This window comes from Nelumbo lutea, chromosome 2, assembly GCF_056320005.1.
Source record: "Nelumbo lutea isolate HS-2025 chromosome 2, American lotus-T2T, whole genome shotgun sequence".
In the NCBI taxonomy this organism is placed as follows: domain Eukaryota; kingdom Viridiplantae; phylum Streptophyta; class Magnoliopsida; order Proteales; family Nelumbonaceae; genus Nelumbo; species Nelumbo lutea.
The window spans coordinates 48,218,912-48,279,100 of record NC_142685.1 but is presented as its reverse complement, the minus strand read 5'-3'; the positions used below and the strand labels follow the sequence as shown (position 1 = coordinate 48,279,100).

Genomic DNA, 60,189 nt, shown 5'->3' with positions numbered 1-60,189 from the left:
GTTAAAATTGCATTCTTGCATGGTGATTTGAAAGAGAAGATTTATATGAAACAAACAGATGGTTTTGTTGTGGAAGGAAATGAACACCACGTTTGCTTGTTGAAGAAGTCTCTGTATGGTCTTAAGTAGTCTCCAAGGCAGTGGTATAAGCACTTTGACGCTTTTATGACTTCTAATGGTTATTCCAGGAGTGCCTTTGACAATTGTGTTTATTTCAAGAAGCTTTCTGATGATTTCTTTGTTTATCTGTTATTATGTGTCGATGACATGCTCATTGCTTATAAGAATACGTTTGAAATTGTGAAGTTGAAGTCTCTCTTGAACAGTGAGTTCGAGATGAAGAATCTGGGTCTAGCGAAGAAAATTCTGGGTATGGAGATTATTCGTGATCGTGAGAACGGGAAACTGTTTCTCACTTAGCAGAACTATATTGAGAAAGTACTTAATCGTTTTGGCATGTTAGATGCCAAATCTGTCTCCACTCCTCTAGTAGCTCACTTCAAATTGTCGGTGAATCAGTCACCGAAGTCTAATGAGGAGAAGGTATATATGGCTCGTGTGCCTTACTCTACTGATGTTGGTAGCATCATGTATACTATAGTATGCTCGCGTCTAGATATTGCTCAGGCAATTAGTGTTGTGAGCCGTTATACGCCCTGTCCAGGGAAGGCTCATTAGGAAGCAGTGAAGTGGATACTTAGGTATTTAAGAGGTATATCTGATTTCTGCCTTAAGTTTGGAAGATCCACCAAGAAGCTTGTGGGTTATTGTGATTCTGATTATGCTGGAGATTTTGTTTAGAGGAGATCTCTCACTGGCTATTGTTTCACTTTGGGTAGTACCTCTGTTAGCTGGAAAGCTTCACTTTAGTCAACTATTGCTTTGTCTATGACTGAAGCTTAGTATATGGCGGTGGCTGATGCCGCTAAGGAAGCTTTATGGTTGCGAAATCTGGTTGGTGAACTCACAGGTAGTAAGGAGGCTACAGTGATATATTGTGACAGTCAGAGTGCTATACATCTGACTCATGACCAGATGTTTCATGAGAGGACCAAGCACATTGATGTACGTTATCACTTTGTTCGTGATATTGTTGAGGGTGGTCGTATTTTGGTCAATAAAATAGCTTTCGCTAAGAATTCTGCAGATATGTTGACAAAGCCATTACCATCATCCAAGTTTGATGCTTGCATCAACTTGGTGGGTCTTGTCTCATTTGATGCTTGATGCCCTTAGGGCATTTGGAGAGAAAGATTTGTTGTTTGAATTCTCGCCAAGGTGGGGATTCTTGACATTTGGTGTGGCTAAGGAATTCAACAGCCACAATAACTATTGTCTTTTGGTATGATTGCTGTGACTCAACAGTCACAATTACTCCACCAAGAATGCTGCATTTATTTTGACTCCTCCACTTCTGCCCCTCCATTTTTTTTGCCAAAATTTTAGGGATCATGTTCCCTATTTTCTTCTATAAAAAGGGTGCCTCGTGGGGGTAGTAGGTGCATGGAGAGAGAGCATTAGAAGGCTAAAGAGATTGGGAGAACTCCATCGTCATCTTCCAGCAAGATCTGCTCCTATTCTATTTGGGATCGACTTCTTTTTTTTTCTTTCTTTCTTCACTGTTGCCATTAAGGGTTCTTTCACACCAGATCAAAGCAGTCATCTATGCTTTTGAGTGATTCAAGGCTTTGTTAAAGGCATTTCGGCACTAGTAAGTTGGTCGGTTTGTAGTTCTCTCATCAAGGACATGAATAAACAAGTTTTCTTTCTTCTCCCGTGGATGTAGGTCTCTTTGACCGAACCACGTAAATCTGGTTCCATCTGTACCTTTCTTTTGCTCTTCTTATTTGCTTTATAATTCACATATTTCTCAATTATTTTCTTGTTTGCCATACTACTTAATCGGTAATTCAGAGTTTAATCCTAACAGGTGGAGCTAGGAAATTGTTATAAGGGGGGGCCAAAATATAAATGAAGTATGGATGGGCCAACCATTGAGATGGAGAGTGGGGGGAGGGAAAAATTTACATGGAAAACTGTATTACAGTGGGGATTTTTTGAACCACAGGGGGGGCCATCACTCCCCTAGGTCCCCTGGCTCCATCCCTGCCTACAAGAAAAAATAATCAAAATATACTTGTATTCATATGATTATAATGAAAGAAAAAAGCACTTAGTTTGTGTTAATTTTTCTTATCATTTCATAATGATCAAAACTCTTAAATTCCATCAAGTATTATTTTCTGGAGTAGTATTTTCTAATACAAGAAAAAAAAATTGAAAGGAATTAGTATATCCATTAAATCTGAAGTCAAATAAACAATGTTATTCTACTTATTAATATCTAAGTCTGGCAACCAATCTTGTCCACATATCAAGGATTGAATAATGTCAAGACGAAGGCAACTACGTCTTGAATCAATAACTCTACCACCTGTAGAGAATGCCGACTCTTTTGCAACAGTTGAAACTAGGATCATCAATACATCATGTGCCATCTTAGAAAGTACAAGGTACTTTGAACTATTGAATTTCTACCAATTTAATATATTGAAATTTGGATTTCTAGGAAAGAGTGGTTCATCCTAATATTGATCCAAATCTGACTTTTTGGCGTTTCATTTGATTATTGGGCATTCAATCATACACTAATACTATCTTTCGATATAAACAAGTATTCACTTCCCCTACTTTCATTAGCATCAACAAATGAATCATTATTCAAACCATCATTTTCTTTAATAATTGAGGGACTAACACACCTCATGAGTGAATCCATGTCATCAAACTACAATGGGTCAAACTGCAACAGCAGTGGCATCACAAAACCCATAAACAACACTGTCTCCTCTCCTCAAACTATCCTGACCCATCTACAGGCTACAACATCATCAATCCCACTACCCACCACCACTAATTGGTATATTTATTATGTAAATAAATTATTCTTTACCAAATATTGAAATATTGAGTTCTAAATATTGAAATACACCCATATATTCTTTACCAAAAAATAAAAATAATGAAAGAAAATGAAACAAAAATTAGAAGCCAAGGACTAAAACTTCACCTTTTTCGAACAGAAAAAGTGATGAGCTAAGAAAGAACAGAACTCAGTTTACAGAAGGTTTGAATTAAATTTCAAGTGCCACCGTGCCGCTGTGCCAGTTTGAAGTGTCAAAGTCTGATTAGAAGCTAAGGCAGCAGTGACTGAGAATGGGCACAAAGACGGTGATGAGAAACTTTCTCAGAGAAAGAGAAAGTGACGAGTAGAACTTTAGAAGCTACAGCCTCAAGTGGCAAAAGCAAAATAAAAGGGTTTGAGCTTGAGGGTTTTAGGTGTTAAAAGTAAAATTACAATTCTAGTCATACCTATAACTCTAAAACATGTATATATAATCGGTTCAGGTCTAATTGGTTCGGGATAATCAAAACCGGTACCAAATCGATATTAATTAGGACACATAAGATAAAACCAAAACTCGCCCATCGGAATGAATCATAATAACCAGAACCGGTAAATATGATTCAGATGGTTTCAGTCTATAGGGTAGACCCGACCCATTGACAGCACTATGGGTTAACCGTCAAAATCTCTTAATCTCTCTCTGCACCCCTTGGATCACAGTAAGCACAACCATATTCATTAGATCCATCAGTTATTTCTACGATGAAGATTTCATCTACGAAAAGAATGCAAAATATAGGTTGTTTTGACTATTGATATTTGTATAATACGCTAAGTCATATGTTTTGACTATCAATTTTAAGGTGTGAAATGGAAATAGATCCTGACAGATCACCAAACAAAAGGGAGATTGACAATGAGATTAGAAAATTGTTTAAGTCTCACTCAATAAATCTTCTTCTTGGTTTTAGTATGTATCAATATATCAATACATCAGTGGTTCATGATGGGTAAAAATATCAAACTAAATAAATAGGCTTAGAGGAGAAATCAAACCTATTTGAAATGAAAACAATTGGGTTTATGACCCATTAACAACATGCATAAACACTCAACTCAACCTGTAAATAAATGGATAGATTTGATGAATTGAGGAGATTGGGTTGAACTTTGAGACTCTTACTTGTTGAGCAGTGTGTTTGGTTCGAACAAAAATAAGAGAAAACACAGCCTTTAATCAATAATAAGCCTGATAGGGCATTGATGTTTATCGTATCCTGAAAACAAATCGATCCACTTCGTTCTTATGCAAGGTGGTTTAAGTATTAAGAGGTGGTTTAAGTATAACTTAGTCACTGACCGGTCTGTTTGGCTAGATTCTTCTTTTTGTAATATTTTATTTTCTTAGTGCATCTTTTTTTGTTCATTTATCAAAAAAGTGTAAGATTTAAAGAGAGTGAATTCAATGAGGTGAAAAGTAATAGTTCAAATTAAAATTTAAAGCTCACAACTAAATAGGGATTAAATTAAAAAAAATGGTATATTAGTGAAAAGAAAGTTTCACAATCTTATTTGTATTTTTAATAGTAGTGTAAATATAAAATTATAGATGTGTTCAAAATTTTCTATAATTTTTTTTTTGTTTCTATGTGTGTAAAAATAATTCTGGTATGTACACTTATTTTTGTTTAATAAAATAAATATATGATATTATACATGTGCCTAATGTTTTTTTTGTATAATTTATGTATTTTTTCAATTTTATGTTTTTATATTTTATTAATTTTTATTATTTAATTATGGCATTAAAGGTTGGCACATTTGACCCATAAGTTGATTAATAAATTTTTATTATTTAATTATGTATTTCATTTTCATCATCATTAAAAATAATTTTTGTTTATTACACTTTTTTAATTTGATTAATAAAAATATCATAAATGTGTCTAATTTTTTATATATTTTTATAATTATATATATTTATTTATATTTAAAAATTTTATTATTTGCCTATGACTTCCTGCCTTGACCAATTTGATACTAATGGTTGAATTGCTTGCTTGGATAAAGAATGGTTTTGTTTCCGAGTATGTTTTAAAATATATAGATTGGTATTGTTAAAATTATTTGGTTCGGTTTTTTGGTTTTAATTGAATTGTGCTCACTCCTATATATAAATAAATAAATAAATAAATAAATAAATACATATATATATATATATATATATATATATATATACATTCATTGCACGTGAAAGTTGTTTCTTCATATTAATTAATTAAATTTAGATATATCATAGTTAAGATAGAAATTGAAAATTAACAAAGGTAACAATATGATTATTATTTATTATTAAATTTCGTATTCAATTTCTATCATAAATAAGAATTACTTTTATTTTAACAATTATTTTTATTTAATATGATGAATATATAATATTAAAAATGCTCTCAAATGTTTTTGAAAAAATTCTGTACATTTTCATTTTTGATGCTCTATCTTTTTTTTAATATTTATTATTCAATTATGACATCATGGGTTTCTTTGAAAAGTTGGATCGTTGACCCACCATCAAGGTAAGAAAATAGCTTGGTTGTACAAGTGGTATAAGTGTGTAAGAAAAAAAAAAGGGATGATTAATACCAATTTTTATCAAATTGGTGTAATTATACCAATTTGAAAAGCAATGAAATTTACACCAACTTGATAGAAATTTATAAATTGATTGTACAAGTGGTTGGTCCCTTTAGTTCTTTTATACGGTCTTATTAATATTATATAAGTTTATATGAAAAACAAAAAGAAAAGAATGAGAGAGGGAGAGGGAGAACGATTGAGGGAGAACGATAAAGATTGGGGGAGAAGGAGATATTGATCGAGAGGAAGACTGAGGGAGAAAAATGAGAGAGAGAGAGAGAGAGAGAGAGAACAAAAGTTCTAATTTGGCTACAAACCAAAGTTGAGAGAGTGGGAGAGACAAAGGGAGCGGCAGATCGAGACATGACTATGAGAGTGAAAGAGAAATGAGAGAGATTGAGAGATAGATGGAGCATGAGAGAAACTGAAACCTCTTTTTGGTATAGGCTTTTTGTTGTGTCCAACATGGATTAAGAGTCCCATGTTGGCAACAATCACATAAGCCTTTGATGACATGGTGGGAAGTTTTTATAATTTAAAATGTAGAGCTGCTTGTCAGAGTTTTGTTGATTTTTAGGTCATCCTACCACACAACTGGCTTTAACTATAATTTTCCCTTTAAACTATATATTTGATCATGTACATTATAGAAATAATTTTTATTTGTCTATAATATCATTTGACCCAAACCACTAACCACCACCTAAAAAGAAAAATAGTTTGATTTTTAGGTAGACATTAAATTTTGTATTAGATTTCCATAATTGATAAAATTATTTCATATGTATAATACTTATTTTTGTTCAATATAATGAATGCATAATATTAGAAATGTACCTAATATTTTAATTTTTATAAATACATAACATTAGATATGCTCCCAAAAATTTTCCCTATTTTTTATTTTTGTGGTTCTTTGTATTTTCCATTTTTAAACATTTTATTATTTGACTATGTCATCATTTCATTTCTAGGTAGATTTTAAATTTGTCATTCCATATTCATCATTAATAAAAATACTTCTTACATTTCATACTTATTTATTTTAATACTTTATTATTTAATTATGACATTATTTATTAATTTATTTGACCCCAAATGGTTGAATTGCTTACCCATTATTAGAAGGGAAGAAAATGCTTTTGTTTTCAAAATACTTTTCAAAATATTTATTTTTATACAATTAAAATTAATATTACGGATTTAATTACAAGAATTTAATGATGAGAAAAATATATCTTAAATATAGGATTTAATGAGAGACAATAGGATAATATTTTTATTTCTAATTGGTTTTAATTTTTAAATTTTACATTCCATTTCCATCATTAATAAAAACATTTCTTATTTATCATACTTATTATTGTTTATTATGTATGTTAAAAATGTCCCCATTTTTTTTAATTTCTAATTTTTTATTTGATCTAATTTTGAATTTTTTTATTTAATCATGGAAACATGGATTGACCCATTTGACCCAAAATGGTTTAATTTCTTACCACCACCTAGATGAAAACATTATTTTTTCTAGGTAGATTTTAAAAGTATAAGCTTTTATGTTATTGGAATTATTAATTTATTTGGTATGGATTTAATTAATTGAACTTAGGTGGCATTTGATTGCACTTTTTGGTTGTCTCATATCTGAAAAGTTTGCTTTTCAAACACCTTGCTTTGTTTGTTATTTCCTCTTATTACAGATCTGAAATTGGACTTCAAATCTTAATTTCTTAGGGGTGGAGAAGTTGGTGTTTAGACCTAATCCAGAGGTGCATAAAAGACATAAATATCCTTAAAAATTTTAAATATTACATATTTTTGTCCTTCATGTAAATCCAATCGAACCCTCACTGTTAACTATTCACTATGAACTAACGAAGCTCCACCACCACTGCACTTTATCTGTTTCTCTCTCCAATGGCGGTGGTTCTTCTGTCTCGCTCACGCTCTCTCTTCGTCATGTCTTCCACCACCACAACTCTCTCTCTGCCCTATCTTCCACCATTGGCCGCCACCACCACTTGCAATGACAGTGGTTCTTCTCTCTCGCTCTCGTTCTCTCTCTGCCCTGTCTTCCGCCACCACCACAACAGTTCTCTCTCTCTTTGCCTTGTCTTCCCGCCATCGCCGTGGTGGTTCTCTCGCTCTCTCGATCTTTCTCTCTTTGCCTTGTGTTCCCACCACCACCGCGGTGGTTCTCTCTCTCTCTGCACCCTATCTTCCTGCCACCACTGCTGCAAGTTGCAGTGGCGGCTCTCTCTCTCTCCCCCTATCTTCCTGCTCTGGCTCTCTCTCTCTCTCCCTCCCTCCCTTGTCTTCCCACCACCGCTACAAGTTGTAGTGGCGACTCTCTCTCCCCTTGTCTTCTCTCTCTCGCTCTCTCTCTCCTCCCTCCCTCCCTCTATCTCTCTCTCTTTCTCCCTGTCTTGCACTACAATTTTTATTAATTATTTAATTATTTTTTATTAAACATTAATTATTTATTATTAAATTTACTTGTGTTATTTATTAATTATTTGTATTAAATAATAATTTTTAATTATTTCATTAATTTTTAAAAATTATTTAAATTTTTATATGTAAATTATTAATTATTTAAATATTTTTAGTCATTAATTATTTTTTTAAATTTAATCATTTCATTTATTAATTAATAATTAATATTTTTTTATTTTTTATTTGTATCATGGTTTTCAGAATTGGACTGGATCAGACGGTCGGACTGGAAAAATCAGGAACTGGTTTGGTGACCAGTTTTAGTTTTCTCCAAAATTGGATTTTCTTAAAAAAACATTGATTTTGGTTAGCAAACAGCTAACCCGAGTGGTTAACCGTTCAAACCATCTGAATCGTTCGAATAGTTTTGACCATTTTTTATTTATTTTTATTTTTTGTCAGAACGGGCCAACTGTTCGGTTTTAATGGTCAGACCGTTCAACCTGGTAACTAGACCCCTGACTGGTTCAGTTTTAAAATCCATGATTTGTATTATTTCAATATTATTTTAAGGTTGAAAATTATTTTTTATGAAATAATGTAATTTAAACTCAATATTTCCAAATAATATGTTCTAGGGGTAAAATAGTAAAATCAGTAAATTTCATATGGTAACGAGTCCATCCAACACAAACAAACTTATGGATTCAGATCCTCTAAAAGGTAGAAAAGCAACTATGCCTCTTTTAAGATTTCAGACACTTTTAGTATCTTTTTAACTTTTCAGATATGAATTTTCAAATTTATCAAATGCCACCTTAATGATGAAAAGAAACAAGAATGACTTAAATATATAATTTAATGAACATGAATGCAAGTTAATAATTTAAATGTTAGATTTAATGAGAGGGAATTGAATGCTTGAATATCTTAAAATTACCTCTTTTCAACTCATTTAATATCAATAATTGATTACCCTATTTGCCCTCATTTTTTATCAATAAATTTATATATAGAAGGGTAAACTTTATCCTAAAAAAATTCAGAAATATTCTTGAGGCCATTCGCATATATATTCTATTTCTTGTTGACAAAATAAGGAGGTTTCTTTGTCTATTTGGCTTAGCTTGGAAGGAATACAAATGTAAATTTATACGGTATATATATCTAGATATATATATATATATATATATATATATATAATAATAATATAAAATATAAGGTTTTGCACTCTACATATTTCTGTTTGTACTCTTTCCAAACTAAGCCTGGGAAAGAGTACAAAAGAGTACAAGGCTTAGAAATACAGATATGCTACACTTGGAACAAATAAAAAAATTTATGTACAACATAAGTAAAAATGTTTAGAAATACCACCAAATACATGTACAACACAAATAAAAGGTTTAGAAACACAGATATGTAGTGTAAAATCTTATATTTTTGTATGATTTTGTATGTATTTATATTGTACATATTTGTATTTGCACTCTTAATTTTCAAACTGAGCCTTTAAGAGTAACTCCAAATTAAAGAAAATCTTTGAAATATGCAAACCCATGGATTTCCCTACTTCTTGGGGGGCGTTCCTTTTTTTGGGTTTTGAGAGGGGGTAAAGTTGGTCAATGGGATTTTCATTCCAATTGACCAAGAAACTCATTTTTCTTTTTTCAAATTTATGTGGGGACCAGAGAATTGAAAGTTTATTTTCTTGGGTATCACTTACCATTCTCCTGGGTGGATAAATGACTTTCTCCTTTGGGAGAAAATTGCCAATATTTGAATGGGACAAAAATGCCCATTTTAATAATTGAATTTTATGACTAAATTTGTCATTGCCTTATTTACATGAGAAATAATAGAACATGGATAAATACACTTACTCGAATAAGTCTTTCTCGACAAACACTTACCTGGATAAGTGTATTTACCCCAATAAATAACTTACCAAAAAATGAACGAGACCTTTATCATATCATGCCATGGGTGACATACTAAACTCTAAGGTGTTTGGTGGTGCTTTAGTCTTTATATCCCATATCATATTTGAAGCATTATCGGCGAAATTAACAAACAGTTGATGTTTCAATGTTTTTTTCCTTCAATCGTATCTGATGAAATTAAAATATAGACAGTTCAGGTATTAAGTCGAACAATGAAATATTATTTGTTATTTGAGTGAAGTAAAATTATGTTCCATGCATAAAACCAGTTCTAGAGCTGTCGATGGCTCGAGTTTGGGTCAGGTTAAAACAAAATGTGGTACAGGGGCCTTATTTGTATGCACTAGTTCTAGGTTTATTGGAATTTGATGAGGGTATGAACTACTAGTTCTAGAGTTAGGACCTATAAAGGGTGTTCGGCAATATGAATGGCTTTAAATGGTTTCGTTATTTAATATTAAGATTCGGTTTGGGAGTATAAATACAAGTATGTACAATGCAAAATCTTGTATGGATATTTTAAAATCTTGTATTTGCACTGTATAAATTTGTATTTATATTCTTTCCAAACAGGCTCTGTTTTGAAAGAATACAAATATAAGGTTTAGAAATACAGTATATAAGGTTTTGCATAGTGCATATTTGTATGTATGCTCTTTGTAAATTGACCTGACCTTTAGTATGACAGTTGTTTTTATGGGTTAATCTATGAAACCATGCTGCTGGATGAATACGATGCCAGATGAGTTTTGACCAATCAATCCCCCCTACTGCTGCAAAGTGAATTTCTGATAAAAACACTTAATTGGTTATCACTTTTATCAACGTGAATTTTGATTAAAACACCTGATTAGTTATCACTTTTATCAAAGTGAATTTTGATAAAAACCACCTTTTGATTATCACTTTTATGATACTGGTTGATTTATTTGACTATAAATTATTCTGATAGTATGTATTTCTGGTATCATAATTAAATGTGGAAAAACAAAAAACATTCAAATTGCTTGACACCCATTCGAAAAAAAGAACTAATTGGGGGGTATAGGTAGAAATTTTAATAAGCCTACAGGATATATATATATTTTTTAAATACTTATAAAGTGAAATTAAAATCTTAACTTTACTTCGTAGTTATAATTCATATGCTAAGCGTCTATCAGGTACTGTGGACCCTGTTTTTACATGGGTGCAAAATGGAAGTTGAGAGGGGGAGTTACAGAGATGTGGTCTAAGAAGAGGGTTACGAAGGGAAAGGAGAAAGGAGATGCAAATAAATACAAAATAGAATGCAAGAGAGAGAAAAAGAGCAAGAAGAGGGAGAGAGAAAAGAGAGGGAGAAGTGAGTGACGTAGACAATGTTATTACTTACGTTCTTCACCAGAAGAAAATCCCAATTTCATCCACCTCAAGCAAACTATACCTTCTTATATGAAACTATTTCGCATGGTCCAACAACATATATCCCACCCTTTTTAACATTCTACGAAACAGTATTACACCTCTCAAAGATTATTACTCTTTATTTGCCGAGTTGGGCTTCAAGAAAGAAGCAAAAATGCCAAATTTATATTAGAAAAAAATTTCCAATTATTACCCTGTATTTTGGGCCTAATATTTCTTTGGTCTCTGAATTTTAAAATGCAATAATTCAACACTAACTTTCAAAACATGTCATTAAGTGGCATTTGAAAAGACAAATTTCATTTGAGTACCATCTAACTTTTTTTATTAATCATCCAAACATTGAAAAAAAATGAACAGTCCCAAATCATTTTATCTTCTATTCAAGAAAGTTGGGGTGATGTCTCAGTAAGCATTCTAGTGACTCCAACTTTATTGAATAAAAGAGGTATGGATTTAAAGAGTTTGGCTTCATTCCAGGCACCCTTGGTCAGGGCACTGTTCGTGCATTTTGAGAATGCCCTTCATGCCTCCTCCGAATCCTGTGAAGGGCTGAAGCAAAACAAGACTTGCCGTTAGTTAAGTTAAACAAAACTAGACTTGTTTAGCTCTTTTGCTCTCCTCTCCCTCGAGTGTCACAGACGAGACAACTCTCCTCATCCTCTCTCTCCCTCCATCCACCCAGCGGTGACTTAATAACCAATCATAAATATCTCTTTCTTGAAAGCCAGACGTAACTCCACAGCTGCCACCCTGATTACTAATTATAGTGTTGGTAACAGGTGAAGTAGGTGGGAGTGATGAAAGAGGAGAGGGAGGATGAATACATGGCAGCTGCATATCTGCAGGCAAACGAGAGGAAAGGATTGAAGAAGGCAAAGCTTGAGATTAAGTTCCAACAGAAAATTGGGTGAGATCGTTGAGCTGTGATGAACCTAAAATAGGATTTTCATTCAAGATTGAGTTCAGTGCTAGGCTGTTGTTCATGGAACTGATGGAAGAGTTTGTCATCAGCAAAGCTGTTGTTTGGAGGAGGCATTGAAAACACTGAAGCTTACCCAACTCATAAGCTTCTGGTGGAGTAGTAGCCCGATGTAATTGTTGGATTTTAATCTCATAAGAGATTAAATCCAATGGCTTTGATTGGTCAATTACATGAGAAATTGCACTTACACACTTGATTGTAAAAATCAGTTTTCCTCTTACAAAAACCTAGTTTTGAATTTGTCCCACATTAGAAAATTATAAGCTTTGTTTTCAGTATTTCAATAGGAGCTGATTTACACTCCTTAGAATTAGTAGAGGAGAGTATGGGGATTCGATACCGCGTAACGCGCGTGCATGCGTACACGCGCGCGTGTGCGGCGCAATGAGGCACGTTAGAGGCACACTTGCGGTTGTAAAAATCAGTTTCTCTTACAAAAACCTAGTTTTGAACTTATCCCACATTAGAAAATTATAAGCTTTATTTTCAGTATTTCAATAGGAGCTGATTTACATTCCTTAGAATTAGTAAAGGAGAGTATGGGGATTCGATACTGCGTAATGTGCGTGCATGCGTGCGCGCGCGTGTGTGGCGCAATGAGGCGCTTTAGAGGCACACTTTGTGGTTGTAAAAATCAGTTTTTCTCTTACAAAAACCTAGTTTTGAACTTGTCCCACATTAGAAAATTATAAGCTTTGTTTTCGGTATTTCAATAGGAGCTGATTTACACTCCTTAGAATTAGTAGAGGAGAGTATGGGGATTCAATACCGCGTAACGTGCGTGCATGCGTGCGCGCGCGTGTGCGGCGCAATGAGGCGCTTTAGAGGCACACTTTGCGGTTGTAAAAATCAGTTTTTCTCTTACAAAAACCTAGTTTTGAACTTGTCCCACATTAGAAAATTATAAGCTTTATTTTCAGTATTTCAATAGGAGCTGATTTACACTCCTTAGAATTAGTAGAGGAGAGTATGGGGATTCGATACCACGTAACGTGCGTGCATGCGTGCGTGTGCGCATGTGCGGCGCAATGAGGCGCTTTAGAGGCACACTTTGCTCGCACCCGCGTGGCTCACGATGGGCAGCTTTGGTTTTGGTGCGTTGCTGATCGTTGATCATCGTTGATGAGATCAATGGTCACGATTCGATCGGGTGTGATCAAGAGGCACAATTCAAAGTTAACAGTCACTAACTGTTAACTACTTTTTAAACAATCACATTGTTTGAAATTGTAATTGTTCAAGGTGCCTTCTCTAAACCAGCACCTACCTTTTCCTGATACCTCTTCACGAATTATTTAAGGAGCATGAATCAGACGCCAAAACACACAATTTTGAAATTCACTCTCTCTCTCTCTCTCAATCCAATCTGCTACAGTCTCATAGAAGGTTTCTTTGGAGACTCTTTAACTTTGCTGGTTGTAGATTCTCGCCCAAGGCTCTGTTGTATCCTGGGGACGAATTTGCCTATAACCCAACAGCAAACTCAGTGCAACTGAGTAGGGGCAAATAACGTTCTAAAGACAGTGTCTTCAGACGCGCCTTAGAGCTTCTCCTCCAAAGTTACAATGACCCAATTTTCTCCAACAATTTAGAACGTTATTCTGCAATGGAGGCGAAATTCATTGCCAAACTTCGATCCCTTAACATCATCCTTCCTGAATCTTTCCAAGTGGGAGCAATCATTGCCAAACTTTCACCCTCTTTGAAGGATTACAGGAAGAAGCTGCTGCACAAGGTTGAAGAACTTACCTTGGAGCAAATTCAACAACACCTTCGTATTGAAGAAGAGTCTCGATTTAGAGACAGTAGGGATAAAACCCTATCCGGTATGCTGAACTCTAAGGTCAAGTTTGTGGAAAATGGATTGAAAAAGACTAATCATGCATTACAAGTAAAGAATAAGGATGGGAAATTCAAGAAGAGAAACAATAAGAAAGGATCCTGCTATGTTTGTGGAAAGAATGGGCATTATGCCCGAGTCTGCCGACATCGGAAAGGTGGAACCAAGTCTGCAAACATGGTAGAAGACAATCTCGTGGCTATGATTACTGAAGTTAATATGGCAGAATCATCTTCTGGATGGTGGTTTGATTTAGGCGCTACAGTCCATGTTTGCAAGGACAAGTCCTTGTTCAAGACATATGAAGAAGTGACTGATGGCTAGGAGGTACAGATGGGAAACTAAACATGTGCCAAAGTTGCTGGAAGAGGTAGCGTAGAGTTGAACTTCACCTCCAGAAAGACACCGACTCTCCTAAATGTTCTCCATGTTCCTGACATTAGAAAGAATTTGGTCTCAGTAAATCTTGTTTGTAAGAAGGGATTCAAAGTTGTCTTTGAATCCGACAAACTAATTATATCTAAGAATGGGATATTTGTTGGAAAGGAATATGGTTGTAATGGTATGTTCAAATTAAGTATTAATGAAGGAAAAGTTTTTGCTTATATTATTGATTCTTTCTCTTTATGGCATGATAGATTAGCACACTTGAATTTTAAATCCATAAAGAACATGAGCAAACTTGGTATAATTGCTTACAATAATGAATCAAATGAAAAATGCGAAATATGTGTAAAATCTAAAATGGTTAAGAAACATTTCCCTAGTGTTAAGAGAAATTCTTAACTTCTAGAACTAATCCATTCTGACATCTGTGAACTCAATGGTGTATTAATTAGAAGAGGTAAAAGATACTTAATAACATTTATAGATGACTTTTCTAGGTACACCTATGTTTACTTTATGAAAACTAAGGATGAAGCATTTGACATGTTTAAACTATATAAGACTGAAGTTGAAAATCAACTAGAAAAGAAAATTAAAATCTTTAGAAGTGATATGGGTGCTGAATACTTCAAAAATGAGTTTAATTCTTTCTGTGAAGAATTTGGAATAATACATCAGTGCTCTGCTCCCTATACCCCTTAACAGAATGGTTTGGATGAAAGGAAAAATAGAACACTTACAGAAATGATAAACTGCATGTTGTTAAAAGCTAATGCACCCTTAAACCTGTGGGGGGAAGCACTCCTAATAGCCTGCCATTTACATAACAGAATTATTTATAGAGTTAATAACAAATGCCTATATGAATTATGGACAGGAAGAAAGCATAATTTAGCATATCTAAAAGTGTAGGGGTGCTTAGCATATTGTAGAGTTTCAGATCCTAAAAGAACCAAATTAGGACTCAGAGCTAAGAAAAGTATGCTTATTGGATATGCAAAACATAGCAAGGCCTATAGGTTTCTAGACTTAGAGTCCAATATAATAATTGAAACTAGAGATGTTGAATTCTTTGAAAATAAACTGTGTTTTGAACCTACAGAAAATGAGTCCATAGAAAATGACAAAGAACTCAGATCTCAATACCTATTGATAATAATGAGACTGAAAGAAGAAATGACACAACTGTAACACCTAAAATAGGACTTAGAAGAAGTCAAAAACAAAGAACAGAGAAACACTTAGGTTCAGATTTTATCTCTACTCAGTCAATTGTATTTTTGGTTGAGGTTGATAAAGAGAAGATTTTAAATAAAATACCTATTGTCCTAAACATTGAAAATAATCCAAAAATCTATAGTGACACCATGATCTCTAGAGATTCTGCCTTTTGGAAGGAAACTATAAATGATGAAATGGATTCAATATGTCAAATAACACATGGGTACTATTAGATCTGCCTCTAGGATCAAAACCAATAAAATGTAAATGGGTGTTTAGAAGAAAATACAACACTGATGGAACTGTACAAACTCTTAAAGCTAGATTGGTAGCAAAATGATTTAGTCAAAAGGAAGGGATTGATTACTTTGACACCTATGCACCAGTGGCTAGAACAACTTCCATTAGAACACTCATTGCATTAGCATCCATTTATCACTTATTTGTTCACCAAATGGATGTTAAAACCGCTTTCTTAAATGGTGATTTAAATGAAGATGTTTATATGGAACAACCAGAAGGATTTGTTTTTATTGAAAATGAGAAGAAAGTCTATAAACTGGTTAAATCACTATATGAATTAAAACAAGCACCTAAATAGTGGCATGGGAAATTTGATTCTTACATTCTAGCTTTTGGCTTTAAATATAATAGTGCTGATAGATGCATCTACTCAAAATTCATTGAAAATTATGGAGTAATTGTTTGTCTTTATGTTGATGATATGCTTACTGTGGGTATAAATATGGTTGTTATAAATGAAACTAAAAGCTACTTATCCTCTGTCTTCAAGATGAAAGATTTAGGAGAAGTAGATATCATATTAGGAATAAAAGTTAAAAAGCATAGTAGGGGATATGCATTAAGCTAATCACATTATATTGAGAAAGTACTTGAGAAATTTAAGCATTTAGGGTTTAAAGAATATAGCATGCCATATGATTATAGTATAAAGCTAGTAGAAAATACAGGTAGAGCAATTGCACAACTTGAGTATGCTAGTGCAGTAGGAAGCTTGACGTATGCTATGCTTTGTACTAGACCTGATATTGCATTTGTAGTAAGTAACTTAGTCAGTTTATAAGTAACCCCGGTGCAGAGCACTAGAAGGCAATTGGGAGAGTTCTTGGGTATCTCAAGAGAACCTTGGAACTTGGCTTGTTTTATTGTGATTATCCAGCTGTACTAGAAGGGTACACTGATGCAAGTTAGATTACCGGTAATGGAGATAATAATTCCACATCTTGATGGAATTTTGTCCTTGGTGGGGGTGCAATCTCTTGGGCATCCAAGAGATAAACTTGTATATCTCACTCGACCATGGAATCAGAATTCATAGCCTTAACGGCTACTGGAAAAGAGGTTGAATGGATTAGGAATTTATTATTGGATATAAAACTTTGGCCTAGTCCTATGCTTCCAATTTCCATTTACTGTGATAGTGAGGCAACTCTGCCAAGGGCCTACAGTGGTACCTACAAGATGGAGTCATCACTATAACTTATGTGAGGTCAAGTAAAAACATGGATGGTCCTCTTACCAAGGGTTTGGCTAGAGAATTGGTAAAAATGACAACCAAAGAGATGAGATTAAAACCATTCACTTAGTCACCTATAATGCTAACCCAACCTGAATTGAAAAACCATCAGTATTGGGTTTAATGGGTAACAACAAGTTACAGCAATGTGATTGTTAGCACTGATATTGAGAAATTTTCCATCACAACATAAACATTGTTGTCCGTTATGATGAGAGGTTGAGATAAACTCTTAATAAAGTTCTGAAATGTGTAGAATAATGGAGCACATTGTGGAACTTCACCTATGTGAAGATAGAAGTGGTGCCGCTTCTCATGAGGGTTTGGGTTTACTCTCGGGATTGTTCATGAAACCAGGAAAGAAGCACATGGCCATAACAGTGCTGAGCAAAACTTGAAACTCTTGTAGAGGCTGGACATTTTGTGTGTATAGGTGTATCCGATTTGTTTTGAGAGTAATTGGTTTAAGGTCTTACCACCAATAACTTTGACAAGGCTCTAAGATAACTATAGTAACAAGAGGTTTAAGTTGATAAACACCTTTTGTATGCATAACTGTGTTATAGTAGTTTGGATTGAGAGAAAACTATGTAATTGATCAATCAATGTGGGGGATTGTTGGATTTAATGAGATTAAATCCAATGGGTTTGATTGGTCAATTACATGAGAAAGTGCGCCTACACACTTGATTGTAAAAATCAGTTTATCTCTTACAAAAACCCAGTTTTGAACTTGTCCCACATTAGAAAATTATAAGTTTTGTGTTCAGTATTTCAATAAGAGTTGATTTACACTCCTTAGAATTAGTAGAGAGAGTATGGAATTCGATACCGCGCAACGCGCGTGGGTGCGCGTGTGTGCGACGCAATGAGGCGCTTTAGAGGCGCACTTTGCGCGCGCGCGTGTGCGACACAATGTTTGAAATTGTGACTGTACAAGGTGCTTATCTAAACCAACACTTACCTTTTCCTCATACCTCTTCACGAATTATTTAAAGAGCATGAATCAGACTCCAAAACACACAATTTTGAAATTCATTCTCTCTCTCTCTCTCTCAATCCGCTCTGCTACAGTCTCACAGAAGGTTTCTTTTGAGACTCTTCAACTTTGCTGGTTGCATATACTCGCCCAAGGCTCTATTGTATCCTGGGAACGAATTTGCCTGTAACACAACAGCAAACTCAGTGCAATTGAGTAGGGACAAATAACATTTTAAAGACAGTGTCTTCAGACGTATCTCAGAACTTCTCCTCCAAAGTTATAGTGACCCCATTTTCTCTAACAATAACAGATGGGGTTGGTCCATGAAGAAATTAGTACCCGAGGTTGGTGAGTGATCAGATCGATGCCCATCTTTATCAGCTTCTTCTTTATGCAGGTGTTCCAGAAAATTTTAATTTCATGATCAGCTCGGCCAGAGAGCTGCTTCGCGATTTCTGACCACATAATAAATAAAGCCAAATTGAGAATTTGAGATATTAGAATGTGTAAACAATCGGACAGATCAAAAACTAGACTTTGAAGAGACTAACGAAATTAATTAATTGTTGCCAAGAATAGAATGAAGTGTGAGAATATCCTGCTGCCGGTGATGGTTGTTTCTAGGCAATGGTGATAGATGTTAAGTTGCCGCGGGGGAGAGATGTCTCTGCGACACTCAAAGGAGAAGAGAGGTGAGGAGCAAAATGACTCGTTTTGCTTAACTTCACTAACGTCGAGGAGGAGGAGAGATGTCCCTTCACATGATTGGGAGGACGCGTGGCCAAATGCGAACGTGCCTGATTAAGTGTTTTTGGATTTAAGCCAAACTCATATTTGAAACTATTCATTTTTTTTTGTCAATATATGAATGATGAATAAAGAAAATTAAATATCATTCAAAAACCATTTATATCTTTTTCAAATGTTACTTAACGACTATTCAAGGACAAGTATGTGGATTTATGAAAGTTTGGTAACCAAATGACACTAACGACTAGGACAAGTATGTAAATTTATGAAAGTTTGATAACCGAAGTGACACTAATCCGAAATTACAGGAATTGCGTAGTAGGAGCACTAATAGTATATACGAAATTATCGTCGTATGGGCAGGTGGTTTTAATTCCTTTGGACAGGTTTTCCTCTTCCTAAGCCATTCATCACCGAAGCCCGAAGGAACTCGATCTGTTGACTTTATATATTTTGAGATAAAAAAATTGGTTTCTTCTCCCGTCATCCAAAAAGAGAAGAAACCAAGACCCTAGACGAGGACAACGCCATCATTGATTCTTTTTATTTATTTAGCTATTGTGTGTTTTTTTTTTTTTATTCGTTTAGCAGAAGGCATGAACTATGAACACCGTTTCATGTTCTGCTCTGCTTGAATATTAGAAAAAGATAAAACATGTAAAAAAAAAAAGAACCGAATTATAATGAAATTTGGTATACCATAGCTTTGAAGACTCTTCCTTCACCTTTACGTTTATCATAGCTCTGTAAGACGCCGGACTCTGATTATTTCTGTTCTGATTCCGGTTAGGTTTTTTTTTTTTTTTTTTTTTTTTTTGAGAAAATTTGGTGGGTGTTTTATGTACAAAGAGGAAATTCAAATATGGGAGGTTGCTGCAGTGCGAATATGGAATTTGAAGGAGACGTTGTGGAGGAGGAGGAAGAAGAAGAATATGACAAGGAAGAGGAGGTGAATGATGCACGCGAGGGAGACTTCGGAGAGCTTGTTAGGTTAAAAGGTTTCTCCGAGTATACATCCATGTTCACACAGAAGGGGAAAAAAGGGATTAATCAAGACTCTATGACCATATGGGAGGTAAGGTAATTATGAGAGAAAAAAAAAAGATCAGAATGTAGTTTTATTATTAATTTTGCTTTCATCTTGTATAAAAGGAATTCATTTATTCTTTGCTTTGTTTGAAGCATCCGATCTTTTTTTTTTGGTCGCTGTTGTTGTTAGTGTTTGAAGTTCCATCTCTCTCTCTCTCTCTCTCTTCCCAATTAGCAGTAGTTCATGAATTAAATGCTTTTCTGTTTTGTTCTCATTAGAGCTTTATTATTGTCTTTCTTCGACATAATTTTTTTGTAGGATTTCAGCGGTGAAAAAGATGAGATTTTCTGCGGTGTGTTCGATGGTCATGGTCCCCTTGGCCACAAGGTCTCATGCCACGTTCGGGATGCTCTGCCATCAAAACTATCTTACTTATTGAAAGAACCCGAAATGGTTGACTATTATTCTTCTTCTTCCGACGAGGACGAGGAAGCCGATCATGTCGATAGTAGTCATAATGAGGCTAATACCCAAAACAGCTTTTCATCGTTCAGTTTATGGAAGAAGTGTTTTGTTAAGGCTTTTAAGGAGATGGATAGAGAACTCTACCTGGATTCCACCGTCGATTCCTTTCGTAGTGGCAGCACAGCTGTAACCGTTCTTAAGAAGGTCTAGACGTAGATAACATTACGCCATATGCATGACATTTAATGAAATCCACTCAACAGATGATGACTGATGACTGCCCGACTGGTTTTTATTTTTAAGATTATTAATTAGACAACAAATTAAAGGAGGTGATCTTCTTCTTTTTATCGCTGCTGCAGGGAGAGCACTTAATAATCGCGAATTTGGGGGATTCGCGTGCAGTTCTGTGCACTAGAAACCAGAAAAATCAACTCATCCCCGTCCAACTTACAGTTGATCTAAAACCAAATCTTCCAGGTGGGTGGTTTAATTAATTTCTCTTTTATGTCCTATGTCCATATCTTTGAAGAAAGAACGGAGCAATTGGTGTTAATCATCAATGTCTTTTCTTTTGCATGTTCAATTCACGTTCACCCTTTTAGGTGAAGCTGAAAGGATTAGGAGCTATAATGGAAGAGTTTTCGCTAGGGAGGAGGAGCCCGATGTGTATAGATTGTGGATGGCGGACGAAGATTGTCCTGGCCTTGCCATGTCAAGAGCTTTCGGCGATTTCTGCCTGAAAAATTTTGGCCTCAGTTCTACCCCAAAAGTTTCTTATAGGGAGCTCGCCGAGGAGGATGAATTTGTTGTCTTAGCAACAGATGGGGTAAGATCGAAGAGAACATAAATTCATAATCTTTATATCTTCTCGATCGATGTGCTTGATGTCCAAAGCAGGCTCTCATTAGTTCAACTCAAATTGTATATTCATAGTTTCTTTTTCACTGGATTAGATAGATAGATAGATATTGAAACCTAACCTCCCCATTTGACCATCATCTATAATCCAGCGTACGTGAAGGCCAGATGTTTTAATAATTTATGTGTATATGCATGTTGTGGGTTTGTTCAGGTATGGGATGTTTTGTCAAATAAGGAGGTGATAAAGATAGTTGCATCCGCTGGGAAGAGATCCATGGCAGCTAAGTTGCTGGTGCGTCGAGCTAGTCGAGCCTGGAAATTCCAACACCCTATAGCAAAGGCTGATGATTGTGCAGCCATTTGCCTCTTCTTCAAATCGTCGTCTTCTGTCGTCAGGAAATCCTGGCCAAAAATGACACTAAGGAGAACAGACATTGTGAGTCAAAAGAAATTGAAAGCTGCTGCAGCAAGACATGCAGGCCATGAGACTACAAAGACAAAACCCCAAACGACTGCAGAAGCATCATCAGAGGAAGAGTGGAATGCTCTTAAAGGTGTCAGTAGAGTGAATAGTATAGTGAAGCTTCCTCGATTTTCAAGTGTAAAGAGTGGGAAAAAAACCTATCGTGATCAGAATGGACAAGCTATTTGAATTTTGAGTTTTTCAAAGTCTTTAATTGCCAGGAAATTAACCGTCCCTCATCTTTTCAATCGCGCTGTGCCCATCTTAAAACCATGCACTTTGGGTCTCCAATACTTGGGCAAGTGGTATACTCACTGATGATAATTCATCGAAATTAAGTATTAGGAAATCCTGACTCCTGAGTGCCTTTAAACGTTCAAAGAAAAATCTATGATGCCGGAATGATGGTTTTATTAGGCAAATCCAGTATATATCCACATACACAACTTGTTTTGTTTAAATGAACTTATATAGGCCATGTTTGGGAGTGTTTAAAAATAAGTGTTTATTTGAGTTGGAGTCATATCATTAAGTACTAATTGGTGTGTGGAAAATAAGCCCGATATAAGTGCTTATTTTAAAAATAAATCTTTCTTTTTCAAGTTCAAAATTCCTGTCATTTTTTTCTTGAAGTACTCGTACTATAAACATTTATTCAAAATTTTCTCCCAGAATTATCCTCAATAAAACTTTAAAATACCAATTATACCCTTTCAATATTATTACATTTACAAAAGCATTTTTAAGCAAGCAATTTTATAAAAGTACTTTTATATGAATGCACTTATATGAAAGCACTTTCATAATAGCGCTTTTGTGAAAGTACTTTTACAAAATCACTTCTATCAAAGAACTTTTACTGATTTACAAAAGTACTTTTATAAAATCACTTATATCAAAGTACTTTTATTCATTCACTTTGGATTGAAAATTTTGAAGATTTGAAAGAAAATGAAAGACACAAGTACTTATTTAAATGCTTATTGGAGAAAACATCCACCAAATGTCTAATATAAAATAAGTACTTATTTTTTAAAACAAGCACTTGAAAAAGCTGGGTGCCAAATGTAAATAAGTACTTATTCAAATAAACACATATTTTTAACATAAACACCCCCAAATACCTTGAATGAGTAAAAAACCAAGAGAATGTATCACTAACATGTGTGTATTGTTATCAAGATTTGTGTAAAGTCATTTGGACGGGGAAATAACTCTATATAATTATCTCAAAGAACCGTTCAACCTATTACTAACATGCTCTCTTGTGCGAAATACCATAGGCTTGAAGCATGGACAGTCACAAATCCATCCATACCTGTACTGAAATTTAATTAATTTTAATGGAATGATGAGATCCCAATACTAGACCACTTGGTCAAATTGAAATAACAATTTGTCCTAAAAGCTTATATAATTTTTCAGATGAGTTCCCTGAATAGTTTCTATTCTCTAACGGATTATTATTATAGGGGGTTCGATAGTTGTCTCATCTTGCAATCCTTCCTTTCCTGAATAATGAACAATCTTATACACGACAAATTACTTTGAAGCTAAAAAGAGTCACCGTGTATACGTTGCGAAGTGTGTTAAATAAATTCCATTTTTAATTTATAGGTAAATTTTTACTATAAAATTTAATGAACATTAAAATTTTCTTTTTAAACAACAATTTCTATGTCAGCATTCAGCAAATACAATACTTCTTTGCTGACGTAGTAATTATATTTTGGTTTTAGAAAGCAAAACCATTCATGTAAATACCCCCTTAGAATATAAAAACCACCCATACTTTTTTTCTCAACAACTCTTCGTCTTTTTTTTTTGTTTCCATTAATTAATAATTTAAGAAAGCAACATAATAGTGTTGGTGGTCAAGGGTGGAGGTTTATTAAATAGGGTTTGAATGAGAGAGGGAAAGACCTCAGTGCATAAGTAAAGGGAAGAAGAATATATGGAGAAAGCGAGCAGTTTGGACATATCCAAGAGTGATCTAAGATTAAAATATAGGAAAAGTAATTAAAATATTGCAGAGGCAACACACTGTAAAGGAAAAACTTAATTAGTATTTGAGAAAAAAAAAATCATGAAAAAAAGCGCAAAACTGAAAATTCCATGCCTCCAAGTGTTTGCGTTGTGTAGGAGTAGGAGTCTGGGAGTTAGAGTAAATTCTCCATACGGAAGAGGAGAAGATGCGAACCACATGATCGGGGTCAATGGTCAAATAGACATTTTTGGCAGCCTCGATTCTCTCTGGATCCTCGGTTTAAAACTGAAGTTACTCTCGTATTTGTCTCTTCTCTAGGATGGTTTACTTCTTTTTCTTTTCCTCCATTGTATTGGCACCTTGGTTCCTTCTGTTGGTCTTCCCGGTAGAATTTGGAATGGGAGGAAAGGTTTGTCGAAGAAGATAGATGGAGAACACCAGTACATCGTCAAACGAAAGCACAGTTTCAATCGATCCGCTCTTATTCACGTGGAAAATCTATTGTGAGGGAAAACTTACAATTGTTTCCAGGGGTTTGTGGCAAGGTGATAATCCCTTGCACTTCCCGTTTCCTCTTCTGTTGTTACATCTCAGTATAGGCACAATATTGTCCCTGATCGTTCACTTGCTTCTCAAGCCTCTCAGACCACCCAAACACATTTCACAGATGCTGGTATATAATCAAATATATATATATATATAATTAAAACTGATAATTTCTGTAACCCATATATTTGTTTATTTATTTATATATGATCAATGATTTAATGTCCAATTCCATGCATTGATTGATTCATGTTCACCAGCAGAGTGGTATAATGCTAGGCCCGTCGGTTCTTGGACAAAACGAGACGTTCAGAAAGACGATGTTCCGGCCAAGAGATGAAATATTGCTTAACGTGCATGCCTTGTTTGGGTTCATGTTGTTTAGCTTCCTTGTTGGAGTGAGACACGACCTTAGCATCGTGAACAAATCTGGAAGATTGTCGTTAATTTTAGGCCTCTCTTCTTTCGTTGCCCCCGTGCTGCTATCCACAAGCATCACCTTCTTGAACGATTCTCTCAGATGGACAAAGCCCAACTGAGGTCTGTCCTTTTCATTGGAATATTCGAGTCAATGTCATCGTTCCATTGTGTTAATAGCTTCCTTTCCGAACTCAAGCTGGTCAATTCCGAGGTGGGTCGCGTTGCCTCTTCTTCATCCATGATCAGTGGTATGTGATGTTGGACCTGCGTGGCCGTTCTGTCCACCGTGTGGGAATCCTTTGACGACAAACAAGCATTTTTCGGGATCATGGTTAGCCGGGTTGTTAGTATTCTGTTCATCATTTTCTTTATCCGACCTATAATTCTTTGGATGGCGAGACAGACACCACAACGCAGCAATTCTGTCAAGGAAGGTATATTCTGTTCCGTTGTTGTGGCCGTGCTTGGGTGTGGCTTGTTGGGTGAAGCAATGGGCTACCATTCAATTTTCGGGGTGATGATTTTGGGCTTGGCCATACCGGATGGCCCACCCCTAGGGTCAGCTATAACGGAAAAGCTTGAAGTGATTGTGTCAGTAATGTTCTTACCATCCTTCTTCATTATGTATGGCTCTAAAGTGGATGTGTTGGTGCTATACAAATCCACTTGTTTAGGGATTGTGGAAATGACGCTGTTGGTGGTGTTCATTGTGAAGCTCTTGGCAATCATTTTGCCTTGTGTTATCTGGAGGATGGCACCCCAGGATGCACTCTGTCTGGGCCTCATCGGATGTGCCCAAGGGGTTTATACTCTTCACTGGTTCAAATATGCACTAGAGCTCAAGGTATATAACATGTTAAACTATTGCTGCAGCAAGTACTCTCCATGCCAGCTTATTAATTATTCTCACTCTCCCACTCAGTCTCAGAGTAGAGCTATTACTTAGCTAGCTAGCTGGCTAGCCAATTGACCATGAATGTCAGAATAAAGCCAAAAAGCAAATTTTGTATCTAGCTTTTTTCTTTTCTTTATATATACATATGCATGCAAAGCTAAAACTATATATGAATTTGGATCGAGCAGCTGATCAACGAGAAATGTTACACGACCCTAACTATTATATCAATAATCTCAGAAGTGGTGTCCAGTAACATAGTAAGACTCATCTATGATCCATCGAGAAGATACATACCCTACAAGAAGAGGACCATGGAACATTCAAGGAGCAATGTGGAATTCAGAGTAGTTGCATGCATCCACAACGAGGAAAGTGTGTCTGCCCTTATCAACCTGTTGGAGGCCTCCAACCCAACGAGAGAGAGCCCTCTGTGTGTCTACCTTATCCACCTGGTAGAGCTTATTGGCCGTGAAACCCCACTCCTCATCTCACATGATGTATCCATTAGCAGCAGCTCTCCTTCAAAACCCTATGACACCGTCGGGTGCATTATAAATGCTTTTAGAAGCTTTCAGCAACAAAACGAAGGTCTGGTGGCGTTGCAATGCTTCACCAGCATCTCTCCTTACGCAAGCATGCACGACGACATATGTACCCTTGCCATGGACAGAAGGACTTACTTGATCATCGTCCCCTTCGACAAGTTCGCCAGTCTTTCCGTCAAGAATGTCAACCGCAATATCCTTGACAAGGCCCCTTGCTCTGTCGCCCTGTTTATAGATCGTGGAAAGCTCAAGGTTCCTAGGTCCATGTTAACATCTCGTTCCTTCTACCACATCGCCGTTGCCTTCTTAGGAGGCCCTGATGATCGAGAGGCCTTAGCCTATGCCATCCGTATGGTCCAACACCCTAGCATCAATCTCACTGTCGTCCGCTTCGTAGCCGCCAACAGTAACAATCTGAATAGCAACGATTTTACGGAGAAAAAGCTCGAAGTTCAGTCAATTAATAGCTTCAGGGTTAGTCTCATCGACAATGACTGTGCTGTGTACAGGGAGGAAGTAGTGCAAGATGGGCCGGGAACGGTTAATGTGATTCGAGCCATTGAAAATGACTTTTTCCTGGTCTTGGTGGGGAGACGACATGAACAAAACTCGCCTTTACTGGCAGGATTGGCAGACTGGACTGAGCTGGACGAGCTTGGTATAATTGGAGATATTCTTGTCTCATTAGATTCCAAAACCCTATCAGTATTGGTGGTGCAACAACAAATGCCAATAGAAGGAATGGTTCAGAGCCCGATCTATGGATCAACGCCGCAGTCAACATTTTTTAGTTAACTCCTCCATGTTAACTGAAATGCCTGTACAATAGGGAAACTTTTGTTAATTATTCACTCATTCTGAGTCTGAGCTTAGGGGTGACGAGAGACCCAAGCTGCAAGTCAAACTTACGCCAAACAAAATCAAAACCATAGGCTTATATGTAGGGGGGAGAGACAGAGAAAAGAAATCGCAGATTTACTACTGAATTATATGGTCCATACATAGTTGCAACTTTCTTTCTTTAGCATGTATATGCAGAGAAAGTGTTCATTTCTTTTGTGGCTTTTTACGTTGAAAATGCCAACCACATTCTCCACTCTTCCCTGCCTCTTCGTTTATATTACTTAATCCGAGCCTGGATCTGCCGATCACCACGCTGTAATTGTATGGAGAACACTGGCGTGTTTATTCGTAATTGGTTGTCATGTAACTTTGTGAGAGAGGTCTACTGACATGACATTAGTTACCATGGAGACATGGAGAGGAGGGCCACTGGGTCACCGAGTACCATCTCAACTACACGATGGATCAGGAGTAATGCACAAGCTAGCGAAGCCATTGTAGAGCAAATGTCGTTTCTTATGGGCTTGTTTATGCATCAGAGTATGTAAAGGCATGATTCTTGTTCAATATTTTGGAAGCATCTGAGCCATCACTTCCCATCCACCATCGGTACGCGGGTTCTCTTACACGATGAGGCTGTTGCTGAGTCAGTATATGTTCTTTTCTGAACCAAGATCATCGACACACTTGAAGAAACTTCCAAAGTGTGGAACCCTCTCTCTCTCTCTAGCACGTGCCACTCAACTAGTAACATTAACACATTTTAGTACATTGAGTTAGAGAAAGGCATATGGGTTTATGCCAGTGTGTGTTTGTGTGTGAGGAATCCATGTGAAGATGTGCTGTATGTAATATATCTTAGGAATTGCCAGCTTGCATGCATTTATTTTTGTTCTAACATGGAGTGGCAGACTGCAGAAGGGCTCTCCATATATGATTTTATATCTATTTACATAGGAGGAGATTTTAAAATAAACCGAGGGGATGATGGGTTTTGTCCTCAACCTCTCTCTCTCTCTCCCTCTCTCTCTCTCTCTCTCTCTCTCTCTATCAGGTGAGCCGAAAAACATTTTGTTGAATAATTACTGAACTGATATAGCTACCAAGTAATTAAGTAAGGTCTCATATATGTTTATGTTGTTGCCATCGTGAGTAATTACTCTTCCGCGTAGAGGGTGGGAACTTATGGGCGGTACCATTCAAGGGGCAACCTCAGAGGAAACAGGTAGCCCAAACTTCGCATCCATCACCAATGGTAGCCCCCCCATATGGGACATTCATTGGGTCAATCAATGAATGAATACTTTGCTAGCTCCGTGCCTAATTTCACCCAGTTCCTCATGGTTAAACAATATGTAACCAACGATTTCTCCCTAATTACCCTCCCCCCTACACAATGCTTATCATTCATCATTTGCCATTTGGATTTTACTCGAATCATTTCATCCATGTTATCATAGATTTTTCCTATTTTTATTTCATTATCTAACTGAATAAAATGCTCAAATTTCAAAAGGCGCCAAAACACATTTCTCCCTAATAAAATGTTCCATATTATCATAGATTTTTCCTATTTTTATTCCCTTGTCTTTAAATTGATTTAAGGGGTTGTTAGCCATTTGAAAACAAAAAACAGCTACCCCATCAATAAGTGGCAGTCGTCTTTATTTTCAAAAACTAAAGTCTATATATTGGCGAACACCTCCTAATTATTAATTAAATGGATTCCATGCTTGTTTACAGAATATCCTTTCCTAACATACATGTATGTTCAAACTTCATTACTTAAAATAATTTTTCCACGACCCTCAATAATGATATTCTTACAACTTACAAGCGTGATATTTGTTTGGTTAATCTCAATACTAAGCAATGCTTGTTTTGATAGAAAACAAGAGACTATTTTTTCTTGAAGTACTTTTCCCTCAACTTTAGTTTTCTTATTTTCTACCAAACCGAGCATAGCTTTGGTTCATCTTGGAGTCAGACTTTTGATAACCCGAGTTAGGAATAATTAGGATTAGACTAATATAAGGGTTTAAGGTTTAGAATAAACTACATTTCTTGAAGCATTAAGTCATACTTTAGTAGTTAAAAAAAAATTAGAGGAATAATTAGGTATGTTGATAAATGGTTTGAGTTAATAATTGCTATTAGTTTATTCATATAATCACATGCTATAGATTTTGCAATCCAATTTAGTGATTACAGAGTAGAAATTAAACAAATTACATCCTTTTCTTTTCTCATCAAAAAGAAAAAACCGTCTTTTCTTAGTTACAATTGGAGGTCGCTAAGTACAGCTTCCATGATTGGTTTCATTATTATGTCAAAGACGTTCTCTGTTCTCTGTTTCATCTCCGCATCTCCCACTTGTTTAATAAGACAACTCTCGATACTCTAAACAAAGGCAAGGTGATCTCTCATAGAGGACGAAATTTCCAAATCTGCCTATCTTCCCGGCAGCCGGATTTTTTTTTTTCAAAAAGAAAAGAAAAAAACGAGTACACGTTATATCCACAACTGATGAGTTCAGATACAGTAATCGAATGATCCATTGCCCCCCCCCCCCCCCCCCCAGAAATATATATATATATATATATATATATATATATATATAAAGAGTTAAACGATCGACGGATCGAGTTTGCTTTCCGGCCTGGAGTTAAAAAAGAAGAACGAGAAATGTCAGAGTTATCGTAAAATGTTACAAGTCTTCGGATATACTTGAGAGATGAGGCCGCCAGATCCTGATACGGCCGCTCCGGCGATCTCTTCGTGAAGACTTCTTTTCAGAGAGAATTTCAGTTAGATGGCGATCGCAATCTGGGGCTGCCGGGGTGGCTGTGGTGGTGATGGAAGTCTTCTTCGTCTTCTTGGAGGACTTGTTGTGGCTGTGGGGATTGCTATTGCTATTGCTATTGCTGCGGTTGTTTTTCTTCTTCTCTGGAAGGGACGAAGAAGGAATCAAGAAATAAATGCTACCCTTTTTGAGTTCGGACTCGGGAGAGAGAATTAGAATCCGGCGAACTACACCCTGAGAAGAAGGCTTGCTGAGTACGTGGTTGGGGTTGGCCTTCAGCACCTCACCGGCGGAGATTGGATGGGTGATTTCTTCCACATGACCGTTCAAGTGGACGATACGGATCAAGTCTAGAGCTCCACAGGGAAGAACACAGGCCAAGCAACACCTCAGGCTGTTACCCATCTCTCCTCCTTCTTTCTGTCTCCTCTCGCCGTCTTGTGCTCTCCTCTCCTCCTAGGCTGGCTGTGGCCTGTGGCTGGTCATGCTCAACATGGATCGGACAATATTATATAGGAACTAGCCGTAGTACTACCAAGATTAATAAATTTGAATCTAAAATGACGAAAATGTCCTCCCTCCCAGTCCTATCTCCTCCTTTAATTCGATTGCCAGTTGACCGAAGTCGTCTTGCAAATGATTGTAAATTTGTACATACCTGATACCCCCAATCCAGGGTTAAATTTGTCATTTCGGCAACTTGTTACCACGTTTCTTTCTTAACACGTATACGCGATGTCACGACTCACGACTCACGATCTTATGCTTGTGTTGCCATAAAATGATACGAATGGGACAGCAGAATCAAGGTCCTATTTCTACTCAAAGCCTCCTGCTTAAGAATGTATTTGCCACGTGGAATGTTGATATGGAATAAGCCAAGGCTCTAGATTCGTTTTCAAATTTTCAATCCCATTTGTCATGGGACAAGGTCAAAATGGCAAGGTCAATCTTTTGTCCATCCCCGGAGACGGAGGACTAACATTACGCTGTATGCGCTGGGTTGCAGCATTCCAGTTAGAAGAGTTCCGTTCCAAGAATCCATCCAAAAAGCATAATAGTAAAAGGGTGTGATGGTGTATAAATCTTGTGCTTACAATCTCGACTTGGAATCTGTGCCAATCCCACTTGATTAGAATCTTTTCGTACAATTTTGTTTACATTTATTCAAATCAAGATAAGAATGCAAAATATACGGAAATTATTTCCTTTTGAATGGGTGGGTGGAGTGGAACAATTTTGTTCCCTTTTTGTTTTTTAACCAGAGGACCCAGAGGACCTTTTTATCTTTGAGTACGTTGGTGGACGGTCACGAACCTCACCAATCACCTATAGTCCTACACCTCTTTTAAAGTTGGAATTCAATCGGCTCCGTCAATTGAAATTTGAATAAAAACCAAAGATAATCTAATTTAATATTTTTTTCTTCTAACTGGTAGAACAATTAATCAACTAGAACAAACCCATCCATCAAAAATCGACTAGAACAAATCGAATGGGACAACGTTCAATAAAGTTTTAATTTGTTTTATACGCTGAAAACTTTAATTATTTAGAAGGATTTTTTTTTTTTTTTGTGATAGATATAGTCATACAGAAGCTTATGTCCGAATCCATAAGTTTCAGTCTTCTCAAGTGGAGCCCACTACTGCATACGTTAAGGGCTTAATGGCTCTGATGATGTGATGATAAACGATCGATAGGTATGTAACGTACGGGAATTTGGTTCACGAGCACACAAAGTGAAAGAAAGTGACATCACATCCCACCGACCACCGCTCTTAGCTCTTAAATAATCCGCGTAAAACCCTAGTCTGCCAGTTTCTTCTCGTGAGAGGAAATGGGTAAACTGTCCCCACTCGGCCACTCCCCTCAAATTAATAATTATATTACCATTATACCCCTCATTGGAGAAATATCTAGACCCGGTTTTGTGAGCTTTAGTCAGCTACTCTGCTACTGTGAATAACGTTGTCAGCGGCGTAAATAATGAGAAGTCATGGGGGCAGTAAAGTGATTTTGGGTGAAGGTAACCCAGGGTGTCACCGTGTGAGTGAATGACTGGATCTCGAAGGGGAAATGTTTCCGGCGCTAGCACGTTAGGGCCTTAGGGGGAAGTTTCGTCGCACGGGAGTTTGGGGGCACCGACCACAGCGGAGAATAAAGAGTTTTAATAAGGAATATTATGAATATTTTGTGGAAGGTACGCACGAGGAGTGTTTATGAGTTTGTGAGTAGATTTGATTAGATTAGATTCTTAAGGTGAGTGAATCTTGGGATTATATATTCTGAATAGTTGTCTGTCTCCACACAAAAGCCAAGGTGGAACGCAATTAAACTACTATTATTGGTCTACTGATCGTATTGGTTTTGCCTTTCAACTCCCTGCTTGCCGCTTGTTTTGCTTTTGCAGATTCTTCTTTTTTGAATTACCGATTGATTGCATTATGATCGATCGGTCATCCAGAGATGTACGACTCAGATGATCTGTTGATCATGCATGGGCATTCTAAAGGGGTTTTTCTTCTTCAACTCTTTTGAAATTATTGCCTTTTAAAGGAAGAGATGGCCCATCTCTCCTTCCTGTCCAGTTCCCTTCCCAAGAAGATGAACCAACCGATGAGCAAGTGTGATCCAGGTATTAAATACAACCTGCTTTGTAGAGAAAATCAGAAAATTATTTTTAATTTTTGCTGTCTAGGATATATCAATTAATCGATAAATTTTAAAATGTGAAACAGTGAAAGTAAAAAAAAAAATGTCTAAACTAGAATTACAATAACTCTACTTACTAAATCTTTTGAAAGGTAGTGATTGAATTTGAAACTGAAATCATGATATGTCTCATTGAAAAGAATTTTTATATCACTGTATTTAGGAAACAAAAATGGCCGTGCTGGTGAGGATAAAGAGTTTGTGGGTGAAAACGTAAAGAAGATGTCACATGTTATCCTCCATCAAATTTGTTTCTCACAGTTGGACTGAAGGGCCAAATTTTTTTTTTTTTTTTGTATGACTACATGTTTAAAATAATTAAATAAATGAAACGAACATTTGGAGATATCTTTTAAATTATTAACACATGTACAACACTCATAATATATAACGCTGTTGTATCATAATATGTTTGAATATACAGAAAGTTGTATAGAACGGACTATGCAGGAGATCGGGACTCGTATGAGCATATAGGCCGCCAGAGAACAACTTAAGGGGCCTTTTTTTAGCCTAACCAAGTTTTAAAAATTCGATAAAAAGAAAGGTTATTTATTCCTACAATCTTACTGCCGAACGTCGTAGCAGGATAGATAGACGGACAGATATATAGTGGATAGATATTTGTATCATATGTCTAATCTATCTCAAGGAGTACTGAAAGTTGAACACCAGTTTTCTAAAGATGCACCGACGGTGTTTGGTACAGGAACTACAGGTTGGCATTTCAGATTTTCAGTTAAAAGCATTTAAATATATAGAAATGGAAATGGTAGAATAGGGAATTGGACTCCTAGCTTTACATTTACACCCAGTGCAAATGAAAATTGCACCGTAATGAAGGAGTACAAATGCAAAAATATATACATACAAAATAATTGCAAGGTTTTGCATTCTATGTATTTGTGTTTATGCTCCTTCCAAACTGAGTTTAAGTTTCATCACTTAACACAGCACAAGCGAAGCAGGAACAAGCTAGGAATGCCGGTTTTTTAAAATGTTTTACTTAAACAAGTAGTCACACTGTGCATGAAACCCAATGCAACTGTATCATTCCACATTTAAGTTTGAATAATCAGGTCTACTAAATAGAACTTTTAAACACTGAAGTTGAGCCGTCTAGAACTCTAGATAGAGATTCCATGCGTGATACCAGGGTGCCAAAAGTTGAGAAAATTCAGTTTTCTTCATGGGGGGTATTTTAACCATTAATTAACCACCTCTCTTTCTCTTTCAAGTTTCAAAAGAAGAGAAACTTACAAGCTAAGAGTTAAGTAGCTAAGCTTTGGAAACAACAGACCTACACGATTTAATGGTAATTTAAGTAGCCTAGGTTGGTTAGTTAAATGAGTAAGGAGGTCAAAATCGTAGCAGACATGTCATCTGCTTCTTATACATAGATATATAGACCCCCATGAGACGGATAATCTTGAAATCCACAAACTCTTCAACTGGTAGAGAAAGTTTATTGATCTGGTTTGGCGCATCCACCCATTTCAAGGTGCTGTTATTATAACTAACATAAATATAATACGGAGGTGGCAGCTGGTAAAGATGAATTGGCCGGGCTTAGGCAGTTAGGCTATAGGGGGGTTGTTATCCAATGTGAATGTTTTTCTTTTTTTCTTTTTATTCCCCAAACATTTCATTGACAGTTCATACATATCATGTCATGTGTCAGGTCAGATAAATTATAGGCCCTCCCAAGTCCCAACACCGTCCAAGTTCATGGGCCTTGATAGCCCACTCTCTATCTCCATGGACTACGGACAATGGACAGTAAAGTACAGCTTGACTGCTTCATTTTATCGATTTTAATTAATTTTTTTAGTTATTTCCAAACTTCGAATATGATTCCAAAAGATTTGTCGAACAACAAAGTAGGCATCAAATCTTGTTTTCAGTAGGTCTTTTTTATATTAAAAGAGAAAAATGCACTAGTTTCTGGTAATTTCTCTGTTCAGTTCAGTGGTAAATTTAAACTCTTTAGATTATTAAAATGCCTCTCAACAGTAATCTTACAGAGTGATTTGATTAGGTGACTTGGTTCATGAATACATGGAGTGCACCACCAACAGGTTTGAGTATTCTTGGTTTTGCAATCTCTTTTAATTACGTGCTGGTACCATCAAAACCATATATAAGTCCATCCTGATTCCACTGCTTCATTTTATTATCAAAATGGGTAATGCACAAAACACCTACACTCGCACAGATCACCACCCTCAAGATGACTCGGCCATTCCTCGTAGACTCTTTCCTCCTTGTTTTCACTTTAGTTTCTGTGAGAAGATTCAATTAATCGTAATTCCTGAGATTTTACTGCAGCATGACGCCAAGCAAATTTATTATTTATAGTTTGCATTTTATGAAAATACTCCGTATAATTTGCAACCAATTTACTTAATGAACATTTTCATTGTGAACTATTTGTTTTGTCATATGAAAATAGTAATATGATCACCTAAGGTAGATGGAAAATGTTTAACGGCATGGACCTAAGGTTGTTTATTCCAAAAGTACCCCTAAACTGAGTGGAAAATGTTCGAGTATGGATCCATATTTGTTTATTCTAAAAGTACCCTTAATACTTTTTTGTATAAAAAACAAAATTGACCAAATTGAGAAAATAAAGTGATTGTCCATGTTTTAATAGGAGCAAAAATGGAATTGTTGTTTTTAGTTTATTTTGGTTAAATTTATTTGAATGGATGTTAGTGTTAACATTGTCATTTTCAACTTTCATCTAATAGAAGGTCGGTTAAATAAATTGATTGCAAATTATAGAGGATGATTTAGTAAAAACAAATTATAAAGTAGCTAGGTTTTAGTAAATTCATGAAACTATAGGGGTATTTCAGTAAATGATCTTTTTTTGGGTAAGTTCATAAAAGCTTTGTGCGTATATCATCTCGTAATCTTTCAATAGAATAGACTCCAGCCAAAGGGTCACTAAAGTTATAGATGTTGTCCGATTCGAGGTGTTCTGAACTGAAGACAATCAGATAGTCTTGCAAATTGAATGAGGCCAAGGTGGAAGAGCGAAGCCGCATATTAAAATCTGCAACCAGGAGAAATGTCAGAGGCCCGAGCAGTTATTCCCCGGGTAAGTACTCCGACACTCAAGTCAGTTGAATAGAGAAGAAAGTGGTAAGTCTAAAGAAGTGAGAACAATGTTGATCTGAGCAGAAGAGATGGTGCAGAAATATTCTCAGAGTGTATTTTTTCAAAAGTCCTTTACCTCGAGTAGAAATTACCTATTTATAGTTGGATGTCTATATTCTAAATGGATAAGGCTTCTAGAGTTATTGGGATGAGTTCATCCATTGAGGTCTTTGGGATGTTTCCTCTTCTCCGACGGAGTCCGTTTCCTCATCCGTATAGGACACTCTTTAGTCGTGATCATCCGTTATACATGATATCAATGTGATTAAAGAGAGAATGCCTGCGAAGACTGTCACGTGACATCGTTGACCAGCTCAACCATTTCCCGAATAGTTATAATATGATGCGCCACCTAATGTCCCACTGAATTTGACAAATGGGTTGAATATATAGTGAGAGTGACTCTAATAAAGTCTGGTTAGTGGTTAGAGAGAAGAGAAAGGGTTGTTTATGCGGACCAACATTAAAGCACACCCATGAAAAAAATGAAATTGTCATATGGCTGGTTCAACCTGCTTTACGACTTGATTATGGATCGTAGAAAAAATATGCAAGTATTTGAAGAAAAGGGATGTAAGGTTCAGTTTGGAATCAATTCATGTAAACAAATTCCAAGTATATATACTAACTTTAGAACATGGCAGACCAAATTTTGTAAATCTGAAGGGAAGTTTTCAAGTTACGTTGGAAAGCTCAGGAGGTTCCAATGAAGCTTCTCTCTTGCCATTCTGGCCTCTACTCTCTACCAGCTGATTGTGGGGTTACTAGGCTGTAATCTATTTTCGGTTGAACCAATGTTTTTGGACCATCAATGACCAGGATGGTCAAACTGTTTAAACCAAAAACCATCTAAGTAATTAGTTCCATTTTATCCTAAATTCGGTATTTGGTCAAAAATCATTGAATTGGTGAATAATCCATTGATTTGGGTGATCGAACCGTCGATCTGCTTGGCCCGTTCAACAGTTTTGACCATTTTTTAATTTTAATTTCTTTTGTCAAAACAGGCCATCCATTCAAACCGTACAGTGGAACTTGAACCCAAAATCCAGTGATCAGAACGGTTCTATTTCTGGATCGATTTTTAAAGCATTGGATCGAACCTCAGACTAAGGCTTACTCCGATAGGCTTGATTGCTTGAACAACAAGGCAGCCAAACACAAGCACTCAATACATAAATATATTTTACAGTTTTACTTAGATTTACATGGGGAATGATTCGGATACATCCTCTTCTTGAAAATCCACATCGGAAGCCTCCTATTTTATTCTTTTTTATTACAACCAGTTCCAGATAAAGCTTGCAGAGATGTAATTACTAATTAGTGTGAATAAGAATATCAACCAGAGCCACATATCACACAGCAGCTACAAAATGAGTGAGTCTGATATGTTCATGCAGAAACACGAGAATCAAACAATGTGGACTTACTCTAGATAAGATGAATGCTACTAGTTTATGCAAATGCAACTCTTTGATAGTACATTAATGCTCAAAAGACATGGTGGAACTGGAACCCATTGAAAGACAAATAAAAGTTAGGAAATAGTCTGACCATTTTATTGGTAGAGCGCTGCCCATAAAAACCCCATATTCACAGTCTCACAGATAAAAACCTACACGACACGATCAGCCAGACAAAAATTATTCCAATCTATTGAAAATAAAAGGAAACTTCTTCCGGGATTGATGCTAATAATTCCATTATTAGCATTTTGTCCTGGTTTCTATCGCAGAAACTCCATTCAACTTGGGTTGAATGTGAATTTATTAATGTCTCTGTACAACATATTGCAACTAGCTGGCTAGCTAGCTAGGTTCCTTCTTCCTCGTCCCTGTTGGCGACAGATGATCCCAAATCAGATGATTCAAAGGTGACATCAAGGAAGTAAAGCAGGAAAACCAGAACAAAACAGCAGATGATCATGGGTATTGGGCCAAAGATCCAGAGGAATAGAGGGAAGGAGAAGTAGAAGGCACGCAATCCAAGAGACCAGAAATAGCTGCCTCTGTTGACGGTCCGAGCCACATATTCCTGCGTTAGATGGGGATGGATAGGTGAGGAGACCTTTTTGACTGGAACGTTGATAAGGATGCTTGCATGGCTGTAGTACCGAATAGACTGCACATTCAAGAGGAAACCCGCCAAGAAGCATACCAAGATGGAGAAAATCTTGATTGAGAACCAAAGCTCGCTTTTATCACCGAATACCAACTTGGACGGCCTTTCACCGCTGTTGATCATTAACAGTGCGATGAAGGAGCTCAGCATGATTGCCGTCGTTGCCAGCAACGTCGACGCCATTATGTTGTTTCTCAGTGTCTGCACAGCAAGAACGCCGTTCTTGGACGCATCCTATATACCATTCATTCAAAATTTATACATTATTAAGAATTAATTTGCAATTTCTTATGTACAGAAGAAAACACGATTTTACTGATGCGGTGCCTTAGACTTGATTAAGGCATACAATTCTGTTAATAAGGACAAGTCTTTTAGGGGCGTTCCATACTCCTTTTAATTAGGAACACATCCCTCAACTTTTTCTTTCTCTGGTTTATATTTTCTGTCAAAGCAAATACAGGTACAGCGCGCCCCTTCGGATTTAAAATCTCTGCTTCAAGCTAGCAATTAATTCCGGTACATGATATGTTAGAAAATCCCCCACCCACTAGTTGTTCTTCATAAAAGAAAAGGAATAATTTCTTAACAGCCTTTGTGGCAGGGAAGAAATTCTAGTTACTCTCAGGTAGGGCATAAACAATTCGTATCAAGATCACATGGACACTTTGGAGTTTCGACGTTGTACAGATATGAACCAGTCCTAAGCCCCTAATCACTAATGTTAGTCTGGTGGATGCTCAATGAAAACCACATGCCTTGTCCTAAAGTGGAGATTGCGATGCTCTGTCTATGGCAAATAAAGAGACTGAGCTAAGATGACAGTGAAGTGCTTTCTCTCGCAATGAATCAAAAAATAAGATAAAAAGGGGCAACAATGCAGCTGGTCTGCTCAGAGAATATTTGAAGCAGAGCTGTTTCCTATTTTGCTATACTTTTTTTGATATTTATAGTTTTATATTGTAAGTTATGCTAAGTTTCCTGCTCCTGGGATTCATGTAAATCTTTCTAAACAGTTAATTTTAGGAAAAATTCCTGATAAAGTGTCTCCAAATATGAAATACGACAATCTATGATCTCATGTGTGATTTATCCTTAAAAATAAAATATAATGTTCATCATCTTCTTCATCAAGAACAGAAAGCTTGGGCTCTGTTCTTGGAGGTTAGAGGTTTCCTTTTTTGGGTTTTGGTTTAACTGGAATTTTGTGCATCTCCTCTGGTACATCCTTTGTTATGAAAGTTAATCTTTCCTCTCTCAAAAAGAAAAGAAAAAAAATAGTACACACATATTTACCATTACATATTGTTAGAATAAAAGCCAAAGTGAAAAATAAAAAGAAGGGTAATTGTGGCTGATGCTGACAATCCATCAGATAGGGAACCTAGTGGATTAGGTTAGTTGAAAATGAATCCATAGCCGATCGAGCACAAAAAGAATGCATCGTTAAAGTAAAGCTAGACAAAAATCAATTTGAAACTTCTTTGCACTGTCAAATGATTAAAACTCGTTTCAGATTTAACCCTAATTGTTTGCTACAATTTTGGTACTTTAAAATCCACCTCGAATAGGACTAGAACAGAAATAAATGGATCTCATTAAAAACCAGGCAAAAAATGTATAACTTCAAAAGTATAGAACACTTAGTAGGAAGCACAAATGCAGAAGATCATGAATGGAATGAAACTTACAGGATATAGAGATAGCTGAGAGAATGTTTAGCAGAGTCGAGTTGCTCCAAAATGTTTAGCAGACTTTTGAAAGTATTTTTACCAAGAGCAGAAATAAAACACGCTGATGTGAATTCATACTCACAAAGTCGTTGCAAGTTTTTACCAAGAATAGAAAACTCCAAGTTTTATACAAATTATTTTTATTTTTTTAACTTAGCACAGTAATATTTTATCCCTATAGGTATAGGTAAAAGAGAGGAGAAGAACGGAAGCTTTGTCTTGATACTTGAGAGAGAGACAAAAGAGTTGTCACAAAGGTGAAAATTTTGATGATTGGTTCTGATTTTAGCGGATGGTTGATAAATAAAGTTAAGTGACACTTGAAGGGATTTGTATCTTTTTACATGCCACTTAATGTAGGTACTAGATTATTGTGTCATGTTTCAAAAATTGGAGTATTGAATTGTAGCATTTTAAAATTGGGGACCAAATTGTCACTCAGTTCAGGGTACTGAATTTCTCTTAATTTTATGCTAATTTCCTTTGTTAAAAGATTGAAAAAGAAAAAGTATGGACGACCTCGGGTATATGTTTCTGGCCCATTATTATCATTTCCAGTTTGGCTGGCATTACATCCAGGCTTGAGAATATATGCCCGGAACCAATGTGGACCTAGGCCAGGCTGCAGGCTGGGCATCCAAGCTCGTTCCCATAAATTAATAAAGCTTTTCTTTGAAGAAATTAGAATTTAAATTTATGCTTATATTCAAAATTACAAATAATTTTAATATACATACATGCATATATGTTACAAGTAAAATATAGATGCATGTTATGGGCTGATCGGGGGAATGCAGACCTGTGCAGAAATGATTTAAATCTAATATCACACCAATCGCAATAGGGAGATGGGTCTTTAAACAAAGCTCTAGGTTGCGAAAGCATACTTTTAAGATACAACAATTGAAAGTGTTTAAGAACATTGAACGGCTTTAATTTTTAATAAAATATCAGATTGAATTTGAAAATGTTTTAAATGTATGTGCTACAATTTATTCTTTTAAATTCTCACATATTAAACAAAAATTCTTGGTTAGATATACAAATACTAGAGTGACAACTTTATCTCAGTGAGCTAATATAAACTTTTGAGCTAGAAGCAAAATAATAATAATAATTTAGACATCAAACTAAAAAAAAAAAAAATCCTGTGATGTATAGATAAACTTTTATAGGACTTGAGAAATTGAACGAACTTGACAAACCTTAAGCTCGGTTTTTACAAGCCCAAGCCTTTGGTGAGGCAGAATTCAGAAATACATGTTGGTTGATCTCTGTGTTTTCTTTTGTATTAATTTCAAGAAAAACAAAAAAATTAGCGATGAGGGAAAGGAAATGGCCGGAGTACCTCCATCATAGTTCGAACCCAAATGCCCCGGTTGATGGCATTGACACCAAGTACCGTCTTGGTGGGGTGCTTTAAGATCCGATAGAGAAGCCAGATGTGGTAAGCCACCATGACGGAAAGTCCCAACGGAACCATAAAATAGTCGAGAGTTTTACTCTTCATTGCAGCTACAGGAAATTAAGTCCTGATGAAGATGAACGCAGAAGAGCGAGAGAAGCCAAAACAGAGTATGGCTATTTCGTTTGTTGTGATCAGTTGATTTCTTCAACCCTTTGAGGTATTTATATTATATTCAGTTGGCAGACGACGTTGAATGTCACATGTGAGAAAAGAATCTTCTGCAGCAACCGCTCCTTTAATTTGTATCACTAAACCCTTTTCAGGATAGTTTTGGAATTCCCGGCTGACCTCCTATTCTCTCTCAGACAGCGAAACTCGCCGTAGAGAATTCGAACTCCTTCGATATTTTTATATTATTATTTATAAATCATAACTCTTCCATAGTGGATTTTTTAATTATTTTTAAATCATCAATCTCGCATCACACCAACACACAGAATGAAATAACCACGAGTTGGGTTCATGTATACACGTGTTTTAGGCTCATCTTCCCGCATCCTGACTATTAGTATTAGATTTCCAGTCTAGAAAGTAATTAATATAAAATACAAACAAAGTTCTTTGTTATTTTCTTAATTGGTAGAAGCTTTAACCATAAGTCAAAGGCATTTTCCTTCTTTTGTACATTACGTGCAGTAACGTGGACATACACCTGTTGTCTCAATTTACATTAATTGCTCGGCAGAAGTGCTCATACCATGTACCACTTTCAGTACCTTCTCTCCTCATTAAAAGATAAAAGATGCCTCTCATTAAATTATTTTTCTTGTTGTCGGTTTTACAAACAAGTCAACGTCATTTACTTTCAAAATATATAATGGGTTTTAAAATATCTTTTCATCTGATCAGTTAATATTATATTTTATAAATCATATAATTTATATATTAAAAATTTGCTTACATTTTGAAAATCATTATTTTTTTCCAAAAATATATACTGTTTTTTTTTAAACAAAACCTACTCGTTTTTTCTTTTGAAAATAAAAACAGAATTTAGGCTCTGTTTGTTTGTTTGTGATATAAATATCCGGGGTATTTATGTATCCCGGTTTGTGTTTGTGAGCATTTATTTGATATGTAAAAAAGTAATGATTGTCAAAGCAAAAATGTATTTTCCAACACTTTTATATTCTGGGAAGAGAGAATTATTTTGTGTTTTTTGATAATTAATTTTTTTATCAAAGTTAAGGCATTGGAGTATAATAAGATAGTTGGAGCATTTAATGATAGTCTAATACCTTTGCACCCATTGCAAACAAACAACATAAATGCGAAAATGGTTTAAAATGTGAACCATTATTTGTATTCATGAACCGAAAAATGAATAAATATATAATATACATATTTACATTTACATTGCAACCAAATACAGCCTTAAAAACATATTTTATTACTAATATGGCAATTCTAGAAACAAGTTAAAACAAAAACATTCAAATCGTAAAACTCCCTCTAAATGAAATAAAACAGCTTTCTTATTGTATAATATATGTGTCTTTTTTGCTTATGGCCCAAGAAAGTGAATTAAGATTATCTTTTGTATAAATTAATTATACCTTCCGATAGGTTTCAGTCAAATACTTAAAGAACAGCATGGTTTATAATAACAAATAATTTATATCCCTTTGACCACAGAATTACAGTGGATTCATACACAGAATAAATTGAATTAAGAGGAAAATAAATAGATAGTTTATTAAATGATTTTATCAATAAAAATTGGGTGATTTACATAAATACCCCTTATAGTTTCACGTTTTTATATAACATGCAACCTCTTTACTCGATCATTTGTATTAACCTCCGCCTTCAAAAAAAAAAAAATTGTATAAACCTCCTAAAATGAGTTAATAAAATGAGAAAAGCCGTGATTCTCAGATTTGAATTCCAAAAACACTCTTAATACTTCTCATATCATATTCATTGCTGGCCCTCTCTGAACCAAGCTATGATGCAGACGAAGGGGTTATTGTTTCTAAAAGGTTGATATGAGAACAATTAGGGGTATTTTTGAAATAAAATACCCTGAATAATGCATTATCACATTTTTCCACTCATTTTAGGAGATCGCATTAGCATCTTCCAATGAAAATATAAATAGTTAAGTTTGATTTAAATAAAGCAACTAGGTTTGTTAGGTTTTAGTAAAACTACAAGGGGTAATATGAAATATTACTCTCGCCTTTAATTGCCTTTAATTGCCTTTAATTTTTAAAACTAATGAAGATACACTTATAAAAACTTAAGTATAATATTTTACGTACCATTGAACCCATCTTCAATTATCATTATCATTTGATACTTGCCTTATAAACATTAAATACAATTTTACCATTAAACCAATCTATCATTTACTTGCCATAAATTTAATTTCATTTCAGAAAGAATAAATAAAAGATCTTTTGTTAACATTATTTCCAAAAGGAATAAAATAAAATCTTTTTCTCTCTCTATATTATCTATTTATTATATATATAAGTTAAAGTAGAAGGATGCCATGTCATGCTTCAGCTTTTTCCATTACCTCAATAGAAAATTCTCAGATGCCCCTCTCATTTTCTCCTTTCTTGATCCCTCGTAAAGCCACCTCATCATTCATTTCTCCCTCTCTCATTTTGAAACCTCAACAGGCCCATCCCAGCTCATAGAATTGCCATGACAGTTTCGATTTCATTTTTCATTATAAGGTACTTGATATTGCACAATTTGGCTACTCCTAATTGGCGGTAGCTTAGCTTCCTATAGATGACGGACATTGAGAATCTACACAAAAAATCAAAGAATCCGGGGGTGCTTACTCAGCGAGGTCACTTCGATGCTTAAGTCAGTATATACAAGCTGAGAGTAATTAGAGAGCAAGAAAGTTAGTAAGCAGTAATTGCACGTACCTTTGGGCCCCGGGAGGGAGGCCTTTATATAATGGAGTCCTCGCGAGCTTTTCGGAGTAGTTCCGTGATCTTTACCATGATAGAGTTCGTTCCCGTATTATCTGGAGATAACATTATCAAGTTAATAAGGCTAAACATGAGCTTTGGTTATATCACTAACTCTCAAATTGCCAAGAAAATAACAAAATTACTAGAAATTACCAGTAAAGCCTTAGGTAGCCTAAGCTTTACATAACTAAATTTGAGCCTGCCCAATATTTTACAATATACATATCTACATATTATCAATATATTTTTGCTTGAAAATTGGGATATAAAACTCAACACTCCTAATTCCCAGCATAGCCTAAGATGTTGAGTTAAGCTCAGGTTGGGCCTAAGTTGGTAAATTCAGGCTTAAACTTGGGTTGGTAAACTTAGGCCTTGGTTGGTAAATTATCCATAATTATTATCGTTCTATTTTTGTTATTTCTTAGTAAGTTATCAGTAATTATTGAAAAATACCAATAATTTTTCTCTTACCGGTCTAAGCCCATCCTAAGCTTAATCCAACATCACTAGCTGGGCTTAGGCTTGGGTGTGTTTAGCTTTATAACCCAATTTCTAAATAGAATAAATTGATAATATGTAAATATATATTATAAAATATTAAGTAGGCTCAATTGGATCGAATAGGACTACACTACTTGATACATAAATCCAAACCCAACTCAAGTTTAAATTAGGCCTAAGTTTTTCTGCCCAAATTGAGTTTAAAGTTCAAAAACTCAAACCCAACCTATGAAAAACCTTCAATTGAGTCAGATCAAACTTGGATTAACCCCACCTGAATTAAATCCTTCAGACTCAGGTTGACCCCACTTGAATTATACCCTTAACTCTTTTCATCTCAAAAAACTCTTAACAAAACCCGTGCATCACATGGGTCCCCACCGGCATAAACACTAAAACTAAAAGATAAAATACAAAAACCTCCCCTAAAGTTTCTGACAATCATAAAAACCTCCCCTATTCATTATAACAAATACCCCATTGAATTATTGAGAAATTCAACAAAACCTCCCTTCCATCACTGACCCAGAAAACGTATACATTTACAAAATTACCCCTGATGAGTCATTAAAAAAATCATAAAATACCATAATTGCCTTTGTTGATTTTTTCAAACCTCATTGCTTAAAAAAATCATAAAACGTTTCGATTCTTTGATACCAATCCAACATGCCAAAACAATGTGTGGCCGACCATGAGAAATCTAGTGCTGATGCACTACAACTCCATGTTCCGTTCTTCAATTTAGGTGGTTTCCTTTTCAGGAACCCAACTGCAACCTGAGAAGCATCGTGGCTTGTGGGTAAAAAACATGGCTTCTTTAGCCCGGCGAGAGTTGTGAATATGCCGGTAGCTTTACTGACTACTTCAAACTACCTTTAAAAAAAAAATCCTTTCCTTCAGCTATTCATCCTAATAACAACCACACAAAACCGTGGAAAAATAACAACCACACAAAAAATCCTTTCCTTCAGCTATTCATCCTGTACGTGTTTTCTTGTCGTATCTGTCCTCTATGAGTTCCCTCTCTCTCTCGATATTATAGAGCTCTTAATTAAAAATGAGCCTTGGAGTAAGTCGCAGTAACAAAAGCCAGAACCCACCCTTAGAACAGAAACTTCACTGTGATCCAACCTCCTTAACCTTCCTTCATCAAGACCACATCAGCGACATTCAAATCTTCGTAGACAACAAATGACATTCGATAAATCCCAACCCTGAAGCTTTTGTTGATATCAACATCGGTAAGATAAATAAGATCAATAGTTATATTTATATGCAGGAATAGAATATTAGAATGAATGATTTATGTTCTATTGGATTAATTTCTTTTATTTCAAACTGTCCAAAGACGGTACAAGAGTTGCTTGCATAGAGCCGTTGTTAACACCAAGAGCATTCAAAATGAAGGGTAAAATCAGTATTTAAAATATATATATATCAGATAACGTTTTCTACGTGGGTCAGTAATGGAAAGGAGATTTTAGTCCAATTTTTCAAAAAATTCAGGAGAGCGTATGAATTATTTACCCTGCAGTCCAATTTTTCAGAAACTTCAGGAAAAGTTTTTGTATTTTACCCCAAAACTTAACAACTGGATAAGTGGAGCGTATGAATTATTTACCCTGCAGTCCTGCACATTTAACTTCAAAGACTATAAAATCAAATAACTCGTTATTGGATCAAAATTTCCCCAGCCATCATAAATACAATAGCGGCTAGCTGAGTTTCTCCTACCTGGCTAGTTGGATTATTATTAACTTGTTCGTTGAACTTTATCACCGACTCGGTTATAAACATACCATTTCATTTTACACCCGATTCAGTTAAAACATGAAAAACCTTTTTAACCTCCCTAATTTGTTGTGTAAAAACCACTGATATCATCAACCACAGAACACGGATGAACAGTACTACTAATTCTAGGTATCTATCTGTCTGTTGATTTATTTATTCTATAAAACACACTGAAAGCACTCTATATAATTACACCCATGTTATTCTGTATTGCATCATCAGAAGCAATTAATCTTCATGGTCCCACAGATCGGCCGCACTCCTGTATGGTCCATCACTTTTGTTCACAAACACATCCTCTCCGTCCAATACCCGCTTCTGCACGCAGAGACTCACGCAAAATTTAAATGCAACAAGGTTTAAAACTCGATCGATCGGATGCAGTAGATTTAGAGACTAGAGCAAGTTATAATTCGTCCAAATGAAAACAGAGGTACAGATACCTGTGCTGGAGTGGAGTACCCTACCTGATTAGGAAGATTGCAGAGCGCCTTGAAGTCCTGGGCCGGGATTTCCCATTCACATACTTGTATGTTTTCTTTGATCCTTTCGGGGTTGGTTGATTTGGGAATGACGCTGGTCCCTCTCTGCAGGGCCCACTTAACCAATATCTGGCCTGGCGTCTTGTTCAGTTTCTTTGCTATTCTATCAACTGTTGGGTCATGGATGAGGTCTCTCCCCCCTTCAGACGATCCCAATGGAGAATAAGCCTGCATTTGCAATAGCAATAGCAGATATATTTATAAATTAGCTTAACAACATGACACCCATCTCTGTATAAACAGAAGCATCTGTTCATATATAAATATATAGCTAGGAAACAGAGCTTTTTCAGTGACAATTATGATCGATGTTATCCATTCACTATAGCTATCAACAGTACCCAAAAGTCCAAATCAAATCGAACCCAAGAACAGATGTCTTGATGGATCTTACAGTCACATGGATGCCATTCCTCTTGCAAGCTTCCAACATCTTATCATTCTTCCATCCAGGATGCATCTCGATCTGAAGAAAAAAGAAGTAAAAACAAATCAATTATTATGCTTAACAGTTTTTATCAGATTTTGCTATACGATATGAAAGAATCTTACATTCTCTCACGTCTCTCTGTGCTGATTTACCTGACACACTGATGGCATGGTTTGAGCAAATTTAAGTAATTTTTCGAGCTTAGTAATTGTGAAATTGCAAACACCAATGTCCCTGACAAGATTATCCTTCACAAGCTTCTCCATCTCTCTCCAAACTCCTTCCATGTCAAACTCCAAGACATCCCCAGCCCTTGGAGGCTTTGTTGCTCCATCTTTAAGCCGAAATGGCCAGTGGATCTACAAATATCTCATAACCATGTTAGACCATAGGTACTATCAACAGATTAAAGCCTGGAATTAATACTACTAGCTATGGAGTCAGGAGGGGATTTCCTGCTCTCTGCAAAGCATTTCAACATGGATTTAATCTACAAGGCTTTGTAGCTTAGATTTAAAATCCCAAAATCAAAGGTTCTACTTTTCTTTTATTTGCTTACCAAATAGAGATCAAGATAGTCCAGCTGTAGTTCCTGAAGGGTGTTCATCAACGCAGTCCTTAACCTCTCTGGTGACAAGTCAGTGCACCTTCAAAAGACAATAATGGCAGGTGTTTCTTGGTCAAACCAAATCAATGATTCAATTCCCTATCTTGTTATAAGTATTCAATGATATTATATTATCTGATGTACGTCTATGTCAAATATTGAAGGGAAAGAAGGTCTGCACAGAAGGGTCTAGATTTGCAGAGCAGAGTCGAAAGCATTTACCATAGCTTTGATGTGATGAAGAGATCTTTTCTATCCACGCCTGCTTGAATGGCTGCGCTGAGAGCATTTCCCACCTGAAAGTTGAATTGAAACCATCATCGAAAAAAGCTCAAAATTTGAGCTTCATCAATCTTATTATTAGCAACTGATGTTGGGCTAACCTCTTCTTGAATTCCATACTCTAAAGCCGTATCCACATGTCTGTATCCAGCCTGTAACGTTGATTGCAAAAAAAAAAAAATGTTATAGTTGCCCTCAAAAACAACGTCTAGGCAGCAGTTGATTGTATATGAGCAACAAAAGAAAAGTGATTAAACCAGCTGAATGAGTTATGCGAATCAGGAGATATCAAACCCTTTTTGTTTAAGGGAAAAGCGACTGGGATTTCTTTTAAAACATTGTTGTACAAATATTAATTATACCATAACTCTTTTAAAACATTTATTTTCAAAGGCCAACCAAACATTGAAAAACATCCTTTACTGGGATTTCTTTCATCGGAATCGAATCATGATAAATTCCAGAAAACGAATTTCTAAGAAAATGATAAAAATAACCCCTTGGATGCGTCCCACTTTATGACAGCTCTCATGAAGTTCCTCACTTGAAAACTTACCTAGTAGTTAGGACCCATGAAATAAATGGCTACAGATCAACATTAACATACAATCTACACCGTAAACCATAGCGGAAGTAGGAGTGTAATATTTAGTGATTTAGGAGGAGGTAAGTAGGAAGTACCTCAACAATTGCGGTGAAGACAGAGTTGATAGCTTGAGAACCAGACCTCCAAGTACCCAAACCCACGGCTGGTATGCTATGACCGCTCACGAGTCGAAATGACTTGGTGTTCAAGTCGCATGTTGCCAATGCATCCTGAGCCATTTCCTCTCAGATTTCAGCTTGCTGCTCTGTTCTACTCCTGTATATGCTTTTTAGGGTAATGGGTTGTGGCCTTGTGGGAATGGGATGGTGCCCGGAGGGGCGTTTCCTCTCACTTACCAGTTATTGCAAGTCAGTCAGTCTTCTCACAATTTGATTTATTACTAAGAGGGGACGAGGGATATTCGTGTAAGACTCTAGAAAGTGCCAAGCAATGCAAAAGGCCATCTGCATGTGGGAAAACTTGCCACGCGGTTGACATGTGTTGTAAATGGTGACAACAACGCCATCGTTTAGTATTGTTGTGGCATCGTATGAACTAAGGGTGTCAGTACACCGTTTTAGATCGGACTCCGTCCAGTCCAAAAGGATGGACGGACCAACACCAATCCGATCCAAAATAATTATGAGATTGGATTTGATCTAATAAATTTATATTAGATCAAAACAAATCTAAATCCAATTCAATGAATATTAGACAATTCAGATGTTGAATTGGATTGATCCAAAATATTCATTGAATTGGATTGAATCTGGTCTATTTATAATGAATTCACGTTGAATTGAGTGGGATTGAATCAAATCCAGTCCAATTGACATTCTTAAATATAAACAAGACAATTTAGTATTCATGCGGCTATCATAGGTTACCATATAGAGATATATTGACAGTTCTATCACTAAAATACATTCCATACGGATAAATCAACAATTGATAAAAAAAAAAAAAACTTCTATGTATAGTTTTTTCTGTATTTTAAAATATAAATCTATTTATTATTATAAAAATAAAATTGGCCACATCAGATTTTCTCTTCCACTTTTCCAACCGAGCCTTTTTCCTTATTCTCTCTCCTCATTATATCCTTCCTAATCCTTCCATGTTGTCACCTCACCACCCCTGTTTTCGTACTCACTACATTTCCACCCATTTACACTCGTATGTATAGGGAAAATCTCCAACGAGAGATCAGATGGGCTCGTTAAGGCTATTTTTGGTTTGAAGAAAAATGTAAGGAAAGGCAAAGAAACTTTTACAAATCTCGTCTTGGTTTTCCAGTCTTTCCCTTCCTTTTCCTATATTTTTCTTTCAAATCAAACATAGCCTAAGAGTGTGCCCCATGTATACATCTATCCTATGAGGAGCCCATCCGATCTCATTGGAGATTTTCGAATGTAAATGAATGGAGCTATAATGAAGAGGAAAACAGGGGTGTTGAGTGTGGCAATGTAAAAGGACTAAGAAGGATATAATGAGGAAGGAGAGACAATGAAGAATATATTGTTGCCAATTTTCAATAAAAATGGCATTGTTTTTAGAAACTGTATTTTCAAAAAAACACACTCATTGTTCTCTCTTAAATTATCTGTAACTCTTAGGAATGGCAATAGGGTGTGGCTGGGTTTTGCATGCCCCGTTCCTGACCCTGAATTCAATCACTTCCCGATTTTTTATAATTTGTTACTCTGTAATTTAATTTTTGGATTTCTTTTGTACTGTTTTTCTTTTATTTTTTTGGAAAAATAGGTGCAAACTTTATTTAATGTTTGCAGAAAGCCAAAACTGTAAATTCATTACACACATAGCTAATATTTATATTTACATGACCAATAAGTGAAAAAAAAAAGATGAGCCAAAGAGTTTTGGTTACGGTTTATGTGCTTGATTTGGATATCTTTGAATGATCTGATTAAACAAAATATGTGATCCAGGAGCATGGTCTCTGATGTAACCGTTTTCGGCCACGTACCAATGTTTTGTGATGTAAAATTTTTTGGCTAAATATCTCGTTATTTGACCCGGTGGTGGCGTGCCTTAGTGATGAGCTACTTGGTGGTGAACTACCTACTGGAGAATTGCTTGGTGGAGAACTGCCTGGTGGCGAATTGCCCGGTGGCGAACTGTCTGGTGGCAAACTGCTTGGTGGCGAGCTCCCTGGTGGCGAACTGCTTGGTGACGAGCTCCCTGGTGGCGAACTACTTGGTGGCGAACTGCCTGGTGGCAAGCTCCCTGGTGGCGAACTATTTGGTGGCGAACTGCCTGGTGGCGAGCTCCCTGGTGGCGAACTGCCTGGTGGTGAACTGCCTAGTGGCGAACTGCCTGGTGGCGAACTGCCTGGTGGCGAGCTCCCTGGTGGCGAACTGCTTGGTGGTGAACTGCTTGGTGGCGAACTGCTTGGTGGTGAACTGCTTGGTGGCGAACTCCCTGGTGACGAACTGCTTGGTGGCGAACTGGTTGGTGGTGAACTGCCTGGCGGAGAGCTACCTGGTGGCGAACTCCCTACTAGGCGGCCGATGACTTAGAGAATGGTGGAGCTCCCTAGTGCGGCGCAATTCGACTGCCCTCAGCATGAGGTGGTCTTCTTTCCTTTGTAGGCAGTGGGAGCTGAGGGACCTACGAGAACTCCATCTTTTCCTCCTCTTTGTAGGTGGCGGGAGCGGAGGGACCTGCGAGAACTGAATCAGAGGTCTCGAGGGTATTTTCCCGACGGGGGCTTTCCGATGCTTAAGTTAGCACTCTGATTGTAAAGACCTTTGAAAATAATATTGGAGAAATGAGAGAGCTAGAGAGCAGGGATTACTCCCCTTTTTTCCTCCCCCTCCCCTTTGGCGAGTGAGGTCTTTATATACTGGAGTCCTCGCGGGTTAGGTAGGTGAAAAGCCTCCAAACGGTAAGACTCGTCACATCTTGTCAAAATCGGGGTACGGTGGTGAACTCCTCGAGGTCGTCAGGCTGGCGCTTGTGTTGTCAGGGCGGCGCCTGGGCCAGGTTGTCAGGGCGACGCCTGCGTCAGTGGGCAGGTCGGTGTTTGGGCCAAGTTGTCAGGTCGGCGCCTGTGTCATCCGGCAGGTCAGTGTCTAGGCCAGGTTGTCAGGTCGGTGCTTGTGTCAGTCGGCGCGTCAATGTCTAGGCCAGGTCGTCAAGCAGGAGATCTTCTTGCGATACGCCAAAATACTCCTGTACCGAACTTCTCTACAAGTGACGAGCTGTCTGGTGGCGAACTCCCTGTGGCGAGCTCTGCCAAACTGTTTGTGGCGAGCTCTGCCGAGCTGTCTGGCTCTTTGGCGAGCTCCCTGGTGAGCTACCGAGCTCGTGGGGTATGTATGCCGCCGAGTTTATCGGTGGGCGTCTTATGGGCGGCTTGGCCGGATCATGTGCTAGGCTGGTCCAGGTCGGCCAGGTCGCGTAGGCCACGTGCCAGGCTGCGCGCAGACCGCGCGCGTGTCGCGCGTCAGGCCGCGCACAGGTCGCATCAGGCCGGCCAGACTAGTGCCCGGTTGGGTCACCAACTTCGTAAGTTTGTTGGCTAGGTATTTGCCTAGTTGTCACGAGGTGCCATGTGTCACAATTCCACTAGAGGGCCAAATCTGCCCTCATCAGTCTTTAACCAGTTGCCATTGTAGTTTTTACTCTAGATTTTTTGCACTGTCTACTCTGCATCAGATATGATGAACACTTTCTTGATTCCTTCCATTTGAGTTGTTTGAAGAACTTTAATTATAACATGCAATTAATTCAGCATCTTTGTTTCTTGCCGCTTGACATGGATTTCCTATTGTAGTAATGAGGTGGTTTTCTTTCGAGACAAAAACATAGGCAACACTAGATAGCAAGCATGTTCGAAGATCTGAAAATAAGATTTAGTAAATATTAATGAGAGTTAATCTCGTAAATATAAGATTTAATGAAAGGAATTTGAGTGAGGAATAAAATAAGGTTCTAAATATTGATACAGACGTATCGATCCTTTATTTTTTATTTTTCAAAACCAGTTTAGAAAAATCGGTTTAAGGCTCCTCCACCCTAAACCAGTCAAACTCCGATACACCCTCTGTGGGGGCGTATCGGGGTGCTCCCAATACGAATAACGATACTATAAACCTTGGAGTAAAATAATTATTCAAATTACATTAAAGTGGGACCAACTGGCTTATTTTAATTACACAAAAGTTCTGCACTCTCATTTATGCTTTTAATGATAGTATGGATAATGATTTTATTCAAAGAATTAATTACTTAAAATATCTCTAAATTATCTGGCAATTACCTAAAATATCCCTAAAGTTTCAGAAATATGACAAATATCACCCCTGTCCACCAATTGTCTATATGCATATTTATAGGTGACATCACATGACACTTGTAAATTTTCTAAAACTCAATTTTGCCCCTGTCAACACCCAAACACAACGGTGAGGATGGCGTCGGTGCCAAATCCCTTTGGAGATTCTCCTTTCCCTATCGGACATACGACTCGTGGGACCTTCGATAGTCATAAAATACAAGGAGTCAAGGACCACCTCAACCAAGTAAACAGCTTGATACATCAAATCCATCCCGGGTAGGCGGGTATGGAGCATTAACGTTGATGCAAATCTATATAGCATCATCCCACTGCACCTCCATTTCATTACTGTATATTCCTGGCTGGTTGAACCTGATGCACTCCCCGGTGGTTGAACTTGGATTACAAGATGAGGATCTGGGCAAAGAAGGAGGAGCTCTCAGCTCTGTTTTTCGAAAACGTCAAGTTTGATTCGTCCCAACTAAAGGTGTTCAGCTTCGAGATTTGGCTTACAATATGTTTTTGGAGGTATATCAACAATTTGGCTCCTATTGGCATATTTTGAAAATTTTGAAAGTAATTAAGGGCAAAAAAGACTCTTCTGTCAAATTTAACGGTAAGAGGAGGTAATAAAAAGTGATTTTCTGAGACCTCAGAGTTTAGAGGTACTTTTACTCGAGTAGGTTTTGGTCAATAGCTGACTGCCGTGTTCGCATTTTAGTAATTGAGGCGTGTTTGACCATATCATCATTTTTTATTTTTCTAACAAAAGAAATCCCTTTTGATTGCAAATTTGTCATTCCCATTCAAACAGTTCACGCGATGTATTGGATTTTATTTGATTCGCTGTCGTGTAGCTAGCTAACTATTTGTAGGCTAGTGCTAGTTACATAGGTAGAGGAAAGAGTATCAGTACCAGAGACGACGCCATGTCTTCAGCTCCAACAAAAACCTTAAGGATTGGGATTATAGGCTTCGGGCCCTTTGCTCGGTTCCTGGCGGCCACTATGATCAAACAAGGCCATACGCTAACAGCCACATCTCGATCGGACCACTCGCACCTCTGCACCCAGTTGGGTATTCCATTCTTCAGGTACGCACACACACACATTCGTATATCTATCTATCTGTAAACTGTAAACCTGCATTTCTTTTTTTCCATTCACAACATACGCAACATCCGATTTGTTCATTTACAATAACAAATACAAAAAACAGGGAAATGGACACATTTTTGGATGCAGACAACGACGTGATATTACTATGCACATCCATTTTATCGTTATCGGAGGTAGTGAGATCGATCCCATTTCACCGTCTGAAAAGGCAGACGACGCTTTTCGTCGACGTTCTCTCCGTCAAACAATACCCAAGAGATCACTTATTGCAAGTACTCCCACCAGAATCAGACTTGCTTTGCACACACCCCATGTTCGGCCCCGAGAGTGGCAAGGATGGCTGGACGGCATTTCCCTTCGTCTACGACAGAGTCCGCATCAGGGATGAAGATACCTGCTCCCGGTTCCTTCAAATTTTTCAAACTGAGGTAAGATTGATTCCCATTTCCCACCGCCGACTGGGTATGAATTTCTTTGGGGCTCTCAGTTTTGCTATTAGATTTTAATTATTAAACTACCCTTATTATCTCCCAGCTTTGATAATTGATATTGATGATGCCAATGTCAATACTGCAATTAATTCAGGGTTGCAGAATGGTGGCAATGTCTTGCGAAGAACATGATCAACTGGCTGCTCGAAGTCAATTTCTCACCCACACCATCGGCAGGTACCTATCTTGCCTTGCCCCCCCACCCGTACCCCTGAATTATTTCTTTACATGAGGTAATATTTTGTTGTTAATAGGATTTTGTCTGAAATGGAGATCAAGTCCACAGGCATGGACACAAAGGGCTTCCAGACTCTTGTTCAATTGGTAAGATAAGAAATTAAAATTAAGTTAGTTATTAGGTCCATTTTTATCATCCTTCTCATTTTACCTTTCTAATGCTTCACCACGAGATCAAACCTATGGTCCAGCCTTTAACTAATTACATAGACAATGTCATCAGAGGTTTGATTATTTACCGGTACACCCTAAATGACAAAGTAAAGCACACTGACCTGAGGCTAACACAAGGTACTTACTGCAGAAAGAGAACACCATCAAAGATAGTCTGGATCTATATTGTGGATTGTTCATGCATAACAAGTTTGCCATGCAGGAGGTATAGGACAAGCTTCCATTTTTTTTTGTTAATTTCTATAAGCATATAGTGCATAATGATCCAATCAGTAACCAAATGAAACTCGTTTTACCAGCTGAGGAACCTGGAGCTTGCGTTTCTCACTGTCAAACAGAAGCTGCTTGAAAAAATGGAGGATAAGTAGCAGAACAGAAATCAACCCTGTTATTTTTTTCTGTTGTTATTCATTTATCATTGTACAAGAACCTTGTCTACAAAAGTCAATCGTGGTTTCGAATAATGGTAATGCATGAGTACTGGTTCATAGTTCCAACACATACCAAACGTAACCAAGAATCACAAATAGTTTTTCTTTCTTTTTTTTTTTTACTTCTTTTGGTTAGGAATCCCAAATAGTTGAGGAAAACTTTGGATGATGATGATAACATCATTGTACTATTTGACTATTACCACAAGGCATGTAACCTTAATTCTACCAATTAATCTAACCAACTCATACAGGTAATTTCAGTTCAGTGCTTCTTGACAATGTTTATTCTGTTACAGTTTCATATCCAACAAAAATCTTAATATCTTAAAATAAGTAGGTTATCCAAAGCACAGTGGATATGTGAGCTTACATAAATGCAAGCTCTCTAGCCTACCCCATTAACCTAAATATTCAGACCTCAATCCCCCCTCTAACCACAAGAAAGAAAGCAACAGCACATTACCTCATACCATAGATTAGCCACGTTCCAAAGAAGCATCCATGTACCTCAAGAGTCTTACAGGATGTCTTTGGTTCAAAGGAAAAAGGTAGCGAAAGGCTTTCCGTAACTTTTTCCTTAAAAAAAAATAGCCTTATTTCCTTATTTTCTTGTTTTGAATAGCCAATGCTAGAAACAGAGGCAAAAGAAGAAAGTTTCAGATAACCAACAAGCATTTATACTAACCCAATGACTCAAATTCCAATTATTCCTAATAACATTAGTTTGAATAGATTAGAACTGGAGGAAGAGTAGGCTTGGGCTGCTTGGGTAGAGAGAAGTTTTGAGGGATGGGAGATAAGAGAGGCTGTCCTTAACATGCAGGGGGATAGAGCCCTGGGGCTGGATGGTTTTCCTTTATTCTTCTACCAGATTTGTTGGGACACTATTAAATCTTATTTGATGGAGGTATTCAGAGATTTTCACCATTCAACAATCATAAACGAAGGTAAGAATTCAATTTCTATCTGTCTAATTCTCAAAAAAAGGTAACTTAGAAGTGAAAGATTTTAGACCAATAACTTAGATTATTGTTAAGATCTTGGTAGGGAGAGTAAAAGAAGTTATAAGACATTTGATTTCTCCAAATTAGTAAGCTTTTGTCAAAGGGAAACAAATTACTATAGCATCCTACTTGCAACGGAACTTATTGAAGATAGGAAGCATTTGGGCAAGTTAGGAGTGATTATCAAATTAGATCTTGAGAGGGCTTATGACAAGTAGACTGGACTTCGTCTTCTGAGATGAGGTTGTTTTGCCATACCAGAGGTGGAGGCTGGTTGGGCTCAGGTTGGTTCAAACTTAGATTAAAGGTCTGTGCGATGCCTGGGCCAAGTGCTGAACTTGGAGGCAGCCAGATTTAATACTATGAACATCTGACCGAGCTCAAACCAAGCCCAACTTTGAACAGAGTGTTTGGTTAGGTCAGCAAACCTCCCTATTCCAGTAAAGACACCTAAGCCACCTGAACTCTCTTGCTTCCCACAAGGCTTTTTCTATTGTAATGGGCAGAGGGAGAAGGCTTTTACTATTGCTATTTTTCCAAATCCTCCATAGAATATAACTGACTATGCAACTCGTCTTCATGATCTCTGTTGTTCTTCTCTCACCTGGATTGACACCATATGATTTGGATTAATTGGAATTATATCGCTCAATCTATCCCAGATTTGATTAGAAAAAAGGCAGCGAAGGTTTGATCATCATATTGTCTTTTACCGCAACTAACACAAAATTTGTATGTTCTTTTACCGCAACTAACCCAACCCAACAGGCCAGATTTTAACTTTTACCGTCAAAGTTGGTAGTTGTGACAAGGGAACCACTTGGAGAAAGATATGGAGTAATAATACCCGAGCAAGTTAGGGTATACACACAGGCAAAAGGACAAGCACCAAACCCATTTTATTGACCAAAATGTTATCATCATATTGTCTTGTTGTATACGCATTGGCAAAAGGCCATTCAGTAAGTGGCACTATTCAATTTTCATTTTCTACGTTGCTTTATCAACGTCTTTGTTTTATTAAAGTTGTTAGCCTAGGGCTAGGGGACGTCAATCCTAAGATATTGGGTTAGACCAGGATAGCTTGAGTTAGGGGTGATCATTACAGCCCAGTCCGCACAAACTCAGCCTGGAAATTTTAGGTTTGGGTTTTGATTTTGTGTTTAAGTTCGACTTGGGCCTGGGCCCATGTTAGGTCCACAAATTTTAGAGTTGGGTTTGGGCTTAATACTTCAAGCCTGGTGGTCTGGATATATTTAAACTTATATATTTTGTGTATAATGTATATATATTGTTTTACACTATTATATATTTTATATATAAATATTATAACATGGCATGTATAATTTATATTATATAATATATAAAATAAGTTTATATATATGTTATGTCATTTAATATGTAGATATTTAATGTTTTATATATGATTGACATTGGCTCAAAATCAGGCCTGGCCTGGGCACGAGCCTAAGCTATAGCCCTTATCATAAGTTCAAAGCCTATCCCAACCCATGATCACCCCTACTTTGAGTCCCCATACCCCCCCTCCCCCCACAATAACAAAAATGGATAGTAGGGCAAGTCACATGAGAAAGCAAAATGGTCCCACAAATTAATGGTAATTTGGGAATTTAGAAATGATTAATAAACACATGAAAGTTACATTACATGATAAATTATTTTCAAAGTTAACTGACAGAAACCTATGGAGGGTGTAAAGGGTTGAAATTGAAAGTTCGAAGGGGTCTTTGCATGTGTTTTATTCAATGGACATTTCGTGGTAAGCGTTTATTAAAACATCGCCATGTCATCGTCAAATCAGAAATTTTTTCATCATGTTCATCTATACGCATTGATATTCACAAAAGTGGACTTTGATTTATGTGCACGTCAATCGATAAAAAAATATTTTAACACTTCCCCCAATAATTGAGCATTTATTCACTATTCTGCTGATTTGGTGCCCAATAACATCTAATTGTCAATAAACAATATCAAGTATTTTTCTTAGTTTTGAAGACAAATTAAGTACAAATGTTTATTTAATAAACGGAAGCTATACCAAACATATAACAGGATTTTAATATGTAATTTGCTAATTTTCTCATCCATGAGATTTGATGTAACCGTTTTCGGCCACGTACCAATGTTTTGTGATGTAAAATTTTTTGGCTAAGTACCTCGTTATTTGACCCGGTGGTGGCGTGCCTTGGTGGCGAACTCCCTGAGGGAGAACTGCTTGGTGACAAACTGCTTGGTGGCGAACTGCCCGATGGCGAGCCCCCTGGTGGAGAGCTACTTGGTGACAAACTACTGGGTGGCGAACTGTCTGGTGGCGAACTGCCTGGTGGTGCTCTCTGGTGGCGAACTGCCTGGTGGCGAACTGCTTGGTGGCGAACTCCCTGGTGGCAAACTGCCTGGTGGTGAACTGCCTGGCGAACTCCCTGGTGGCGAACTGCCTACTAGGCGGCCGATGCCTTAAGAATGCTGGAGCTCCCTGGTGCGGCGCAATCCGACTGCCCTCAGCATGAGGTGGTCTTCTTTCCTTTGTAGGCTGCGGGAGATGAGGGACCTGCGAGAACTTCATATTTTCCTCCTCTTTGTAGGTGACGGGAGCTGAGAGACCTGCGAGAACTCTATCTTTTCCTCCTCTTTATAGGCGGCGGGAGCTGAAGGACCTGCGAGAACTGAATCATAGGTCCCGGGGGTATTTTCCCGGTGGGGGCTCTCCGACGCTTAAGTTAGCACTCTTATTGTAGAGAGCTTTGAAGATAATATGAGAGAGCTAGAGAGCAGGGGTTACTTCCCTTTTTTCCATCCCTCTCCCCTTTGGGGGTGAGGTCTTTATATACCAGAGTTCTCGCGGGTTAGGTGGGTGAAAAGCCTCCAAACGGTAAGACTCGTCGCATCCTGTCAGAACCGGGGTACGGTGGTGAACTCCTCGAGGTCGTCAGGCTGGCGCTTGTGTCAGGCGGTCAGGTCGGCGCCTGGGCCGGGTTGTCAGAGGGGTGCCTGCGTCAGTCAGCGGGTTAGTGTCTAGGCCATGTCGTCAGGTCGGCGCCTGTGTCAATTGACGGGTCAGTGTCTAGACCAGGTCGTCAAGCTGGCGCCTGTGTCAGTCGGCGGGTCAGTGTCTAGGCCAGGTTCGTCGGTGGGCGCCTTGGCCAGATCATGCGCTAGGCTGGTCCAGGTCGCGCAGGCCGCACGCCGCACGCAGCTTGCACAGGCCATGCGCAGTTCGCGCAGGCCGCGCACTAGGCCGCACGCGCGCCGCGTAGGCCGCGCGCGCGCCCCACAGGTCGCGTAGGCGCGCGTCAGGCCGTGCGCAGGTCGCGCCAGGCCGGCCAGACTGGTGCCCGAGTGGGTCACCAACTTCGTAAGTTTGTTGACTGGGTGTTTTCCTAATTGTCACGAGGTGCCACGTGTCACAATTTCACTGGAGGGCCAAATCTGTCCTCATCAAGATTCACACCAAAACATTGTTCACATCAGCGATAATGCAACAAGAACTGTGGTTTGTTTTGAATATTTTGCTTTATAGTTTTCAAAAAGAGCCTTGTCATTCTCACCATCATTTATTTTCTTTTCTGAAACCAGAATCTTTCCTTATTGCCCTAATACATTCTCTATTTTGAAAACAATCCA

At 37.1% G+C, this 60,189-nt stretch overlaps 6 protein-coding genes and 2 long non-coding RNA genes across 11 annotated transcripts; 4 read left to right on the top strand and 4 right to left on the bottom strand.

Moving 5' to 3' along the window:
* The first annotated feature begins 19,465 nt into the window (after positions 1-19,465).
* LOC148870482 (putative protein phosphatase 2C 73) lies at positions 19,466-22,058 on the top strand. 3 transcript variants are annotated; one of them, XM_088971854.1, is made up of 6 exons: positions 19,643-19,776; positions 19,910-20,105; positions 20,379-20,729; positions 20,888-21,005; positions 21,131-21,354; positions 21,601-22,058. In XM_088971854.1, exons 2-6 carry the CDS (start codon positions 19,917-19,919, stop codon positions 22,039-22,041), a joined length of 1,323 nt encoding a protein of 440 aa, XP_088827980.1. In that variant the 5' UTR covers positions 19,643-19,776; positions 19,910-19,916; the 3' UTR covers positions 22,042-22,058. The 3 variants fall into 3 exon arrangements, with proteins under 3 accessions (XP_088827979.1, XP_088827981.1, XP_088827980.1); XM_088971853.1 differs by having other exon boundaries at positions 19,466-20,105; XM_088971855.1 differs by having other exon boundaries at positions 19,500-20,110.
* Positions 22,059-24,175: 2,117 nt separating this feature from the next.
* LOC148870481 (cation/H(+) antiporter 14-like) lies at positions 24,176-27,179 on the top strand. The gene is made up of 3 exons (XM_088968862.1): positions 24,176-24,384; positions 24,649-25,649; positions 25,889-27,179. Exons 2-3 carry the CDS (start codon positions 25,134-25,136, stop codon positions 27,041-27,043), a joined length of 1,671 nt encoding a protein of 556 aa, XP_088824988.1. The 5' UTR covers positions 24,176-24,384; positions 24,649-25,133; the 3' UTR covers positions 27,044-27,179.
* A 2,577-nt stretch (positions 27,180-29,756) lies between these two features.
* LOC148870480 (uncharacterized) lies at positions 29,757-30,397 on the bottom strand. Its single transcript, XM_088973337.1, has one exon. The coding sequence runs from the start codon at positions 30,297-30,299 to the stop codon at positions 29,799-29,801; it is 501 nt and encodes a 166-aa protein (XP_088829463.1). The 5' UTR covers positions 30,300-30,397; the 3' UTR covers positions 29,757-29,798.
* A 1,769-nt stretch (positions 30,398-32,166) lies between these two features.
* Positions 32,167-33,061, top strand: LOC148870479 (uncharacterized). The gene is made up of 2 exons (XR_016108266.1): positions 32,167-32,532; positions 32,773-33,061. It is a non-coding gene; the product is annotated as an uncharacterized LOC148870479 (long non-coding RNA).
* Positions 33,062-37,213: 4,152 nt separating this feature from the next.
* LOC148870478 (uncharacterized) lies at positions 37,214-41,360 on the bottom strand. Of its 2 annotated transcripts, XM_088972037.1 has the most exons (3): positions 40,980-41,273; positions 37,935-38,132; positions 37,214-37,811 (listed from the first exon to the last, which is right to left on the bottom strand). In XM_088972037.1, the coding sequence occupies exons 1-3, from the start codon at positions 41,139-41,141 to the stop codon at positions 37,590-37,592; spliced, it is 582 nt and encodes a 193-aa protein (XP_088828163.1). In that variant the 5' UTR covers positions 41,142-41,273; the 3' UTR covers positions 37,214-37,589. The 2 variants fall into 2 exon arrangements, with proteins under 2 accessions (XP_088828163.1, XP_088828162.1); XM_088972036.1 differs by having other exon boundaries at positions 37,214-38,132; positions 40,980-41,360.
* Positions 41,361-43,384: 2,024 nt separating this feature from the next.
* Positions 43,385-44,093, bottom strand: LOC148870477 (uncharacterized). The gene is made up of 2 exons (XR_016107688.1): positions 43,988-44,093; positions 43,385-43,862 (listed from the first exon to the last, which is right to left on the bottom strand). It is a non-coding gene; the product is annotated as an uncharacterized LOC148870477 (long non-coding RNA).
* A 2,236-nt stretch (positions 44,094-46,329) lies between these two features.
* LOC148870476 (aldose reductase-like) lies at positions 46,330-49,307 on the bottom strand. Its single transcript, XM_088972035.1, has 8 exons — positions 48,879-49,307; positions 48,299-48,349; positions 48,138-48,211; positions 47,868-47,955; positions 47,461-47,667; positions 47,273-47,344; positions 46,804-47,046; positions 46,330-46,654 (listed from the first exon to the last, which is right to left on the bottom strand). The coding sequence occupies exons 1-8, from the start codon at positions 49,020-49,022 to the stop codon at positions 46,565-46,567; spliced, it is 969 nt and encodes a 322-aa protein (XP_088828161.1). The 5' UTR covers positions 49,023-49,307; the 3' UTR covers positions 46,330-46,564.
* A 4,525-nt stretch (positions 49,308-53,832) lies between these two features.
* On the top strand, positions 53,833-55,605 carry LOC148870475 (arogenate dehydrogenase 1, chloroplastic-like). The gene is made up of 6 exons (XM_088972197.1): positions 53,833-54,179; positions 54,305-54,632; positions 54,790-54,872; positions 54,950-55,019; positions 55,237-55,311; positions 55,406-55,605. The coding sequence occupies exons 1-6, from the start codon at positions 54,016-54,018 to the stop codon at positions 55,472-55,474; spliced, it is 789 nt and encodes a 262-aa protein (XP_088828323.1). The 5' UTR covers positions 53,833-54,015; the 3' UTR covers positions 55,475-55,605.
* The last annotated feature ends 4,584 nt before the right edge of the window (positions 55,606-60,189 follow it).

Excerpts from the sequence above, each read along its gene's own strand:
- LOC148870476 (XM_088972035.1), bottom strand. The coding sequence starts at position 49,022 with ATGGCTCAGGATGCATTGGCAACATGCGACTTGAACACCAAGTCATTT. Across the intron at positions 48,212-48,298 it reads AGTATGGAATTCAAGAAGAG|GTGGGAAATGCTCTCAGCGC; the intron begins GTTAGCCCAACA and ends TTCAACTTTCAG. Across the intron at positions 47,345-47,460 it reads CCATGCCATCAGTGTGTCAG|ATCGAGATGCATCCTGGATG; the intron begins GTAAATCAGCAC and ends TTTTTTCTTCAG.
- LOC148870475 (XM_088972197.1), top strand. The coding sequence starts at position 54,016 with ATGTCTTCAGCTCCAACAAAAACCTTAAGGATTGGGATTATAGGCTTC. Across the intron at positions 54,633-54,789 it reads TTCAAATTTTTCAAACTGAG|GGTTGCAGAATGGTGGCAAT; the intron begins GTAAGATTGATT and ends CAATTAATTCAG. Across the intron at positions 55,312-55,405 it reads ACAAGTTTGCCATGCAGGAG|CTGAGGAACCTGGAGCTTGC; the intron begins GTATAGGACAAG and ends TCGTTTTACCAG.
- LOC148870480 (XM_088973337.1), bottom strand. The coding sequence starts at position 30,299 with ATGGGTAACAGCCTGAGGTGTTGCTTGGCCTGTGTTCTTCCCTGTGGA.
- LOC148870482 (XM_088971853.1), top strand. The coding sequence starts at position 19,893 with ATGGGAGGTTGCTGCAGTGCGAATATGGAATTTGAAGGAGACGTTGTG. Across the intron at positions 20,730-20,887 it reads CTGTAACCGTTCTTAAGAAG|GGAGAGCACTTAATAATCGC; the intron begins GTCTAGACGTAG and ends TCGCTGCTGCAG. Across the intron at positions 21,355-21,600 it reads TTGTCTTAGCAACAGATGGG|GTATGGGATGTTTTGTCAAA; the intron begins GTAAGATCGAAG and ends GGGTTTGTTCAG.
- LOC148870481 (XM_088968862.1), top strand. The coding sequence starts at position 25,134 with ATGGTTAGCCGGGTTGTTAGTATTCTGTTCATCATTTTCTTTATCCGA. Across the intron at positions 25,650-25,888 it reads AATATGCACTAGAGCTCAAG|CTGATCAACGAGAAATGTTA; the intron begins GTATATAACATG and ends TGGATCGAGCAG.
- LOC148870478 (XM_088972036.1), bottom strand. The coding sequence starts at position 41,141 with ATGAAGAGTAAAACTCTCGACTATTTTATGGTTCCGTTGGGACTTTCC. Across the intron at positions 38,133-40,979 it reads GGGTTCGAACTATGATGGAG|GATGCGTCCAAGAACGGCGT; the intron begins GTACTCCGGCCA and ends AATGGTATATAG.